Genomic DNA, 71,281 nt, shown 5'->3' with positions numbered 1-71,281 from the left:
TATTTTTTTCAATATATCAAAACAATCTCATAATGATTTATTGGTAACCGCAGAAAGATATTAGATAACCTAAAAACTATAAAAAGTTCATTCATTTATTGTCAATGTCAAGTTTGTCAAGTCATATTGTAGTGATGTACACGGCAGTACGCGGTTTGGTAAACAGAGTATAGTAACCAATATAAAGTAGACCGGTAGTCGCTTAATGTATCAGTGATAAAAAACAAATAAGATTAACGCGGCCTAGGATTAGAAATCACGGAGCGTTTTTCTTTCGCTTACGCGCTAGAGATGAGAGAGATGTTATTGGACGGTACAAAGTACTCGAATACTTCATGCTAACTGTAATGTACTCGACATTGAACACTCTGGACTCGAGTCCTGACTCGATTCTTTTATTCATGAGTAGGAGAGACTGGGGATGGATGTGACATCTTAATTTTAAAGTCTTATATTATTTTATTCGTTAGATATTATTACGCGATCGTATGTTTGTTTGATTAAGTAACTATTCAGTATTTAAATTTAAAATAGATGTTGTATATCAAACAATAGGGAATATGCATGTGATTTAGATTTGCTTGTTATTTTTTTCCTCGGTACATTACGGTCCTGAAATTACATCTAAACCATTATTTTTTCTTTATTTCGTGTTAAATTGTTTAAAACTTTAATCAAAAATCGTAAATTATGCGCGCGAAATTCAAATTTGCAAAACGCATTCCCATTGGTCGAATCGAAAAATGACGTCACATAGCGTGTTACGATGTTTATCGGCGTCGATATTCAAACTGTTTGAGAGAAAAATTGTTTTTGTCTATATTCCTACAGTGTTATTTATTACCTAGTGCGATTTTTCTAGATAGTATTATTAGGAATAATCAAGAACTATGATTGAAAGTAGTTTTGTCAAAGCACAATCGGACTATTTACCTAAAATATGCAAAATGAACAAACTGTTTTTTAGGTCAATTCCTTATGCTTAGTTGTTAGGTCAATTCGGAAATATTTAACTGATCATAACTTATTATGTTAATATTCTTTTTTTTTCTTTTTTTTATAATATAGCAGACGAGCATACAGTCCGCCCATGGACATCTGTAATCAACCCCAGATAGGATTAGATATTCCATTCCCACCTAAGGTCGGCCACAGATGCGCCGCTACCCCTGAGGACTAAGCTGGAACGCCTCGGAAAAGTCTGTCTCCTACCACACCCTTCAATCCGGAACACAGCATCACCTAACACTGCTGTTATTAGGTAGGAATAGGTGTGGCGGTGGTGCCTCCGGAGTCGAACCACAAAGGGTTCTACCACCTTCAACCTATCACCTATCTTCACCTATCTTTATAATATTATAATAGATTATAATGCATTTTGTGTGTTTCAAATGATAGTGTTTGTTGTAGAAGTCGTTAAGTACCTAACGAAGTAGATGATCAATGCAATATTTTAAAATCATTTACCTAAAATTATTGTTTGTTACAGTAAATACAAATGTTAATGCGATTTTGGAGATACTATATCTGTTTCCTATAATCTTGCACCACATTTTTCGTATTTTCGCAACTTTTGCAAAAGAAAAAACACTATATAATGTATTTATAGTACTGGTTTTGCACAATAACTCTAGGAAATATTTATAAAGTGGTTATTTAGCCTTTCCCATGATGTAAATAGCGATGAAACCCTGAAAACGTTTAATAATACCTTTATGTGCATACAGTTATCATCAATATTAATACAAATCACGCTGCGTGACGTCATTCAAAGAGCGCGTAAGATGGCGGCGTTCAAATGTGTCAAATTTAATTGATACTTTAAATAATTTTTAAAAAAATATTTCAAACAGTAATAAATTTGTTTATATTTTTTACTATGTTAAAACGATGTGATAAGTGGTTTAAAATAATAAAATAAAAATGTGCATATTCCCTATTACATTAAATATAATCGAACAAATGCTGAAAAATGAGCCCTGTCACTTTCAACCCCGCACCAGGGGTTGGTTGTTATACTACACGGGACAAAATGTTACAAACAAAAACAAATGTAAAGAAACCCTTTTTATTAAGAACAATCATCACACAGTTATGTTTCTTAAGTTAAATATCAAATTAGTCTTTTGTAACATTAAAATAAAACTTAAAAGTAAATAAACTCTCAACAAAATAAAACCCTTAACTGTTATAACTATGAAAACAAAATATAGGTTATTTCTTTCTCTATTTAATTAGAAAACAGCTTCCTGTTCATCACTAAAGATTTGTCGATTTTTGTTGTATTCAACTGTGAGAGGTTCTACGGGATTGCCATTCTATTTTGCTTCTTTGCTTTTCTTTATATATCTATTTAACGACATATGACACAACACTCATTATTATACGCGTGGAACTGAACCGTACTCGTAGAAGTATAAAAAAATAAAAATATGGGTAAATGAGATAGATGTATTTTATTTCCGCGGCGATTACGTATCCGCAGAAATCTGCGGTCTAATAAATTTTAAAACAAAATGTATTCTGCGTCCGATCGAGGAGGTAAAAGAAACGCTCCATAAGTTTTCACTTTGAGAAGTGAGAATGAGATTCTGTAAAAACATCACTTTTAAGAGTGTTATAGCACAAAATAATTCGTTTTTATTTTGTGGTTAAACGCAAATCGGACTACCGAACAACCATGAAAAAAAAAATCATTCGAGGAGACGCTTGGAACAACAAGCCATTCGCGCTTTCGGCTTTAGTTTAGAGGTGAGGCGTATATACTGGAACAGGTTCAGGGACTAGGTATGTATATTTTAATATGTACCTAGTCCAAGAATAAGTACCTAGTATTTTATGGGAGTAGGTGGAATAGGTTCAGGGACTGGGTAGTTTCCCGGACTAGGTAGTTTCTCGGACTAGGTAGTTTATCGGACTAGGTGGTATATCGGATTAGGTGGTATATCGGACTAGGTAGTCTATCGGACTAGGTAGTTTATCGGGCTAGTTCCCGACAGGGTTCCCGTTTCTTTTTTTGCTCGTCGCGCCATTTCATCACACATTTAAGGCATAAACGAACTAGCTTCCTAGTCCAAGAATAAGTACCTAGTCCACACCAAATGGTACTAGTTATTTATAATACGAGGCATTACGGAATGCCTTTTCAAAAATATTCCTTTCTTTCTTGCACTGATGCATAAGCGCATATGACAAGAGAACGAAAGGAAGAGCTTCAAGTTCAAAGGGAACCATAAAGGAACATTAAAATTCAGAAATAATCACGCGCTTATATATCTTCCAGAAGAACAAGTCGTTACTGTGTTTCAGGTTTTGGTAGTTTTGGTACAACGCCACCTATTGGTTTTGTTAGTAACTAAAAGCTGGTGTTGCCTCCCACAATATGCTCAGGGATCATGTGACGTTACTTGCTTTGTGTCGAAATCAACTATTGATATTAATAACACAAACTATTTTCTTGGTCCAATTTACAATTTTTATTATTCCCGCGTAAAATACAAGTCTCGCGCCAAGCGCGTTCTCTTTCTTTTTTTATGCTAATGCACACAATCGTATAACCCATACAGCCAATGACTATATAAATGGGCACTTATTATTATAAAAATAACACATCATGAATATAACACAAAATAATTAATTAATTAATAATACTATAATTAAATAATTTGAATATATTGCTAACAATATAAAATAATACCAACTCGGTATATCTAAAAGAGTTAATCGAAACGCCATTTTTTGAAAATAAATCACAAAATAAATAACTTTTTGTTATAATCAAACAAAATTTAATTATGCATTAAATGTAACAGAATTCCATAAAAAACGTTTAAGTACTAAGTAAATGTTTATTATTGCCATATAATTATATTATAAATGTCCATATAATTTGCTAGAATTATTTATCATTATTTTCAATTCCGGGCACTTCACTGTCTACAACTGCTGCTAGCTTCATTTCATAACCTTTTGCTACACTGGCGCCATTTTGGCGGGGTTTTGACCTCTTATTTACTGCTTAGTGCTATAGGTGGACTTTTATGACGGATTCCCCATAAGACTATTCAGGATGATTTACAAGGTCAACGCCATAATACTTACATTAAATTGTTAGCAGGACTTTGTTGCTGTATGTAAATGGTCAACATTTATACTAATCTATACAACCTATACATATATACTAATCTATGCCTATATAGGTTACTATACTCTTTGGTTGACACATTTAAAAACAGTACGGAGCCGTACCGCCAAAATCAAAACGCCGCCCGCTGCAACGTAGAACTTTGTGTTGTGCAAGTGCAACGCGCTGCATATTCCGGCTTTACTTTTCGGATCCCATGTTTCGGTAGCTGCACGTTCCTATACTCTTTGGCTGCATGCTCTGCAGCATCACGACTCACCGCATTTATATATATTGGACCTAACAAAGAATTGCCTACTGTCTAATTTAAAGGTGATAGAACCCTTTGTCGTTCAACTTCGGCGGCACCACCGCCACACTTATTTCTTCCTATTATTAGCAGCGTCAAATGCTGCTGTGTTCTGGTTTGAATGGTGTGGTAAGGTAGACGTACTTTTCAGAGGCGTTCCAGATCCTATCTGGGGTTGTATATACAGGTTCATGGGTGTCAGTAGCCAGTTACCATCAGGTGGCCTGCTCGCCAGTCAACTACTCCTATATTATAAAAAAATTGCTTGCTTGTATTAAAATGTGTGTATGTATAGTATGTATAGTAGTAAAACTGCTAGTCCGCTCTGAATATAGGAATGAATTGCGTCCCCATAGCAAATTGTTTGACTACGCCTCCTCGCAACAACTTCAGAGCGGACTAGCAGTTTGGCGCGGACTATACCTAGTTACCGTTAATATAATGCTCGATTATTATTAACACGCTTTTATTAGCTAGGGTTGTATGTGTGTTGTCCCTGTAGTACCGGGACCAGAATAGGGCTACGGTATCCCCTACCTGTCAAATAATAATCTGTAAGAGGCGACTAAAAGGGGCTTTCGGGGTTGCGGGCGGCAAGAGTGGGAGCTCAAACTCCAACGACTTCAACCTGTATTGGTTGAAGTCGTTGGAGATTGTTAATATGAATAATGAATAGTGTTCGTTTCATTTGTAATTAAAGTTGTGCTTTTCTATTTATATAAAACTAGTGAGATATTATTAACATAGTCTTCGGTGATGTACTTAAGCGGCGTCTCTTACTGTTTAATTTCCCTTATATCCCTACTTGCCTAGTTTCTGTCACTATTTGTTGAAATTTGACTTCGGTTTCTTCGTTCACATCGTTTTAACGACTGTCGACGAAAACGTTCGGGCCGATTTCCTACCGTCCATGTAGCCGGTGGTCAACAGCGCTTTTGGCAAGCCGATGTCTTGCCATTTACTTGATATAAATAACCGAGTAATCTGCCACGAAGTCGTAGCAGTTTGGCGCGGACTATAAAATCCAAGTCAAATCTATCTAATTTAATGCAGTGTGTGATAAAAAATTCTAAGTCTATGGTGTGTGCTTTGTTGACTATAATTTGGTCAGAGCATAGAGTAATAATTTGTTTTATTTGTTAAATGTCACAAACTCACGAACGTCAGAATGACATTGACGTTAATTTAAAAAGTGGTTAAAGTTAAATTGGAAAAGAAACAAGTATTTACAATACAATAAAGTCGTTTTTAATATTGTTTTACAATAATTATCAAAACCATTACATTAATAACTACTTTTTGTGATTTTTGGAAAGACAAATTTAAAAAATGATTGTATGTAAGTTTTTTCAGCAAGGAAATTGTCGATATGGACAGAGCTGTAGATTTGAACATATTTATGGCTCAAAATATTCTTATCATGGTAAGTACATCGCGTAGAATAATTTTGTATAGTTTTACAGTAACCTTAAAAAACCTAAACATATTTAGCAACAAATCAAAAATAATGTAGGTACTTCTAAAATGGTACAAGTTTTTAAATTTTGTTTGCCTAAAATAGGTTTCATTTTAATAGTAACTTCATGAGTATCGATGCAGTATTCAATTTCTTTTACTATTGAGTTTAATAAGAAGTATATATAAAAAGTATTAATCAGTTACAAAACTGATAAATTTTTACTACTGTTATGATTTCATCTTAGACATGTAATCGGGTAATAGTAACTGAAAATACTTAGATCATATTCTATAATATGTTTGGCCTTTTTAGAGGGTGGTTGTTCTAATTCTAATAAATATAAATTCACTTCTATGCTTCTAACAATATGAGGAAAGATTATTTTTGACTAATATATAGAAAGTTAATTGTAACAGGTGTTACTTTGCGGAAATCTATGCTATTAGGTTAAGATTAATGGTACTTCGCAACAATCCACTACAAATATGTATGATGGTATATATTTTAAACCATGCAGTATGTACCACCCTTCCTCCCACAAATGATGTGTGCAGATGCAAAAAATTAAAAATTTACACCACCATACATACCACTACCAAAGTGGTGAAATAATAATATTGTTGTAAATAAGTAAATATTATAATCTTCGTTTAAGTAAAAAATAGTAGTAATCTATGATGATCCAAAAAGTATTGTTATAGGTTACTAAACTCTTTGGTAATGTTTTATGATTTGTTCTTCTTGTCAAATATTTAAAGAAAGAAATAAAGATGTGTCTGAGCTAAGAAAATAAGATTTTATTATTTAAAGTATTTCACGATCCTATATTTTAACAAATATATGTATAGAAATTATTTTTTAGCCCCTACAAATGCACCTGTGCAACAATCCCCTGCTGTGACTGATGAGCAGCTGGTCAACCAAGTTCAATCTGATGTCCAGGCAGCCCTGAAAGGTGGGCAGTGGATCCTGTCCTGCTACGCTCCATTCAAGGAAAAGGCAATCCTTCCTGGCATATCTGACCTCTCACCTGAAGAAGCACGCCTCTTTATATATGAAGCTAAGGCTAATAATAATATTGATGCAGCGGTTAGTATTATTATGCTGTGATTTTTACCTGAAATCTTGTAACCACAGATCTAAAATATTAATAATTAAAAATAATGTACAATTATATTATTATTATTAGGTTTAGTTAACAATAAACCATATTATATCACGCAAACATGTATAATAAATTTAAATAGCAACTCAATTTTTAATTAGCAAGTAATTGAAGAAGAAGAAGTCTGGTTATAAGTGCCATATTCAATTTCCCACATTAGACTCTACAATGTTCTGTTGAATAATTTTGTTGTTTTGCCTTTCCAGATTGCATTTTTAAATAATCAGACACAAGAGACAAGGTCGAAATATGAACAACTTTTGCAGCCAACTGTGAATATGATGAAAGCATTAAGGAGTTTGTACAACGGAGAAACTATTCAATCACCATTTACCACCCATAATCAAGGATTTGGATCTGCCAGTAACACAGCCACTTCTATCTTCCGTGGTGCTGTGCAGAGCAGTGGATTCGGTCAAAGTACCGCTCCTAATAACTCTATATTTGGACAAACTTCTCCCAATGTCTTCAATACTCAACAGAATACTGGTATTTTTGGATCTCAACCTGATGCAGCGAAATCTATATTTGCTAGTGCCAATAAGAATGTGTTTGCTCCAACACAACCAACAAACATATTTCAAACTGCTCAAGACACAGCAAAGTCAATATTCTCTCAGGCTACACAGAATGTGTTTGGATCAACGCAGCCAACTAATCAAGCTCCTAGCAATGTGTTTGCAGTATCCGAACCAATGTTTGGTCAGACTGACGTATTCAAACAGAATCCTGTAGCAGATGTATTTGCAGTTCCAACACAAACAAGTGTTTTCCAAATATCAGACAAACCTACAACCAATGTGTTTGGTACTGTCAATCCACCCCAAAATTCTTATATGAATGAGGATGCAATATATAGCAAGATGGAAGATTTGTCTCAAAGTGACATTGAAGCATATGAAAGTCCGGCCTTCAAGCTTGGCTTTGTTCCTGAATTACCACCACCAGCTAGTTTATGTCGGTAGCAATATTATTATAGTATTAAAATATGTTTAAGTAGACCCTTTTTAAAAAATAAAACTAGTGTTTAAAAGCAAATTGATGGTAGAAACATTGTTGATACAATCGAGTTCATAAATCTAAAAATTTTAGAGCTTAAATACTAGAAATATAGCCTTGAAAACATTTATAAATTACTTGGATGCTACCATCAATTGTACTTGAACTTTAGTAGTAAAAAGATATTTGAGTTTTTAGAAATTTTGTACATATTAAATTATTCTTAGTATAAAACTGCTTTGTAAACAAATTATTCTAAAAACTTTAGCTATTAATAAAACACTAAATAAGTGAAATTTTATTATTCATTTTGTAACATTGAATTATATACAACTTATCCATTTGCACTTTAGTATTCAGAATACCCCTTATATAAATTAAAATGTTACTTACAAAACCAAAGATAGGGGCACAACAGTATACTATAGTCATCTATTGACTCTGATAAATAATTAGTTGTTCAAGAAAATCAATTAATAGTTTATTTCTATCAACAAGTAATCTGTGATCTAGAGTTTTTTATTCTCCTACTGAACTGACATTATCACTTAAAGGAATTGCTGTTAGCATATTTATTTTGAATATCCTTTTTTTTAGTTCAAGAATCAAGTAACATTTGAACAATTTATTTAGTGTCATTTTCACTCATCATAACCGATCACCACTCCACTCTGCCCAGTATATTAAGTTTGCACATATTAATCTGGGCTGGGCTTCACACGTTAGTGTGTGAGTCGCCGTCCGTGCGAGGGTGACGGTAACAGCGGGGGTCAGTGGTCAATCTCGCCGAGGTAGAGCAGCTTGTCGCTGGAGGCGGACAGCAGGATGGGTTCCCGTGGGTGGAAGTCCACGTCGTTGACGGCGCCGTGGTGGCCGGGCAGCCGGTAAAGCACCCGACGTGATGTCGTGTCCCACACGAACACGTGACGGTCCGCTGATCCTGCGGCCACCTGGACACGAAACGAAAAATTCACTTCGTTTTTGAATCCATTGTACCTAAATTCGATCTTTCACATTATACAGGGTTCTGAAGTTAAAATGCCAGGTCATCATCATCAACCCATTACTGTCCCACTGCTGGGCACCAGTCTTCTCTCATAATGTGGAGGATTAGGCCATAGTCCACCGCACTGGCCAAGTGCATATTGGTAGACTTCACATACCTTTAAGTTTTTATTTTCTTTTTATAAATCTCTCAGGTATGCAGGTTTCCTCACGATGTTTTCCTTCACCGTTTAGCAGTGATAATTAATTTGTAATATGCACATAATTTTGAAAAAGTCAGAGGAGCGTGCCTGAGATTTGAACCTCGCACCCCTCTCGATCGAGAGGCAGAGTTTCTTAACCACTAGGCTATCACTGCTGATTGATCAAAATGCCAGGTGCGTGATGATTTATCAAAGTTATGTTACGTTAGTTACTATTACAAACTAATTACCAATGGCTTGAAAATGTAAGCTGAAACTATGTAAGCTTGTGAGTTCTAAACTCTTTCTCAGGAGACTCTTGCCCGGTAAAGAGGCAGAATATCAAATAATAATATATCTTTTACAACAATTAGTTTAGAACTCCACCAGAATTGTTTTATTATTTTAAAATATTTTTCCATGATTACCTTGGAGCCATCATGTGACCAAGCACATCGCAAGAGGTTCTTCTCGAAGTTGTGTTGGTGTCCCGACATGAGCTTCACACAGCGCTCCGATGGCGCGAACGGTCGAACGTCCCAGATTCTCAGAGTGCCGTCCATAGAGTTCGATAATAGGTACGAGCCGTCGTATGAGAGGGACATACCTACAAAATTTATAAATATGTTATGAATATGAACGTCAAGTTAAACTTTTAGAAGAGTTATACACTCATAATAGAAGATGCATCTGTGAATACCCATAATCAAAATTCATTTTTCAAATTTATGTCTTGTATGACGTGAATCAAACTCTGAACCCAATATTGTGGCCACTCTGCCAAAAGGATTGTTCCACAATAAACTTAGTCTGAGGCATTGTATTCTCACCATTGCAAATGATATTTCAGGTACAATATAGGTCTGGATATTTCCCTTAAAAATTGTTGGTAAATAGTCTTATACTTGAATAATTTAGTTGCAGGTCAATAAGTGAGGTATAACGTTTAAGGTTATTTGTGTAAAAGACACATATTTAAAAATGTAAATTCATTAAAAAATACATACTGTTGATTATATTACCTCCTCTTTTTTCGAAATCTAATAATACATTACTTATTATTCGAACATTACCTGTAATAGTATCTGTGTGGCCTTTAATCTTATATGCAATTTGTGTGTTTCTCACATCCCACACTTTGATGACATTGTCCACTCCACCAGATATAATCTTCTCGGCTGTGTCATTGAAGAGCACAGAGGTGACGGGGTAGGAACTGTCAAACGATGCTATGGGGTTTCGTTTCCTTGCATCCCATAACTTGATGGTGTTGTCGTCTGATGCTGACACTAGTAACTCTGGGCCTCTTCTTGCTCCTGATAATGAATAAAAAATAGGATAACACAGGATGTAAGTTATAGCAGCAAAATTATTAGTTTTGTAAACAGTCACTTGTCAATATTTAAAATTACATTACAACTGCTAAATTATATTTATAATCTTTATTTGAAGCTTTTGTTTTCTCCTAAATTTATTTTAGTAATTATATCATAGGACAAAAAATACATGCTATACAGCGTCACACCATTGCGCTGATGCTGTGTAACATAGAGGTGTAGCGTAGTGGAAATCTAGGACATTTTGAAAAGCAGACATATTAAAGTATATTTCTAAATACTAAGCCCAGCCGTTTCTGTCCATAATTAACAATTTGTCACAATGCAACACCATGTCATGTGTATCTATTTTAGCCAATAGCGACATTTGTTCACATAATTTCAAACCACCTCAATCTAATATGGTTTTATAAATTATGTACTTTATGTGTAACATGTAACTTTAGTTTACCTGACACAGAGTTAACAAAATTAGCGTGTCCCTTCAGCTTCTTGATTCTTGTCCCAGTGGGAACGTCCCACACTGCTACTGTGTTATCCGTCGCACATGTGAACATGTGGGAGCCATCAGGGGAGAAGCACAGCTCCATGATGGCTCCGGTGTGCCCCTTCATCACCATTACGTTCTCACACTGGCCGTATACATTCCAGAGAACTGAAATTGTTTGAAATATCCAAAATTTTAATTTTTTTAACATGATATATATTCAAATTATTGGTAAAAGTATTGTAAAAGTGTAACGTTTATGGAATCAGATTTTGCCAAATTTCAATCACAGCAATATACAGGACATCATGTTTGTCTTCCAGCAATCCTCATTCTTTTAAGCAATTGATAAACCCAATAAATGCATATTCAACTTCATTAGGGGAAGCAAAAGATATCAGAGTCATACTGAAGATTGATTATAGATGATACACTAATATGAACAACTGGTATGGTACAGTACTAACACAAGAAACTTATAAGAGGACTACAATTTTTATAGCATGTGACAAAGATATTTAAATGTAAAGTAGGTATTATGGTCTTACATATCTGCCTATCAAAGCCTGCCGATGCCAAGTGCTTGCCCTCGGGGTGGAACTTTGATGTGAACACTTCTCCTTGGTGGCCTTCCAGCAACATTATAGGTGCATAGAGGTTTGATGTTCTGGGGACCTGTAATAAGGATACAAATATTATTTTCCACAATCGGTTTGATATTTAAAGTAGAGGTACGCATTATATATCACTGAAGTGAAAAGAGAGAGATATATCTTTTCAACTCAGTGATATATATCACTCTTTTAGCTCAGTAACTCACTTTAGCTCAGTAGCTCTGTAAAGATATAAGCGACATTTTATATCAGTATATCAGAGAATCAGATCAAAATGTTTTGACAACATTTTTGATTCCTATAATTAATACAAAACTGGCAAGAAATTATATATAAATTTCACAGCCAACACTATTTGTATATCCCTATTTTCATATTCTTAGCAAAGAAAAAAGATTTTAATTAGTGTTTAAGACGTAATGCGTTTAACTCGAATCAGACTCTCTCAGTCAGTCGCTCATTTTACTCATAACTCACTCGCGAGCGAGTATAAAACTGTTGAGTTGAAGAAGATCTTATATCCGGAATCGTATGGACCTATGAACTCAACCATGTGACGCGGATATAAAGATATAATTCAAATTCGTCGGAGTTGATGAGTGATTAGCTCTTTGGTGAAGATATATATCTTTTATATCACTCACTCGCGAGCTACTCAAGTCTAATTTAAAGTTTAAATCCATCTCAAACACACTAATAGCTTACTAGCAGTGTTTCTTTCAAATTTATTGTTAAAAAATAATGTATAATTAAGTTTAGAGTGCCTAAGTGTTTTGTTCACTAAATCCTTCAATCAGAATAGAATCATCACTGCTTTGTAACATAGAAGTAAAAGGGTCGGTAGTACAACTGGCGTTGAATCACGAAGAATTTTACTACTTAGTTGGTTGTGCTGAAACTCCTAAGTGCAACTTACCGTTGAGGTTACCACAGCTTTTTCTCTTGTGCCCACCACTGTTATTTCATGGCGAGTTTTCTTTGATGGTACCACCGCATATTCATCGCCCTTTCTTTTCATATCCATTTCAGGCATTTTAATAAGAAATATTTATTATATTATTATGTTACAAAATAGACGCCGTGTTCACCAATGTTTTGACAAACAACTTGACAAATTGAGAACTGACACTGACATAACAATAGCATGCAACATTTTTTAATAAATCGGACATGATTTATCATGATTATAATTTTCTATAATTCTTGAATATCTTTTCGTGTAAAGATCAATTCCTAATAGAAAAAATAATACCAAGAGTTTTAATAATAGGCGTTCTAAAAGAAGAAAAAAATATAATAATGGCTGTAAGGAATGAAAAGCTATTAAAATCAAAATAAAAAACCTAATCTCAATAAGTCAATGTCAAATTGCTAATACTAAATGTCATATAAGTCATTTTACCAAAATTCAAACTATTTTAGCATGTTTGCTTATTTCACATAAATTAAATGAAATAATGAATTAAGTCTGCAGAAGATACCGCATGGTACGATGGAGAAGTTGCAACTCACTTTAGCAATAATAAAACCGCACGCAGTCAAAAACCCAGTTGCACTCTCGTACATTAGAAATGTGATCAAAAACAGATTCGTCGTTGTTAAAACCAAAAGGGTATCATTAGATAAAGAAAGTGCTGGTAAATTTTACAAGGAACATATGCAGAAGTTCTTTTTTAACCGACTAGTTACATTTATGACGAGGTATCTATACTTTTTGGTTATTTCTGACGTAATATTAGTACGTAACATTCATCTGTACCTATACCAAAACAAACCCCATTATGGTAATAATTTATAAGTATACTTATTTATATGATTATTATTTTTCTGCTATGTAGATAATTTAGCACATTAGAGCTTAAACTGGGCTTATTTTTGTTTATCTGTAATTTGCAGTGGGTCGATAGACATCCACATCATAGGACATTCAAATGCAATAGAGCTGTGGCGACGGATGCTCGGGCCCACTAAGGTGTATAAGGCACAGTTCCAAGACCCATACTGTTTGAGGGGTATGTTTGGAATATCCGACACCAGGAATGTGGCTCATGGATCAGGTATTATTACAATCATTTGTAGAGAATAATTGATGAATAAAGCTCTCATGGTTTAGGAAGGAAGTAATAAAATCACTATAGGATATAGGTCATATTGACAATGTTGTGTATTAGTAGACTACATGTAGAGAATTCTGGGTTCAACCTGGCTAAATTATTTTTTTGATCTGGTTATCTATACGTTTGACTCTGAATTTCTAAAAAAAATTCATATTACAAGGTAGGTAATATAAAATAAAATTTATTAAAACTTACTATAAAGTATCCTTCATGTACAATGTCTATTATTTAAATTTAATTTTTTAATGTAATTTTTTTTCAATTCAAGATTCATTGACATCAGCTGAGAGAGAAATCAAATTCTTCTTCCCCGAGTTTTCATTTTATAATTGGCATACTGTTGAAGAAGTAAGATACAGGAAAGGACCAATCATATTCAACGATTATCTATTCCAGCATGTACGAAAATTGTAGTGATGATGTACCAAAGTACCTGTTAGTATTATAAGTTATTAGATTAATTATTTATACCTGATTTTTGAAATTGGGAATTTTATGTTGTTATGACATGGTCATTTAAAATTATAGCTTTTGAGTTTTGACTGTAGTCTTTTATTCAGTCTTGTGGCTGTATACATAATGTACTATTTATTTTTTCTGAACAACAATGACTTCAGTTAATTTATAGTCAAATAGTACATTACAATACGAGGACGAATGTTGTATAAAATTTTATATTACGGGGTCGGAAATGGGGGTTTTGCGCACGCGAAGCGTGCGTAAAACGTCAATTTACGCACGCCGTGATATAAAATAATATTTTTGGCAATTATTTTTAAATAAATCTTATTGGCTCTATATTTGCAAATAGTCAATTCACAAGTTTAGCAAGTGTAATTTGAAGGTAAAACAATTTTTTTTGAAAAATGTAATAAAACCAAGTATTTTTTGGCTAAAGAATTAAATCAATTAAAAAACAATATATATGCATGTATTCAAATTTCCAAAAGTTATAGAAACACTGTAAACCATACAAATATATCTCATTATATTAATTACAATACATAACATGAAATATATAAGAAATTAAACTAAATTATTACAGTAATTACTATAATTACCTTATCCATGTAGGTATCACATAAAATTTAAGAAACAAAGGACATTGTTTACAACAATTTTAGTTTAATACTGGACGGACACACACATTAACATATTAACATTAGAGATCAAGTGTATGAAATGTACGACATACACAAAGTCATAAAATTGTATTTAACAAGTTTTAAATTTTCGTAATACAATTAGTCTTGTCATTTAGATGTTGTATCAAAGTACTATTTTGTTTTTGACGATTAAAATAGGAAATGGTTTAATCAATATTAAAACCTTATAAACAGCATATAAACACACTGGTTTATAATAAATTTAGTTATTATACATCCATTAACAATTCCCACATAGTGAAATGTAATATGTAATGATGCAAAAGGAATTTACAGAATCTAATTTACAATCACTCGCCAATTTTGACAAAGACTTTAGGCCTCGAGAACACCTTGATACCTTCCTCTAGCTTTGAAAGTTGTTTCTCCAGCTCCATTTTTCTGTTTCTCATCCTTAAAGTGTCGGTCCTCACCGGCATCTTGTTCAGTTCACTTACTAGTTCAGCAAAACCTGTTAAATGAAAATTGTACTTTGTAATTGTTATATAATACAGAGATTATAATATAGAGGTACAGGTTGCTGGATATATATGGTTAAAATAAATATTACTTCTGTCACATTACTTCATAGTTTTAAGTTAGACCAAAGCACTTTGAGCATACAAGATGGCAGAGGCTCTAATGCATAAATGAGGTTTAGATCAGCGAGCACCTGGTCGCAAAGCCTTTGTAAAGAGAGTTGTAAAGCTTTAGTAAAATAGACATGAGTAGCACCCACATTTAAGTATAAGGAGTTTCTGAAGAGGTCAAAGTTGTTTACACAAAAACTAATTTTTCTTTGGGCCTTTTACTCTAATGTGATATAGTGAACAAGATTCATTATTTAGATGGTTCACATTTAGTTAGAATGAAATATAGAATCTTATGTGACATCACTACTTGGGTAATAAGAGCCAAAAAATAAATACACACTATTTCTAAGCATGCGCAGAGTTTCTTTCCTCTCCACATCAGGAAGAGTGACATGTCCAGGTGGGCACACTGTCTGGTCATCATCTGCCCTCACTCCGTCTGATTCCTTGGGCCCTGAGTCTTTTCTCTCCCGGAGGTATTTGGGAAGAACTCCTTTCTGGTACCCTGTAGAGAGTTATGGTAAATGGTATTAGTTGTTTATTTTTATTTATATTATATTGGAGTAGCAGACATGCAGTCCACCTGATGGTAAGTGGCTACTGCCACCCTTGGACCACTACCACAGAGGACTAAGCTGGAACGCCTCAGAAAACTATGTTTCCCCTATCACACATGATTTGACAAACGTGGAAATTAAATTTCTTTTATTATACTCTTAAAACCATAAAAAGCGATTAAATTTATTGTGGATTCTCTTGAAACTGACTACTTACAATAAGGGTAAATATTGAAAATAAATAAAGTATTAAGTGTGATATTTTTAAAGTAATAGTCATTTACAATACCTAACAAGAAACTAGAATCTATACAGGATGATTTTTTTAAGTGAGCATGAATGGCCAAATGTGAATCTAAAAGTATGACAGGTACTTTGAATTTAACTGAACTCTAAAAAGCATAATCATGAAAATAATCAGTATGTACCGAATTTAATAGTAATATAATTTAGTACTCTAGATAGAAATTGACCACAACACAATACTGTCCATTACATTGGAAGTAGAATTTTAAACTGTATGTTTACCTGAAGGAAGATAGGGATCCTTGTCTTTCCTTTCCAGAATAGCATTAATTCTGCTACGATTCCTTTCTTCCATCAGATCATCACCAGCTTTCTTAGGGGTGTGGGGCAGTGGAGGGGGGCTGCGGTGGCGACCAGTGTCCCCACTTGCTTTCATCTTCGAATCACTGTCACCCTCTTTTGTGGGGTATAACATTGTCAACTTTGTGCTCTCGGCCAACTTCTGTGCAAGATTGGTCTCGATTGTCTGACACCCAATATCTCGCAACCTGCCCGAGGACTCTGAAGACTTCACATCATCATCTTCCGGCTCTTCTGGTGACTTGGAGTGTCTCATCTCTTTCCGTTTCAAGAATTCCGCCATGTCGCCTTTTTTGATTCTTACATCTGTATATTTTTTTCGGGCGTTTGCCGATTTGCCGACATTCAGAGTGACTTTCCCGCTTTTATTTGACGGTGATGACTTCACTTGGCCCAGGGTGTTGGTGGCTCCGATAGAGTTGGTGAGCCGCGGTGGATGGACGGTTTTCAAAGTGTATTTCGGCTCTTTTGGCGACTTCCCTTGTATGAATTTAAGTTGCTTCATGTTTTCTTTGATGAAATTCTTTTTTTGTTCCTTTTCTGAAATTTTACAATTATAAGTTTTAAAATAAAGTCCTATTTTATGATTACTACCACATTATAGTATATTTATATATTTTAACTTTTATAACGATGTAATATATTAAGCTATTTTTAAAAACATATTTTCAGATTTTTGTGTATCGTTCTTATAATAATCTATGGTATCGATCTACATACAAGTTAAAAGCAGTGTAAACATTTATAAATTTAAAAGTTATGCAGGGTTGAATATAAATTTTGGATTAAATAATTCATTATTAGGCGATGGTCATGATTTTAGAATGAAATGATATCTCAAACTCAAATGTAACGTCTTCAATGACACTTACTTGGCTCAGGGAATATACCTTTTAACGTATACATTATTTTATACAATGAGCTATGCTAAGTAAAGAATACACTCATCATTTAGCATCCATTCTAAAAACACTTTCCTAAATAACAAATAGGTTCATTTTTCACTAAAAATATTTCACTAAAATAAATCTTGCTGTGAATCTTATTTTGCGCTCGGTTTTTGTCGCTTTTATTTTTTAAAACTCCTGTCAACCGTTGGGCTATAGACACGATTGTTTCTGGCCACTTCTAAAAACTTGAATCAAATCAATACTATACACAATTATTAAAATAACAATTCGCATTAATTAAAGAATAGTAACCTCGAAAAAAATATCTAATTTACGTTTTATAAATTGATAAAAGTAACGACGTTCTCATTACCTAGGTGAATAATCCTCGCGATAAAGGTCTTATAGACTAGCCATAGTTACAAGGAAAGTTACAAGTTACAACAAAGCCTTTAGCCATAGTGACAACATTATATTTATTTTATCCACAACTTTACATGGAAGTGGGAATATTTTAGTTTGTAAGATTTACCAATACTTCAGTAAAGCCCATAGGCATGATTAGATTAGGTGAATGGAATCTAAATTTGTAAATACATTTTATGTCGTATTTCAGGCTGCTATCTTCGATCACTATTAGGAACTTTAGTGATTGAAGGCTGCTATGGATAGATATAAAATGTGTACGTGATAGCAATCTTAATATGTGTAGAGTAAGACTACATTTAGCTCTAAGTATTTTTAAAAATCTGCATTACATCAAGCGTACAATATCCAAAAAGGTTTTATTGTATGGATAACCTTATAAAACATTACTCTATCCCTGTATTGTATCCATTTTATTTTTCTATTGTCTACATCAATCATATTGGGTTGTCAAATTACATTTTAACTATTTATTCTTTTCCTTCATTGTATAATTCTGCTTATTAGTATTTTTTCGATGTAATAATTAAATAATCATGGCGAATAGTGCAAAGCCGTCTCCCTTGATCAGCAAGTACAGGCTGTCGAGACGGGGCAGGAAATTGCAGACGGCTGACGACCAGAGGATCTTGATAGCGTTACCCAAAGACGTGCCGGAGAGGACCTGGTATTATAGGATGATTTTTATATTACGAGGGCTTACGTACCACTAGTTTCCTATCGTCTCATAGATGTATTTCCTGTCACGCAAGCTACACGCATGTGGGACATAGAGATAATAGTGCGACTAATTCAGGGCGCTTTCCTTGTCACGCGTGTTTACAGTTTACACACGCGTTCCACCAGCACAAATGAATTAACTTACAGCAGTCTCTCTGCGTTACATGTGCATGTAGCTAACAAAAAATAGGATGTAAGTGGCACGTATGAGATTGAGACATACGTATATAAGACACATTTTAGGGCTGAAATCCTGCAGAAGGAAGAAAATGATCTTTTGATATTCGATATCCGGGAAGAAATATTAGAAGGAGCTCTAGATATCTGCTACGAGAATTACATGGAGAAACAAAACGCATTGTTCACAGCTTACTGTGCAGAACAAGCTTGGCTGAAGCTTATTAACTGGTATTTCATAATCTCAAATTTGTTTTCAGTCTGTTTGCACTGAATTTTCCCACTGTACCTATTATTTAATTTTGAAGTTATTCTGTTGCAGGCGTTACTACAAAACGCCTTTCAGTTTTATACTAGCAATACTTGTGTTGCTGTATTTTTTGTAATCGTATGAGGCAGGCGTTGGATCGTCATCGGCCGTACCAAGGAATAACTTACCATGATCTTACATATTATTAGATATAGTGAACACATTCGCATTTGTTACTTCTATTACGTAGTAAACACTTTTAATTTTGAACCAAACATTGTAAAGAAGCATCGACTAACCTTATTGAATAATCGTAAGGTACTTCTTCCGCCACGACCCCGGCGAAGATCCCAGCGCATATCCGCCCTGTTTCATTCCCAAGAGAAACGAGTCCTGGGTCCCCGATGTCATGCCCGATCCTTCCCCCAAGGATACGCTATGCAAACAGGATCTGACCATCGTAGAAGAGATGCCTGAAGAAAAGCTGAAGAAATGGCCGAGTAGTTCCTCTATTGACTTTCCGGTGATTGAAGAGATCCCGCAGGAGTGCTGGTAAAACTATAATTACTAACTCAATAGATTGAAGGGAAAATTCATAGAGCAGTTTTCTTCGCTTCCGTATACTATAAGATGCCGTATGATATATACAGCCATGCCGCGTCCGCAAGGTGTAAGAAAAACATCCTGTGGATACGAAGAAGGACTATTACCTACTTGTTAAAGGATTATAAGAGTGATTTGTCTGTAGTCCGCAAATTGCTACTAGTTAAGCTTTGACAAAATTATATACCTAATCCTTAGTCCTTAGATTACTTTTCGATGAGTTTTTGAAAGATAATCCTTTACGTGAAGCAAATTGTGGATACATCGATATTTGTCATTCCAATTTGCCACCATTCTCTCTAATTTACAACAGTCCTAAGTATATTTCTTCTGTAGGTTTCCGGGCAAAATTTACTGGCCGCAAGATGAATTGGAGTCTGACAGGCTTACGAAGTCCATAAGCTACGTAAGTTTATTTATTATTTACGCATACAGAACACTGAAAAGTTGTTGTAGATACTGCAATACCTGCAGATGCATTTTTCAATGGATTTTGTGCAAAACGAGAGGGTTATTTGAAAATATCAGAAATCTTCGTGGTTCGACTAAAATGCTGATGTGAAAATATATAGAGTCGTATAGCGGCTGTTACCTTGTATTCTTTACTGAAGAATGTGATAATATCTCTACTTACATGAGGGATTAAACTTAGTCATACATTTACATTTTGTATGGTAGAACCTCCGATAGATAGGTAGATATGGTAGACTCCGGCGGCATCACCGCCACACCTATTTCTGCCTTATAACAGCAGTGTTAAGGGCTGATGTGTTCTGGTTTGAAGGGCGTGGTAAGGGAGACCGACTTTTCCGAGGCGTTCCAGCTTAGTCCTCAGGAGTAGCGGCGCATCTGTGGCCGACCTCAGGTAGGACTATTTAATCCTATCTGGGGTTGATTACAGATGTCCCTGGGCGGTAGTAGCGACTTACCATCAGGTGGACTGCATGCTCGTCTGCTACTCCTATATTATATATAAAAAAATAACATTATACTTCTATATATGATCTCAATCTATCTAAAGGAAAAAAAATGTGTATAGGTAACCAGCGAGACTCCAACGCCAGTGTCTGGAGCAAACTTAGGAACAGAGAGCGAGGTGCTACAGAAGGTTACTGATTATAGCACAGAGGGATTGTCAGCTAAGGTAATTACAAGTATCTTAAGTACGGTTTATTGCATCAATCTAAGGAAACTTGTAAACTAAGGAAACAAAGATACGTGAGAATACAATAGAAAGAGAAAAATTTAAAGCCGGCGATGCATTGGCGACTCCTCTGTGTTGCAAATGTCCATAGGCGACGGTGACTGCTTTCCATCAGGTAGCCCGTCTGCCTTATGGTTAGGTTAAATATAAAAAAGAAGATGTTTTTTCTAGCATTCATTCTGAGGGAATTTAGGTACAAACAAAAAGGATTCATCATTTGCTTAACTATTATTTCCAGGAGTCTGCATTAAGTGCTTTGAAAACCACAACCCCAGTTGAAGGGTCCTTGCACGGTGCTGGTGACTCTATTGTTGACAAACTTAAGCCTAGGAAGAGGATTATGGAGAAGAGCAAGGTTTTCAGTAGACCCAGGTACATTTTACGCTTTCGATCTAAGAGTAAAAGGTATATAGATGTAACTCTTGGCTTAACAGCTCATTGCTACACTAATTTTCCTGTAGATACCAAGATACCTTTATTGTGCGTGTTAGTGATGGAAGTAAGTTAACAACTTCGATGTAAGATGCTGTCAATTTCCTCTATTGATTGTCGCCTTTTATAACATCAGCAAACATGAGGTTTATCAACATCAGGTTTATCTGTTACTAACGGTGCTGAGATACCTCTTACTTAGCTTACAGAAAGTCGGTGGAGATCGTTTATCATTGGGTTTTAGTATTTCTAAGAGAAAGCCTTCTACTTTTAAACCCTGATACCACTGTCAAATTATCCAATTTCACTTATATTTTAGTGTAGAGAGGTGGTAATTTGATTATATAATTATTTTTAGCATGCTCGGAAGATCGAAGGCTACTTTGCCACCCTTGGACGGAGACTCCAGATCTCGTGTCAGTATAATTTCTGATTGCAGACTTAGGAACCTGAGGTAAATCTTTTTTAACGCATTCTTTAATTTTCGTTTTAACAAGATCATTAAATTGTTAATGATAAATGATAAATATGAAACAAGTATTCATAAAAATACAAAGTTAGAAATATTGCAATATTTGCCTACATACATTTCGAAAATCGGTGAGCCAAAATTGGCTAAGACCAGTGGCGAATTCAAAAAAATTTAAGGTCTAGGCTGGACAGTTTTTGCCGCCCCTGCTTCTACAATTATCATGTCTTACTAGAGGTGAGGCGTATATACTGGAACAAGTTCAGGGACTAGGTAGTTTCCCGGACTAGGTGGTATATTGGACTAGGTAGTTTATCGGATTAGGTAGCTTGCGCTCCTGTTTTTTTTTTGCTCGCCACGTTGGTTCAGAACATGTTTCCCGTTGTTTTTTGGTCGTCGCGCCGGCTTATGATACGGTTCCCGTTTTTTTTTGCTCGTCACGCTGGCTTGTGACACGTTTTAGGCATGAACGAACTAGCTTCCTAATTAGCAAAAAAAACCATTCGGTCCCCAAATTTGCCGCCCCAAAAATCTGCCGCCCTAGGCTGAAGCCTACTCAGCCTGCTGGTAAATCCGCCACTGGCTAAGACTGATTGTTACTTATAGTAAGTAAGGCAGAATTGCTACAAATACATTATTTTCTTGTTGTTGTAGACAAGGTTGAAACTAAAATTAGGCAAAATCCATGTTGCCTAATTTTACAACTTTGTCTTTAACAACAATGAATAACAATATTTTAACAATAGTAAACATACACCAATACGTCAACATCAATTGCTTTATTACAAACTAGATCTAGCATTACTGTCCGTGGGCAATCTCCTTTCATAGTATCAAACCCCTTACGGGTAGTTGACCGTGCATTTACCTTTTCATTGCGTAAATAGTTAAATACTCATGTATTTGAATGAACGATATGAATATTTTCATTCATTCACCACTATTAAACTTTTAAGTGTATAAAACCGGCAACACTGCTTTTGTAGTGATTAGATGTGGAAATAAAAGATTAGTGTGGGAATAAGGGTCGGACCGCACGTGCAAACTAACAAAGGGCGTACAAAAGTGAATAACTGTGCTATACTGATGTTAAAAAATAAACTTTTGACATAGTGTTGTGACGTCATTACGGGTTCCGCACTTAAAAAAGTGGAATATTTTATTAGGACAATACTTAGGTAATTAATCAGTTTATGCTATTAACTTTTTCAGTAATGTTGTACAATTTTAAAGAATAATATTATTAATAAATGAATAGTGAAATTTTGGCGTACAAAGCCAACCTATAGCAACACTTTTGGCTTGCGTGATTGTCTAGGGCCTAAAATGTTAATATTCAGGGTAGAGAACTAAGAAATAACAAATAAGTAATGACTGATGATTAATGTGCATTACGTGGATTGTATATTGTACTATATATTATGTCCATTTTTAAAGGTCGTACCTACGTACGGTACGTACCTATAACATTTCGTGATTTGGTTTTCGTTATTCTGGTTTTCCAATAGTGCCACTACCTATTTCTAACTTATAACAGCAACTAACCACAACCTTTCAACCTTCCTACTTTCCAAGCAACACTATACCTATCCTTTATACTTACTACAAAGTATGCATACAAGCGTTCGACCCCAGGTAGGATGTTTTTTCTATTTGGGGTCAATTAATCTAATAGGCTGCATATGACCCTTTGGTACTTTTAATAAAAACAAAAATACCTTAAACAGAACCCTAAACCTACTAATGAACCCAGGTGCGTTGACCTTTGTCTCGGCGGATTCTATTTGAATGTTATAAAAGTAGGCATTAATACGGAGGGGACAAAAAACTCGTATTTCATCAATACGTCGTATTATGCGCTGTGTGCAGTTAATGGTGGACACTTGAGGGATGCGCGTAGGGTTGCCACTAAGATATATTTTTATATAATACTAGCTGACCCGGCAAACTTTGTACCGCCTCAAAATCTATTTATCAAATATATTTCATATAAAATATAGCCTATGTTACTCGTGGATAATGTAGCTTTCGAATGGAGAAAGAATTTTTAAAATCGGTCCAGTAGTTTTTGAGCCTATTTATTACAATCAAACAAACAAACAAAGTTTTCCTCTTTATAATATTAGATTTAGTATAGATGAAAGTTTCAAGTTTTTTCAAAGTAGTTTAGGAAACGTGTCGAGGTTAATACTTTTTTTTTTAAATAAATTATACAATTATACGTTACTTTGAATTGTTTATGTTCTTTTATAAAATAAAATAGATCGCAGTTTACATGTATGTACCATTTAAACTACATATTTGTACACTTATCGTAAAAAATGGCAACAAGAATAAGGTGTTTTTTTTTTTAATTAAGAGGTAACGTAAGGTCTGCCTATGAATAATCAATATTATAGTATAAACAAATTAAAAAAGACACATGGCCTTCTATTTACTTTCACTTGTTTAAAATTTAATATAAATAGGTACTTTTTATTAACATTTAGAACCTAAGTTTAAAACAATAAAATAAAGCACCCCTTATAAACACATTTTTAACAGTTTAAATAATACTATACTAATCTACCATGATTTATAATATTTGGCAACCCTGCGTTATAGGAGTCTCCCAGGTGTACGGGGTCAATGACTGCTTCAGGTCCTCCTCAAGTTTTTTGAAATGGAAGTGGCAAGAAAAGAGAGAGCACTGCGACTTTTTGATTGAATACCTCCTGATGACTATCTTCGTTATTAATAAAATCAGTCTTGCCTACTAAATATCAACATTAGACAATTTTTGTGTATCTACTAGAAATTTCCAAATTTGGATCTTTGGTAGACAAAAATTGAGTGGATTGAATATGAATATCGGGCGTAAGTTCGAACGCTATATGCAAGTTGTCTATCTTAAATACGACAGCAACGAAGCAGCAGGGTCATAAATTTGGTATGGAAGTTTCTAATATTAAGAGGTGGTAGAACCATAACATGCCTCTTAAGTTAGCCTATCCGTCACACCTACACTCTTAAAACCAGAATACAGCATCACTGCTGTTATTACGCAGAAATAGGTGTGCCGTTGGTGCCGCCGGAGTCGAACTACAAAGGGTTCAACTTTCAGGTATATCTATTTTTTTGTAATATATAATAGGAGTAGCAGACGAACATGCATTCTATCTGATGATAAGTGGCTACTGCCGCCCATAGACACCTGTAATAAACTCCAGATAGGATTAGATATTCCTACCTGAGGTAGGCCACAGATGAGTCGCTACTCTTGGGTACTAAGCTGGAACGTCTCGAAAAAGTATGTCTCCCTTACCACACCCTTCAAACCAGAACACAGCAGCGCTTAACACTGCTGTTATCAGGCAGAAATAGGTGTGGCGGTGGTGCCGCCGGAGTCGAACCACAAAGGGTTCTACCACTTATTATTATTGCTTATACATATAATAATGATACTAATATCATTATGACGTCGGATTTACCAAAGGATTGAGTTTAGTCGCGCTAAAAGCCCGCGTCGTGTTATGATGGATGGCGGCAGAATTAAAGCCTTCTTATTTGGTAAGTGCGTTGTATGGTTCGTCGAGATTTGCTGTAGACATATCCTTGAGGATATAGGGTATCATTCTAACACTGTATCCTATCTTATTTTTTATATATTTTGTTCCGGAAAACGATTAAGGTATCAATTGAACGCTTTATACACTCACACCCCTACACTAGGATTTCCTGTATCGTGGGTGCCATGGACACACACAAAGACAAGTACATAAATACCCAGACCTAGAAACAGAAACCTAAATTCATCATTTAGATTTCTGTCTGGCCGGAGATCGAATCCGGGACCCTCTGCGCGTGAGACTGGTATGGTGGCCGCTCCGCCACGCGGGTCGTCAATTGAAGATATTAACAGTAGAAGAATAAAAAATAAAGATTACACTCTCAGGTCCGCACTAGGCTTCCGTGTGCCGTGTGCCATGAATACACAAAGACTTTATATACTTCATCACTCAGATATCTGTCTAGCCGGGGATCGAACCCGGAACACTTTGTTCTTCTCACTTTTCTACCTTTTCATCAATTGCTTAAATTGAAACATGAAAAATAAATCTTTATTCAGCGTAATATAATCTTATTATATGCTCGAGTGTTTATTCACTCTTTTTTAAGTACAACAAAAATATTTTTCTTGAAAGGGCCTTATTCCTGTCTCTTGCCTAGGGCGCTAGGAAACGTCTGGCCGGCGCTGTTAAGGGACGATAATGTTTTCCTGTGAGGACGTTATTATTTACTACAGTACTTGATAATGCATAACAGACTGCCATTAAAAACGTTAAAACTAAAAGTTTCACATAACGAAATGAGTGCTACAGTGGTGCATCGTTCTTCATTTTACCAAGGAATAAATAAAAATAACAACAAAGTTATTTTCGCGCCAAAAATAAGTAGAATTGTGGAAGTACATTTATTTTAGAAATTGAAAATTTTGTGAATGTCAGCGTTTAAAACTGCTGTTATTAGCAGAAATATGAGTGGGTCCCTTCAGATACGAACTCCGGACTCTACGTACCATCTTAATAAAGTGTTAACAGTTGAAGGTTCTCCTGAATTCCAGAACCTCTCCGAAGCCAGGTTATTGTCCTTTTACCACCCAGTCGGTTCTTTCGATGACCTGTATAATTTCACCCCGATTATACAACTCATATGCTGTGAGAAAAAAAATTAAAATCATTCATATTCAGTGGCGCACGCGTCTGGGTGACGGCTGCAACGTTTTGGGTTCGTTCTCGATAAAATTGTGACGCGGACTTTTTTTACTTTTTATAATTTGTTGTGGTCATAGATCATTAAAGATAACTCACTCCTAACAAGAAAATGTAACCAGTTTTGACAATTGAAATTGTCACCGTCATCTATTTTCGTGTTTGAGAAATATTTAAAAAATGTAGTTTTTATGTAGATAATTTACGCGAAAAGATATTTCTTCGCACTTTTTCTTCATTTTCGCGTTTTTGCACGTCGTAACTGCATGACTGCCATTAAACGTATTTATCTGTACCTGTAAACCATTTACTGGCTTCCTTCAATTACAAGGCGGTGAGATATGTATGATATGTAAAATATGAGTTTGAATATGTTTGAAAAAAATATCGCGAGAAATATGTCTAGGAATTCTCTGTGTTGTCACAGGTTACCAGTCTTACAAGTGAGGCAACCATCTTAGTCCTCAGGATCGGCAAAGCATGTGTGGTGGTCTGAAAGTCCCTGTTCTATATGGGGTCGATTACATATCTCTATGGGCGGCAGTTGCTTGTCATTGCATGACCCTGATGGAGCCTCTCAGGTCTACCACAATTATGGAAAGAACATTCTATTGCTGGGTCATAAGAAATTATTGTTGTGCCTCTGTTTTTTTTGGTTGTTGTTCCTTTTTCTGGAAAAGCATTTTCGAGAACATTCCATCCCGGTGAACCAGGTGAATGACCTCACCACCCGGTCAATTCCTCCAATGACCTGTATAATTTCATACCCATTATACAGCTGTAAGGCACCATGGGAAAAAAATTAAGGCGATCCAATTTAATACGCATGGGGTGGGGTACCTGAATTTCAAAACGGAATATTTTTTATTTAATTAGCATAATAAAAGGTGGACGTGGGTACGGAGTCTACGGATGCTGTATTCATGTATAATATCATTAGGTACTAAGGTTATTGACCATTGTAAGGGTTTGATGTGGTTGTATTGCTTACATTTCAAAAGTGCAATGAACTGCGTATATAAATGAACGTAGAAGTATTATTGGTTAAAAAAACTTTCTCTTGATTTCTCAATGGGTATTAAGGACGGCAATAGTGCTAATAGTTGGTACACAAAATATCTATAAATGCTTCAATAATAGCTTGACAATTTTTACGTACAAAAACCTCACAAATCTCCATTGTTACCACCCTTGAGAATAAAAGTAGCTTCAAATGTAATTCGGTTTGCAACCACACCCTTTTGGGGTATTGCAAAACTGTATCACTCTAAAAATGTGTGTGGCAGTAGTACCCTCTGGGTCGAATCATACTAGCTCTCCGTTCGATCGTTCTTTGTTCTTTTCGTCAAAAATGTGTGAACACAATCGTTTCAAATCAAATCATTTATTTTCCGAGAACATCGTTTTTACAAGGATTTTAAATTTATAGAGTACATAATGTTATGAGTATCATATTGGGCGAGCAAAATATATCTTAAACTATGGTGTATACATTGTTAATTAAATACTCTATACATTGTTTTCTAAACTTCTGCTTCTACTGTACTTATACATAATAATTAATATGTATATAAAATTACATCTCGTTCAAACATAATTCCTACGCAATTGTGTTCACGATCGACGTAACGATATTGCCAGCTGAAACAACGCAGTGGCGAATAAACTGTCACCGAGCAATTACGTGTAACGTGTACCAACGTATCACATTCCCTTCCGAAACCGCCATAAAACCGAAACCTAGGCCTTAAACCCTTGGTATAAGGGTCAAGAGGGTGTATTCACGTGTTTGTCGGTGGAAATGGCGTTGTCAACAAAGGGGAGAATTAAGATGAATGACCGCTGTTTTTTTAGGAGCTGTTTTTAAGGAGGGCCCGCTCTAAATGTGCGTTTTATTGGATTAACTAGCCATTAGCCCGGTTTATCTGTGTTTTGTCTAATGTACGCACAGAGTAATGAACTCGTAGACTTATTCGTTTTTGTCTTATTTAGTAGTTTTCTATTTTCTGACGTTGTTCTAAATGTTGTGTAATGGAATTGTCATTGTGCTAGGTTTGCTGTTGGAGCACTACTGTTATATTTATTATTAGTTTAAATCAGCGAAAATTGTGTTGATGTTTTTTGATGTTCACAAACAAACTCGCCAGGCCCAGGCCCAGGGTGTTTTTTAGATTGCTGTTTTCATTTTGAAAATATTATAATAAACTAGTGGTGCCCGCGGCTTCGCCCGCATTTTAAAGAAATAATATGACATACATAAAACGGAAAATTTGTACCTGCATTGGAATGACAGTGGTGCCATCTGTCGAAAATTGGTCTTACCAAACCCTCGTGGGCTCTTGGACAACAACTTTGCTAAAGATCATCACTTGATCAAATGCATAGTTTCCGATTCTATAACTACTTACGACTTAAAAATTAATTTAATTAACTTTTCCCACGGACTAAATTGTGAATCTAAACCATTCTCAAGTCCCCTTGAACACGCACAACAAATTTCATCAAAATCAGTCCAGTCGTTTAGGAGGAGTTCAGTGACATACACACGCACATAAGAAATATATATATAAAGATAAGAAAGAGCTTATCTTTCTAGACTGGCAGAATGCTTGAACAATATTTCATCATGCTGCTTTAAGGTGAATTATATATGTTTCATTTTGTAAGTGAGTAATTTTGAAAATGGCAAAATTTATTCGGACACTCGTTTATTCGGGACATTTTACCTTCTTCTTCTAATGTTATAGTCCGCACCAAAGTGCTAGTCCGCTCTGAAGTTATTGCGAGCAGGTTTAGTCATACAATTTACTATGGCGTCGCGATTCATGTCTATATTCAGAGCGGACTAGCAGTTTTACCCGGACTATACTTTACACGAAGTACTATAGGTATTAGACTTAAGGCTCTATATAAGGATTACTCTATGCCGTACTAAATTCCGTCGTGTCGATGCGAACATTAAATAAAACCCTCCACGATTCCGACGAGCTATCTATTTGTAAGACAAACTTACTCCACTTGTAATGGATACTAGATGTTTGAATGCGATTGTTGATTTGCAGCTTTTACTTATTTACTTACTTTTTATATAACATAGTAGTAGAGCATGCAGTCCATCTGTATCTCTGGTCTACTCCTATGCTATGTCCACCTTATCTTATCTGGGGTCCGTTACATACGCCTTTGGGCAACAGTAGCCACATATCATCAAGTGGCTTTCATGCTCGTCTGATACTTCAATATACTCGTAATAAAATAATTATACTTTAAAAACTAAAAACCACGCTACAATCACACATGAACTCATTTGTCCTGACGATCCTGATGAGGACAATGGGGCACAATTATTAAAATCGTGTACTGTCATCGGTTCTTGATAAGTGTTAAAATTTTAAATTACTCAGACCGCACAATGTGGGTAAAAATTGAGTTCAAAGATTACATACATACATACATACAGGTCAAGCTAATAAAAGCGTGGTACATAAAGTAACTAAGCTACGTGTGTCAAATACATACCCAAATTCGATTTATTGATTTTCTTTGAGCGAGTTTTGTTTAATAACAGGAATGTTAAGTGCTGCTGTGTTTATTGTGTCTGTGGTAGATCGTTATGGCGGATTGTTCATCATCATCATCATCAACCCATTACTGTCCCACTGCTGGGCACGGGTCTCCTCTCAGAATGAGAAGGATTAGGCCATAGTCCACCGCGCTGGCCAAGTGCGTATTGGTAGAATTCACCTACCTTTGAGATTTTTTTCTGTATAAATTTCTCAGGTATGCTGGTTTCCTCACGATGTTTTCCTTCACCATTTTAAGCAAATGATAATTTATTTCATAACTTTGTAAAATCAGAGGTGCATGCCTAGGATTTGAACCTCGGGCGCCTCATTCGAGTGGTCGAGTTTCTAAACCATCGGGATATCACTGCTTTTTATTTATTAGTCGTATTAAATATAAAATATTTTTATTTTCAAAATACCTATGTTTTATAATAGTATTCGCCTCGTTACAAGCGATACGATTATTTTTCAATGCGCTGCCGTATTTTAAAAAGAACGTCCATTATGTATGCGGATTCTTTGCTCAGCCACATCTACAAGTCACCTTCGGATTTGCCGGTCAAACACCACTGCATCGGGGTGCCTACACATTGACTGGGGAACGATGATACGTAAACAAAGCTCCTATAGACTCTGAGCTAGAATAGAGCTATAATAAGAGATTACTAAAAGGGGGGCTTCGGGAGTTGTTGCCGACAATCGCCCGGCCTGCGACCCTGAAAAGGTGGTCTGTCTATGGCCGCATATAGTTTGAAACACCTGAAGGTGTTGTGAGCATGTTTATCAAGGTGGGGTACCGTGCTCAGAGGACTTCGGTCGAGTTCCTTTGAAAATCTTGGAGTCCTCCATGAAGCGCTGAGGATGGCCGACGATGGTTTTGTAAGAAAGTAAATATCCCACGCCAACATGTCCTATGATAACCTGTTGTCATTCTCACGGCACGGTACCTTTAAAATGTCAACATAATTAAAATTCTAAGTATTTTTTAAGTTTTTCCGAAAAAAACTATCTCACTCACATGATTTTATGCGTAACAAATACGTTTTCGGGCAATTGATTTCGCCACTTTCAATTTCCCATCAACTAATAAGTCGGTCGAAGTTTTACAGAATTTTACAATTCTTGTTGCTCTTCCAGAAAATTCAGACAGGTCCAGTGAATGTGAACGGTCCCTAAGCCCATAAAAAATAGTAGAGCACCTACCATCTATTGGAGATGTTGATAGTCGGCTCCATATTAAAATGTTTGCTTTGCAAGTCAATGTCCAAGGTTTCACCCGGTGTCAACGATCGGTGGGAGACTCTAGGTACCTAGAGGGGTTCATGGGAATTTTTGTGGATCATCAATATCATTGAACTCGACGGCACCATCGCCTTACCTTTTACGACTCCGTAACAGTGGTGGGAAGCTTCTGTTTTTTTATTTGAAGGGAGACCAACTTAGTCTTTAGGGCTGATGTCTTATTTCGGTTCGGCTTTTATCCTTAGAGACAGCAAGGCATGTCGGTCCGACATCAGGAAGGATTAGTGGCTAATTGAGACTTTGAGACTAATTGAGACTTTTGAAGTTTGATATTATTGATATTAATCGCATCGGAAAAGAAAATGAACAGTCCACTTGATGGCAAGTAGCCAAAGTTGCTCCCGGCAATTATACAGGTGTGACTAACACAGGGTGGGCTGAGTTTTCTTTTTTAGCTTTATGAACCTATGTTTCCTTTTTTTATATAAAAATGAATGAGTAAGCAATCCATTTAGCAAGTGTTCACTGCCCCCCATTTAGATCAGTAACCATCTCCATATACAACAGAGATTATCTGAACCCGATCACAGATATGTTGCCACTCCTAAGAATTACGATTACTGCTTAATATGCAAGTCAGTCGGCAATAACACCCATCCACTAAACGCAAGAACTGTTTCACAGTAAGGGTGGGTTGCATCCAAAGTCCGGTTAAAGTTTGCGTTAAAGTTAAATATAACATTAACTTTGACGGTAGCGATGGAATGTAAAAATTCTGTGTTCCATCAATTGATTTGTCATTAACGTCATTTGTGTCGCTGTCACCGCAATTTTTGGTCGACATTGACAGATAGGGAAGTATTAGTTATGACGTAATTTCAACCTCAACTAAAATGGTGCAACTAATTATTTTTGAACCATGGATTTGAAGGTTGGTTAGGCTTCTGTAAATGTTAAAATTACATGATGCAACCCACCCTTAATATGAACGTAGGGGTAGAATCCTCCGGTCGAACCATACCTACTGGTACTTTTGAAATAAATGTCTTGTATGATCCTGCCATACTTTATATTCCAGTTTTTAAGCAAGCATTGCACCATTTCAGAGATTTGAGTAAAGAATTAAATTTCCATATTCATTGTATTTTAATTCGAGCATATACGATATTCATAGTTAGAGGCAGTATTAAAATGATCACTTTGCAAGTCAATGTTCACATTTCTCTGTCGGAGTCAACGTTCGGCTGACGAAATTGTAACGATTAACATTGTATTCATGGGTTTTGATAATGTTGGTTTTGAGTGGTGATGATCGATCATACAGATACACGGATTTGTATAGGGCTTTCCAACTTAGTCCTCAAGGGTAGAGACACAATGTGACGGACAACTTACTAAGGGATCTTACTGGAGAATTCTCAGGCATGTTGGTTTTTGTTATGACCTTTCGTTACCGTTATAGTACGTAAGTTAAAAATCAGAGGTGCGTGCTTGTGGTTCGAATTTCGAACCTCAGAGAGGTAAAATTTTTAATGCCTAGGCCTGTCACCGCTTTGAGTTGTGCCCGTAAGGAAAAGGCCGAAAAGACTCATAGGTAACCTGATGGTTGCCCCTGTGGGTCCGAGATCAGAATAGGGCTACGGTATCCCAGCGGCCCCGGGAAGGACGACGGTATGTGTGATCGCATACCCTCGTACGCACTAGATGGTGTGGCGAGCATCAAGCTCACCTGGGCGGAGCCCAACTGGGCAACGCGCTAAGAGGATTCCGGTTGCGTTCCTTTGGAGATCCCGGAGCCCTCTACGTAGCGCAGAGGACGGCCACCGGGGGGGTTTTAGTGCGGTAAAAATCCTACATAACCCGTCGTCGCTCCCACGTTGTCGGGTACCTTTTGAAGGTTTCCCCCTCGATAACAAAAAAAAAGTGGTGACTGCCACCCATAGACATCGATAACCAACTTTACCTTTACGTCATATGTAAGCACCCACATTTCAACCGAAATTCTAAACTGCTTCACTCTAATTATATCACTAGGTTTGGCGGTGGTACCTCTCCGGTACATCTATACTGGCATACCCTTTTATAGACATTTTTTTTTCAGACTGGAAACAAACTACGAAGTAACTTCAGAGAAACTGGACACCCCTCCCGGGGAAGTTGTGAAGCGAAAATAAAATTCAATATTGAAGTGAAAGGTATCAGGGAGGTATTCATTTTCGTATTAATTTTGTTTATTGTAATTGAATGTTGACTAGAAATTATGCTGTTAAATCATGTGTTTTCTTATTATTTTAATAAAAATAGATAACTATGACTCTATATTATTATTCGTATTATTTTGATGAATTATGTAAAAACAAGCTTTTTTGTAGAATTTTAAATCATAAAATAATTTCGTGTTAACTCCAAATAGGATAACATCCTACATGGGGTTGATTTTAGATGTGTTGCTATCCCAGAGAACTATCGCCCTTTATCAATAAATAAACCATTCTATAAAAAAAATCCTTCGAAATATTGAAATTTCTCAATTTCTGCGCACTACAATTGTCGAATTTTGAGCTTTGTTGAGCAAAACATTTATTAGCTAATCCTCGGGAACGGTATTCGTGTCCTTTTCTTAATTCCTGACAATGTGTGTATAAAATTTAGGTAACTGATTGTCATTTATCTAAACATAGTTAAAGGGTGAAACTGTAGCAAAGAACGTAGTTACGATTAATAATAGGCGTAAGTCGAAACACCTCGTGGTCCTCAGCTCTAACACACGTGTCAAACCAGAAGACAATGAAATATATTTATTTTGTATAGGCCAACGACGGCACTTACAAATACCATTTAACATTACTGCCAAAAGACAATAACACATGTGGCGCTTATTTCTTGGCGGTGGATCTTTAGATCTTTGTTCTTGACTTGTCAACCTTTTGACCATTCAACCATGACAAAAAATTCAGGTTCACTGCCCTAGAGATAACACCAGTGACCGTCCCGCCCTCTAGGTATTTCCAACGCATTAAAATTCTAATATCATAATTTTCCAGCAGATTATACAGCCGCGGTAACATAAGTTCCCTTACTTGTTCCAGTGATATAAACCAAAGATAAGTTACTAGCGGGAAAAACTTAAACATACAAAATACACCGATTGGTGTACGTCGACTCCAGTCACTCTCGCGCGGCATAGTAATTGACACACATACGTGTCACTGTACATCTTAACCGTCATTATTGTAGTCTTCTTAGCCCAAACTGCTTTCTTCTGCAATGCGTAAATATACAATTTATGCCCAAAAAATAAACAACCTTCATGGAATCGCATATCACAAGTACTTAAATGAGAAGAAATTATTATATTTTGATTATTTTTCGTGTTTGGTCCGCCATGATTACGTAACTGACAAGAAAGAGAGAACTGACAAGAAATGAGAAGAAATTATTATATTTTGATTATTTTTCGTGTTTCATCCGCTATGATTACGCAACTGACAAGAAAGAGACAACGTATTCCTTCCACAAGTAAAGTGACAGGGACGCAAAATTTACGTCGATATTTACGTATGAATGAAACTTGAAACGCAATGACAAACTCTAGTTGTCTTTTTACCATATTGTTCCAATAGCCCTTATATAATATTTGTCTATGAAGTAATATGTAAGTAAAATGAAAAATGTGCATGTGTGTGTCAATGCGCTTGCGGTTCGCTCACATTTTTGCGTTGTTTAGTGGGCAGGTAACATGTCTATAGTTTAAAATATCGTTGACTTACCCCATATGCGCATAATCATGCAAATGATCGCCTGTAACGGTTTTCGTTTTTACGACATATGGAGTATTTACGGCCTTTTCTCAATTTCTTTTTGAAGTGTATTGCCATGGACATCTTTTTTGTCGTGAGGAAAAGCTGGTGGAAATATTCATACTTGGAGAGCACCGGCTTATCTCAAATTCAGTCTAAATTTAAAAATAACTAGATTTTTAAGGTGATGAAAATGTAGAGCACGTGGTCTAAGTAAAAATATATAGAGATATACAAATGCCCTATTTGAAATTTTAATACCATATTTGTTAATAGTACTTTAGAGAATAAGTATACCGTACAAATGTATTCTACAATATTTATATATTTGGTAGAATCCCTAACTAAAAGGGCTGTGACAGACAGAGAGATGGAACGTAAGGGATTCCCGTTGAATTTAGCTACGGAACCCTACGAATGTTTTTATGTAATATAGAAGTCACAGAAATAAAAAAGGTTGCTACTACAGTAACTACAAAAGAAACTATTTCGGTATCTACTTTGTCCGTAAAGAAATATTGTATTTCACTTGAAAACAAATATGAGAAATAACAAGCAACCCTACTTATTTTCAACCCTGAAGTATAAGAATTGAGACAAACTTAAGATGAAGGATAATCTAAAAAGAAAGGGGTAAGTTTCTGCCGTCAGTTCGCTTACATCTGCACACGTCATATCTAAGGGAAATATTTAAGGGTGTGTACACACGTTCCTAAAATAATAAATAAAGAATGAACGTATGATAAAAACATCTATCTCATTATATTTTATCTCATAAAATTTTCTTTTCCAATATTTACTTAGTATATTTTGTGCATATTTAGGTATTGCTTTAAAATATGTATTTCCTCGTAGAGTTTCTTGTTAGTCATTTATTTAATTGATATTTACTTGTATTTTTTTATGTAATGATGTGTCATGGAAGAAGCGGATTTGCGTGCGTTCTTTTGCGTGAAAATCCCATCATAATCCGTTTCAAAGTTTAGCAAATATGGTAAGTTTGGAGCGATAAAATAAATAAAAAAGTTTTTTTATTCGATGTACTTAATACCATAGACATTTTTATTATATTTCTTTGTTAGGACAAAATTAAACATAAACACCTATAGGAATATGTGTCCAGTACACTTATACATGTCGGTTTTCGCCATGGTGGTGAGTGTATTCTGGGCGGGCGGTTCCGAAGACGCGTGGGATGCGCATTGTGTCGTGTAAGCCAGGATAAGCCTCTCCAACATCCGTAAACATGTTTGTTATATTTTTTTATCGTAAATAAGTGTTTTGGTCAGTTGGTTGAGGGAGTGTGGACAGTTTTGTTTTTATTTCATTTATTTAGTATGATTGTTATTGTATTTGTGGAGAATATGTGAGACTTGTGATCACATAAGTGTATGTGTGTGTGTCTCAAGTCTCACATAATCGTTCACACCGTCACATAGTCTCTCATAAGTGTTGAAGGTGGTAGAACCCATTGTGGTTCGACTCCGGCCGCACCACCGCCACACCTATTTCTACCTAATAACAGCAGTGTTAGGCGCTGCTGTGTTCCGGTTTGAAGGGTGTGGTAAGGGAGACATACTTTTCCGAGGCGTTCCAGCTTAGTCCTCAGGGGTAGCGGCGCATCTGTGGCCGACCTCAGGTAGGAATACCTAATCCTATCTGGGATTGATTACAGATGTCCATGGGCGGCAGTAGCCACTTACCATCAGGTGGACTGCATGCTCGTCTGCTACTCCTATATTATAAAAAAAAAATCTCCACTAATAATTTTATTAATATGCTTTTTTCTTTGAAGTGCGTAGAGTCCCGCTTCTTGAATCCTTTGTGGTTCGACTCCGGCGGCACCACCGCCACACCTATTTCTGCCTAATAACAGCAGTGTTAGGCGCTGCTTTCCGTTTTGAAGGGTGTGGTAAGGGAGACATACTTTTCCAAGGCGTTCCAGCTTAATCCTCACCGTCCTCCTCCTGTGGCCAACCTCAGGTAGGAATATCTAATCCTATCTGGGGTTGATTACAGATGTCCATGGGCGGCAGTATGCTACTCCTATATTATAAAAAAAATCTATTGGATCGTTATCGAAGGCCTTATGGATAATACGAAATATTTGACACGATACACTGAGGATAGTTTTTAGGAACTTGTACTCTTTTCTAAAAATCCATTATCGCTGCGTGGTGGAATATGCACTCGTAAATATACCCTTGGTTAGTGGTAGATAAAAGTTTAAAAGGGTTTGAGCATGTCTTTGTACGAAAATATGATCAGTTTCTGGAAAGAAGAGTCCTAACTAATTTCTAAAAGGAAAGGCGTCCTATTCAAATTAAAATTTACCTGCGTAGACATTTTTGAAGAAAGTCAAGGATTATGGGACATATCCTTATTTAGTATCTTACATAGTGGTCACCCTACAAACTGACGTCACGCGTGTGCCCATCTAGCTCGTACGTGATGGCTTTGCAGCTTTAGAGGTAAATGGCCCAATTTATAACTTCCAACAGCCATACATGTATACATATTTTGTTATATTAACCAACGCAGAAATACAGACCTATTTCTGCAGGTAAATGAGGTGTTGAATTACTTTGTAGTTATTTTTATAAGCACTATCATCGTAGTTTTATAAATTACGGTTCTCTATAATGATGGGTTGGAGTTCGAATCGGGTGAAGGTAAATTATGCTTTTAGACAAGTGTTTAAGTATACTGCATAATGATCTCAAAAGTACATGAAATAAAAGAACGAATTACTCGGTATTTAGCCAGCGTGGTGGAATATGGCCTAATTAATTTTGTGAGGACCGTCTTGCAGTGGAACAGTAATGGGATGGTGAATTTGTTTTGGAAAACAGTTCAAGTTATTAACGTACTTCCGCATCACGATTAATTCTGATTTGTAACAGCAATGTTAAACGCCGTAGTGTTCTGGTTTAAAGGGTGTAGTAAGGTTAACATTGGAGGCATCAACTTCAACTAGGACTCCCTTATGATCACGGGCTGCACCTTTAAATGATCCAAACTTCAGCCTATTACATCAATTTCATAAGAACTTTTTTATATCTTAATTGCCGTATTTGTACTGTGTGTGTTTGAGGGGTGTGGTAACGTAGTTACCCACACAGCAGATAAAAGAAGACGAACCGGTCAAGTAATCTTCAACCAATTCATACTTTCAAACAGCAATGAATAAAAACGAGATCCGCTCGCGAGGGGCTTCTTTATATCTTTTGTTATATAAAATATCTTTTATTACATTGTTCTATACAAAGGTGAGCATTGTGGCGTCCGTCGTCAAAGGAGCCCTCGAATCCCACAAGCGTCCAAAGAATGCAATTATATTACTAGTTTCCTTTGTGAGTTTTTTGTATTTATAGTTTAATCGAAATGTATAAATAAGAATGGCTTTTCTTACTTTATTTGCCCTATATTATAGATTGAAGGGTTTTAAAGGGTCATGTACCTATTTGTCTATGTTTTTATTATTTTTATTGTTATATAGTTTTATAACATTGAAGTTGCAAAAGAGCATGTCTCATCATCATCATCAAGCCATTACTGTCTCACTGCTGGGCACGGGTCTCTTCTCAGAATGAGAAGGATTAGGCCGCAGTCCACCGCGCTGGCCAAGTGCGTATTGGTAGACTTCACATACCTTTGAGATTTTTTTTTAAATCTCTTAGATGTGCTGGTTTCCCCACGATGTTTTCCTTCACCGTTTAAGCAAGTGATAATTAATTTCTAATACGCACATAGCTTTGAAAAGTCAGAGGTGCGTGCGATTTAAACCTCGGACGCCTCGATCGAGGTGTTTCTTAACTACTAGTGTATCACTGCTTTTTGAGCATGTCACTGAAGCACTTTTACAATTTATAGATGCTTTACTACTTCTCAGGACCGAGATGGTCGTCTTACAGATTTAAGTCAACTAGTTGTATGTTCGTTTGTTGTTCAATTAAAAAAAACTCAAAAATTACAAGTACGCTGCCCCGAAATTTAAATCATAGTTTAATTTTTCTCTTGGGCTGAATCCTAGGACTCATAAGCCCGATGATCTAGCGACCTAGAACTGGAATAACCTTAAACTACAAAAAATAATTATAAATGAAAAATGTAGCTCCATCTGCTCCAAGTTTAAAAGCGAAGTTAAGTATTATCTAGTATCTTGTAAATGTAACATTATCAAAAAGGAGTTGTATCCCAACGGAATAGTACGCGGGAATGGGCAAGTGTTTCTCGTTAAGAGAAAAGGAAAAAACGCTTTAAGATTGATAAAGGGCCCTAAAAAGGTCCGGGTAAGGGCCTTCAGAAATAACCCCTGACAACCCTCGGGATAAAAATCTATTTTATACAAAGAATCTTTCCGATATACACCCTGTCCTTACAATGGTTGCTCGTTTGAACTTAGCGAATGGTTTTTGTTAAGGTTTTTTTTTTTTTATAATACTAGGATACCCTATGTATTTCACTATATACACAAAGATTAATACTTAAATTTTCATCATTTAGATGTCTGATCGGGGATCGATCCCGGAAACCCCTACGTGTCAGACGGGTAGTGTAGTGTCCTTCGCCACCTAGGTCGTCTATTTGAGTCTGTAATATCTTGAAGCCGTCGGCAGTTTTTTAAACTCTGACAACTACCATCAGGTGGTCATGCAGTCCAAATGAATCTTTTGCTACATCCATTTTATAAAGAAAAACTTCAAATAGGCGTGACAGTGGAGCCGCAGGACACACAGCTCCACTACGATTTAAATTTTCCCTAGATGCACCAGTAAGAAGATATTACCTTCATTAGATACAATTTATATCCTAGCTATGTACCCGGAAGGTATTTACGAAATATAATTAGAGTGTGGTCATTTAGGGGTCGCATTAGGGGCCATGAACGCGCATACGAGAGCCGGATGGCCCTCAGGGGTCCCACGTTATCCGCCTAATTGCGATTTGACCCCTTCGTAAATTAGTCATTTAGCGAGATTGCCATGGAATTTGGTCGGAAGAGTATTGTGTGGGATCTATTTGTGTTATTTATAATTATTGTCTTCGTGTAGCTATGGTTACTGTAAGTGTTTGCTAAGCTAATGGTTCAGGGTTTGATCCTCGGTCGAGTTGTGGCAAGAGAGGCGTTCTAAGGTAGTCTCAGGGAGCAATGCTTCTGCAGACGATCCCACGCAGAACTACAGTCTTATTTTTGGTGGAACAGGTCCTTTAATAAACTTGTTTTCAACTAAAGAATTATTATAAATACAAAAAACTTGCTCCCACATTTTAGAAGAATCCAACGATATCTAATTACTAATACTCTACTATAATTAATTCGAATTAACCACAATGGGCCTCCATCAGACCAGAACCCTAATAGATACTATCGCGAAAACAAAGAGTTTGCTATGCCGTGTTTAAATGGCTTTTTATTTGTTTTTCGACCTTGTAACGACCACAGGCTCGTTAAATGTTGTGCGAGTTTATGGTTAGCGCCTCACGCTTATTATGCCTCATATACGCATAATGTAATATATTATTTAAGTTTAGGTATATTCATCATCATCCCATTACTGTCACACTGCTTGGCACGGGTCTCCTCTCAAAATGAGAAGGATAAGGCCATAGTCCTCTGCGCTGTTACCAAGTACGCATTGTAGACTTCACATACCTTTGAAAAAAAATATTTTTTTAATTCTCAGGTTTGCAGGTTATTAATTAGTTAAGCTTATTTTGTGGACTATGGTATAAATCTTCTTATTGTATGAAGTACATATGAACAAAAGTATTAGTTTGAAGGTGGTAGAACCCTTTGTGGTTTGACTCCAGCGGCACCACCGTGACACCTATTTCTACCTAATAACAGCAGTGTTAGGCGCTGCTGTGTTCCGGGTTGAAGGGTGTGGTAAGGGAGACAGACTTTTCCGAGGCGTTCCAGCTTAGTCCTCAGGGGTAGCGGCGCATCTGTGACCGACCTCAGGTGGGAATATCTAATCCTATCTGGGGTTGATTACAGATGTCCATGGGCGGCAGTAGCCACTTACCATCAGGTGGACTGTATGCTCGTCTGCTACTCCTATATAATAAGAAAAGCCCTTAATAACGTTAAAAAATAAGAGATTATCGTTGCCCGCAACCATTTTTGTCCCATTTGGAACTCCCTATTTTTTAAACTCCAGGCGTGTAGATTTCTTCACGATGTTTTCCTTCGCCATTGTAGCAACTGATAATCAATTTCACATAACTTGCAAAAATTAGAGGAACCTGGGATTTGGATGTGGGATCCGCAGACTGAAAGGCCGAGTGTCAACTACTAGGCTATCATTGCATTGATTTGTGCAGTTCAGGAGTGCAGCGCTTCGCTTTCCCGCAGAAAATAAAACAGTTTTGAAAATGTCGTATAAGTCGCGAAAATCACTTATGGAAACAAGGTACGAAATATGAAATGGGACGTTAAGCATACGTATTGTTCGTGAACAAGCCCGGCAAGTGTCGCCGTAGTAAAACTGAGGGATCTATAAAGGGGCCATATTTTCCACCGCACAGATACCGCGCGGTTCTGTTCTGACGCATATTTATGGTGTGTTTCCATTTCACTACGATTTTTTTTCCTAAAAAGGATAAAAGATATGTGTTTTTCTTTTTTTAATAAGTAACCTTTCCTAAAATATTTTTGTAGTAAATGCTGATATGTTCAATTAAGTAAGCTGAAAATAGTCACCCCCGTCCTTAGATATCCGCATATAGGACTGAAGTACAAACTTAGTAGAAGGGCTACGCGTCTCTACATCTTAGAACTGAGTAGGAATAATAATAATATCTTTTCTTAGTCGCTCTTTAAACCAGGACAAATAAGTAACTGTCTCTAATATTATAAAATAGGATTATTTGAAATAATTAGTTTAATTAAGTATTAATTTGCAGTGCCATAATGTATGTGTCAGCCATCGACGTAAAATACTAATAAAGAAGACGTTAATTACTAATAATTGAAGGTAGTAGAACCCTTTGTGGTTCGACACCGGCGGCACCACCGCCACACCTATTTCTACCTCATAACAGCAGTGTTAGGCGCTGCTGTGTTCCGGTTTGAAGGGTGTGGTAAGGGAGACATACTTTCCCGAGGCGTTCCAGCTTTGTCCTCAGGGGTAGCGGCGCGTCTGTGGCCGATCTCAGGTAGGAATATCTAATCCTATCTGGGGTTAGTGGCAGTAGTGGCAGTAGCCACTTACCATCAGGTGGACTGCATGCTCGTCTGCTACTCCTATATTATAAAAAATATATATTATTTGGTATATTAATAGTGTGTAAACAAAAATCCCGTACCGTATGTAGCAATGGAAACGAATATGTAACCTTACCAAGCAATATTCTCGGCCGTAAAAAACCTAATATTATTACTATTTTTACGGCGCGTCGGTGGGGCGAGAATGATTGCATATTCTATCAGATGCTCCGCTTTTTTGAATTAGGGGTTGCTGGATCGACCCTGAAAATATTTTATAAGGTGTTCGATCTTGTAATTAAATATACATTAGAAAAGCGAATACATTATGTTGTTTTTTATTTACGTTTGGTCCTTCGAGCCGTTATGCCGGGATCAAAGGTAAAATTTGGTTTGTTAAGTTTGCTAATCAGGTAAGCTGATGTAATGGGCTATGGCTCAATTTCTTTCTAAATTATCTTCTTTCTCCTTTTTATGAAGTTATGTAAGAAATGAGCGTTACGCCTCAATCTATATAAAATTGGACTCCTACAGGAGATGAACCGCAATCGATATAACCTTTGAGAGCAAAGCTGAACTATCCTATGTATGTTAGCACACATTTCAAACCAGAATACAGCACGTTTGAAACCTCGGTTATAAAGGGGTGGCGGTGGTGCCTCCGAATATGACCCCCGAAGGATTTCTTTAAAATGACCTTTGAATACAAATGATATCTGTGGTTTTTGTATGCTTTTAACTTAGGGAGGTAACATACGGGCGTCAGAAAGTTAATACATGGACGACAGTTCGCAATGACGATTGTCACCACCGCCGATGGTTGCCGACTTTCGCTAGCAGTCGCTAACGACAGGTGGCGACAGTCAACAGCACATTTGGAAGTTGCTGACGACGGCTTGCGACTATCGGCGAGCGACAGTTGATCGTGTATTAAAACCCTTATTAATCGACTTCCCAAAGAAGACAGGTTATCTATTCGTCGCGTATATTTTTTGTCTACAATCGTTACTCACTATTACAACCAAATAAATAAAATAATAAAAAACACGTTTCTATGACCGTGTCAAGCTATTATCATCAAACACATTGTACAAAATTTCGTGAATATGGAACTACCCTATCATTATACATGTTGAAACAACTGAGCAATGAAACTGTTTTTTCGCACGCGACCCATTGTAATAATCATTAAACACTCAAATTTAAAATGTTTTATTCCCCTAACCACGTAAATTAGGGTACATTTACATGGCAGACATACATCGTAACGGACGGGTGCTACGTATTGGGTACTATGCTACTCCTGAGGACTAAGTTGAAATTGTATGTCTTTACCATATCTTTCAAACCTAAGCGAAGGTGGTAGAACCTTTTGTGGTTCGACTTCGGCGGCACCACCACCACACCTATTTCCGCCTTATAACAGCAGCGCTGTGTTCTAGTTTGAAGGGTGTGGTAAGGTAGACATACTTTTCCGAGGCGTTCTAGCTTAGTCCTCAGGGGTAGCGGCGCATCTGTGGCCGACCTCAGGTCTATCCAAACCTATCAGGGGTTGATGACAGATGTCCATGCGCGGCAGTAGCCACTTACCATCAGGTGGACTGCATGCTCGTCTGCTACTCCTATATTATAAAAAAAATCTTTCAAAACAAAACTTCGTAGTGCTTGAATTATAAGGCAGATATAGGCATAGAGCCTTCGGAGTCACACGACGAATGATTCCACTGCCATGAATAATATTAATAAAAAAGAAATAAGTTTCATCGATAAATATTCGAAGTCTATACTAAATTCTTTTAAACATATACCATGTAAGGTAATTAACATTCAGTGTGACACGTGTTCTTAATTCTACAAAAGGGCCTGAATAATCTGTACACGGTTTGCGAGGAACATAACCAATAACCGTAGTTCTAACTAACAACTTCCGTAAACTACTTTAAACGAGAAATGTACATAAACGTTTAAAAATTCATCATTTTACATACAACATCATAAATTACACTTAACACGGAAATTTCCTAACGTACCTAACCTAACCTAACCTAACCCTTATTTCATACACGTAAGGGGGAATATTGTGTGTTCCAAATGACGTGTTGCGACAAATTCGTGGTTGCCAAATACCCTGGAAGGCTTTTAACTGAAAACTCTATAATTAATTCAACCATAAACCTAGAACTAAAGCCGCACACACACAATTTAAACTTAAAGCGCACCTGATACGGTGTATGATTATAATTAAAAAGTTGCCAGTGGAGTAAGAGACTTGCTGGATCGTTGTGGGTGGAGCGATGGCGAAAGGGTTAAAAAAACTGGCAAAGCGCAAGACTGATTTGTTTATTGAATGAGTACCGTATTAAGACTATTTTGTTATAGGTTTAAATCTTTGCTGTTTTTAATTTGAGAACCTTAACGATCTCCTTATATTATCATGTTCATTATGTTTAATATTTAGGTTTATTCAGTAAGTATGTACATGTAGGTAGGTATAGTCCGCATAAAACTGCTAGTCCGCTATGAATATAGAAATAAATCGCGTCGCTATACCAAATTGTATGACTACATCTGCTCGCAACAACTTCAGAGCGGAATAGCAGTTTGGCGTGAACTATACATACGTTTTATGATAGGGCAAAAAACCCACACACTCCAAATTTACAAAATCCAATCCTAGCGTTTACACAAAAATCTTTTGGTCGCTTGCAGTGTGACCAGAGCAATGGGTAATGGTCCGTAAACAGCGCGCGGTGTTGCCTGCTGAACTAACGACTTTCGCCAGAGTTTAAACTCAGCTCGCATATATTGCCAGTTCGCTAAGTTTTGCCGTTTTGTAAGCACTTATCGCAATAACGCTAACGTGTCTGGGATTTAATTCGCACGGATCTCATTGGGAAATCTAATGCTTGTACGTTTGGTAATTCTATAATTAATGTGAATATTGAAGAACGTATGCTGCGTAATATCCAAGTCACGAACTTTTGAACTTTAACCGATCGAGTATTGTTGAAACTCTCCGTGGTTCGAATGCAAAAGTATTGCTACTATGATTATGTGTCAAGCAAAAATACTTCCAATATTGCATTTAACCGTGCGAATAAAGCATTTTAAATAAGTCCTTAGAACTTTATTTTATTTGGAGTTGAGTTAGTGAGAAAGAATAGTAGTAGCAGTTTCTGGCGTAATCCTTTTCATTCTAAGAGGAGACCCGTGTCCAGCAGTAAGACGGTAATGGGCTGATGAAGCAGACTTTAGTGGTACAAATAGTTAAGTTTTGATATAGTATATTAAATCTACACTCAAATTATGTGTACACGGAACTTTCTTCAGAATGTATTAGGCCTTTTTTTTTTTTTTTTTTTTTTTGGTTACGAGGGGGAAACCTTCAAAAGGTACCCTGTGCCGTGGGAGCGGCACGGGGTTATGTGGGATTCTTACCGCACTAAAACCCCCCCGGTGGCCGTCCTCTGCGCTGCGTAGAGGACTCCGGGATCTCCAGAGGAACGCAACCGGAGTCCTCTTAGCGCGTTGCCCCATCGGGCTCCTCCCAGGTGAGCGTGACGCTCGCCACACCGTCTGGTGTGCACAACGGTATGCGACCACACATACCGCCGTCCTTCCCGGGGTCGCTGTCCGGGCGGTTCGAGCTCCCACTCTTACGACCCGCAACCCCGGAAGCTCCTTTTAGTCGCCTCTTACGACAGGCAGGAGATACCGTAGCCCTATTCTGGTCCCGGAACTACAGGGACCCCGCGCCGGTGGGCGTTATGTACGCCCGCGGCGACTTCTCCTCCGAGCGGGTTCAGCGCGCTCCCTAGCTCGCTCGGCGTCTTCCTTCGCGGACATGACTATGTCGCAAAAGGTGATCATGCCCTCCCAGGCTTCGCTGCGCTGAACCATCGCTCCAACAATGGCCGCTGGAGACAGGTCGGGTCCCACTTTTGACACGAGGATCCGCCGCTGAGACTCCCACGCTGGGCAGTACTGCAGCGTGTGCTGTGCGGAATCCTCGTGGTGCCCGCAATGATGGCACTGGGCCGTCTCTTCTCTCTGTATCCTATTCAGATACTCACCGAAACAGCCATGTCCGGTGAGTATCTGGGTCAACCGAAAGGTGACACGACCTTTGGCAATGAGCCAAGCCCGAAAGTTCGGTACGATAGCATCGACCACTCGTTGGCGTATGTTACGTGGTTCCAATAGCCGATCTCGCCAGCACCTCAGAGCGCGCCACCTGGCTCTCCTCCGAAGCACTTCGACCGTTTCTTCAGTGAAGGGTTCAGTCCTCTGACGGAGGACGCGGATCTTATTAAAGACCCGTGCATCCATATCCGCCAGAATGTCCAGGGGCGGAAACCGCCCCAGGACTGTCGCCGCCTCGTACGATATGGTACGATACCCCCGGGCGACTCTGATCGCGATCGTACGTTGCGCGGAGTTAAGTTTCCGCGCAAGGCGCCGGCAGCCAGACAACCTGTCCGACCATACCGGCGCACCGTAGAGCGCGATCGAGCGTATCACACCCGCGTAGAGGCGGCGGACTTCTTCCCTTGGTCCCCCGAGATTTGGCAGCAGTCTGTGCATTGCACCCGCTACCTTATGAATCCGGGGGACGAGACGATCAAAGTGCTCGTTGAAGCGCCAGCGGCCGTCCAGTGTTAGGCCAAGGTACTTCATGTACCCGCCTATCCGGACGTCCGTATCACCGACACGCACTGAGGTCTCAGCTGGTACGACACTCGGCCTGCGGCCGTGTAACCACATCGCCTCGGTTTTATGGGACGCTATCTGGAGGCCCAACCTGTGAATATTCTCTATGACGCGTGCCACCCCGAGCTCTGCTAGCCGAACCGTCCTACTGAAACACTCCCCTTCAGTGAGGACGAGGGTGTCATCGGCATAGCATACGATGCTCACTCCATCCGGGAGCACCGTTCTCAGCACCGCGTCATAAGCGATATTCCACAGCAATGGACCCAGTACCGAACCCTGCGGTACCCCACGCACGACGCTCCTCTCGCGAACGCTCCCATAACGGCCTGGGAATCTGATGCGTCTGTCCGACAGATACGCCTTCAAGACATTCCGCAAGTAGGAAGGCACCTGATGGACAGACAGCCCGTCCATAATCGCTCTCCAGGGTAGAGAGTTAAAAGCGTTGACTATGTCAAGGCTAACCGCCAGGACTACTCTACCCTGGGAGATGGCCTGCTCTGAGAGCGTGCGGACACGGAGGATCGCGTCGACAGTCGAGCGCTGCTGCCGGAAGCCGAATTGGTTTTCAGACAGGTCCGGGCCGTGGCATGCAAGATGCTGGCTTATCCGAGCGGAGATAATCCGCTCGAATAGCTTGCCCGCCTCGTCCAACAGGCAGATGGGTCTGTACGCTGATGGAGAGTCTCGAGGCTTGCCCCGCTTGTGCAATAATACGAGCCTCGCCCGCCTCCACTCAGAAGGGAAACTTCCGTACCGGAAGCAAGCGGTGAACAGCCTTCGAAGCCTCCCCCCCAGCACTGTCAGCGCTAAGACCCAAGCCTGCCCTGGAATTCCGTCCGGTCCCGGCGCAGTATTCCGCTTCGACATGCGCTTAACGGCACCGTCGAGCTCGCTCTCCGTCACTGTCAGCTCCTCCGACCAGACAGGGATATCCGGCAGCGCCGCGGAAAAACCCGACTCGTCAGCGGTTCCTGGGAACAAGCAGTCAACCACTGTGTCGACGAAAATCGGGTCGAGGGTTTCCGTCAGTGGAGGCACCCATGGACGTAGCTTACCGAGTACCATCTTGTAAGGACGCCCCCATGGGTCTCGGTCCAGCCCCTCCACGAGTGCGCTCCAGTTCCGGGCCTTGCTATCGGCAATAGCGCCCTGAAGCAATGTTGTTGCGGCCCGGTACTCCACGTACTTCTCCTGCCGTTCCGCGGCGCCAGCCGATCGGCGTCGTCGAGCCCGAGTGTACTGGCGTCGAGCTCGCAGGCAAGCTGCGCGCAGACATGCGATGCGCTCTGACCACCAGTACACAGGGCGTCTCCAGCCAGGTCTGACACGCGGCATCGCGGATTCGCAGATTGCCGTCATGTCATCCCTGAGCCGAATCGCTTCCTCTTCCGGATCGACCTGGGCATCCCCTTCAGCGGCGTTGGACCAGTCCACGACATGGGCAGCAGCGACGAGCAAGTCCTGGTTGAGACGCTTTCGTGCCCACCGACGCGGATGGTCGTTAGCCTGGCGGCGTGTGTCGGCAGCCGGGAGCTGCAAAACTACGTCTAGCAGTATGTGGCGATGGTCAGACAACGTGACGAGGTCTTCGGCCACCCTCCAATCCGTGACCAAGCGCTCGGCAGAGAGAGTCGCCCACGAAAGATCAACAATCGACTCTCCCTGCCAACGCACGCACGTGCTGACCGATCCACGATTAAGCAGACGCAGGTCCAGCCCGGCCGCCCACTCGAGTGTTGCTCGACCCCTGACGGTGTCGCGCCTGTTTCCCCAGGCCCTCGAATGCGCGTTAAAATCGCCAAGTACGATCACTGGGCGGGGAAGACAGGAGCGTACACAGCTTGCCAAACGGTCGAGGAATTCCTCGTATGTCGCCAGACTACAATTGGGGGAAACATAACACCCCAAAACCGCGAGGGGACCCCACTCCACCGCGACTATGCCCCGCTCGGAGTGAAGTTTGGAGCACGGAGGATCTCCTTCGCCACCTGTCCAGTACACGGCAACGGACTGCACGTCGTCTCCGATCCATCGCGGATGCTCCGGAACTGAATAGGGCTCCGCCACCACTGCCAAGGCAACCGAGCAGTCCACGAGGCATTGCTGGAGCAAGTCCTGCGCCCCGCGGCAGTGGTTCAGGTTCCCCTGGAGGATCTTAAGTGACGGAGACCTATCCATCAAGAGTCCATCGCTTCCGCTGTTGGACAATGGGACGAAGCGCTTTGACGCGCAGGCCCATCTGTCCGTGTTGAGCCGGCAGCCATGACCGCTGTTTCGCTCACTCCAATGCCCCGGCGCCTTCGCTTAGGAGGCGAACACCTCCTCCCACCGAGTCGATGGTCAGCTGGGCGACCAAGGTCAGCACACAGGGCGCATTTTGGCGATTGTGCCCCGCATTGGCTCGCCTTATGTCCGGGCTCGCCACATACGTAACACAATGCACTCCTGTCTTTGGTGCTGGTGCATTGGTGCCGTGCATGACCCATCTCAAGGCACCGGAAACATTGGAGCGACCTAGCAGGCAGTACCTCTACTCTCGCGGACACCCAGCCGACGAGGAGTCGCTTTGCCGCAGCCAGCTTGTAGATAGCCGTAAGGGGACAGCGCACCCAGGCCGTCCCCAAAGCCGAAGGTCTTCTCCGGATCTCTCCGACCCTGACGTCGCTGGCAATGCATCCGCAGGCCCCGGCGATTGCGTTGGCGACGTCTTGCTGGGTGACGGAATCGTCCAAATCCATCACCCTGGCCTCCCCTTGCTTCGTGGGCCTGGCCACCCTGACGCCCATCTCCGCGACAGTCTCCTGTAACTTTCGTGCCAGGGCGTCGGCTTTCCCAGCGCAATCCTCGCCGGAAACCTCCAGGAGAAGACCGCCGTTTATGGCCTTCTTCTGCCGCAAAGCAGGAATGCCTAGATCGGCAAGTTGGATTTGGGCCTTCGCGGTCTTCATTACCTCCGCATAGGTAATCTCCGACCCCTCAGGCACCGTGACTGCCACGGCCGCCGACTTCGGTACTCGCGGAAGCCTCTTAGTTGCCTTCTTTTTGCCGGCCCGCGCTGGCTCGGTTGCTCGAGCTGCCGGTGCCTGTGCTGGTCCGGTCGCAGGACGCCGTCGGGTGACATTCTTCCCACGTCCCAGGCTCGGGAATTGCCTCCGATCTGGCTCCGAATGGACCGGGGGCCGCTCCTTTGCTCGGGCTTTGCGCCCCACGACTGTGGCCCAGGTACCCTCCTGCGCGGCCGAAGTCGAAACAACGGGAGGCCGTATCGGCATTGTGGCCACTGGGAGGTGCGAAGGCCCAACGGGTGCGGCTTTCTGCGTTAACGGAGGCCGGACCGCTCTCCCCGGGAACAACTCGTCCCTAAAAGAGGCCAGCTTCAGGTCCACTATGTGCCCGATCTTTTCTATCAGAGCATCCTCTCTGTTTACGGCTCTCCTCGGTTCCGAGGGGCGAGGCGGCTCTGGTTTATTCAGGGCGTTCTTACGGCGCAGCTCGTTCAACTCCGCCGTAAGGGCGTCGAACTTCCCGTGCAGACCAGCAAGCTGGGAACGCAGCATCGCATTTTCCTGTTCCAGGTGTGCAGTGGTTGCCCGCTGCACTACCTCTGTCGCTGCTGCCTGCACGTGGCGTACGGCCAAGCGGATGGTTTGCACCAAGTCCCCTTTTAGATTGCGGGAACTACTTGCCGCCTTTTCTATTACCTCTAGGTTCTCGATTATTCGAGAACCTAGGTCTCCAGTAGGCTGCTGGGTTATATCTTTGCCTAGTTCCTCCGCACTAGGCAGGACAGCCTTTGTTTTGGTCTTGGCCATTGGGATCATAAAATCACCATCTTCCTGGGGTTTCACCGGCTTCTTTTTTGGCCGTTCGCTCCCGCTATTCGTCGCCGTAAGCGTCCTCTTACGGGCACGCACTGACGTGGCTGCGGACTGTTCTGACACTCCTGACATAAGAGAACAGTCCGACAACTCATCCGCGTCTGACGAGACGGCTGGTGTAGGTGGAGCTACTGCCCGACCTTTAACTTGCCGCGTTTTCCTCTTCGCCTCTTGTGCAGCGGGCAATTTGCCTTTCTCGCAAGCTAGTTCGGAGTCCATTATGGGTATGCATGGGTCGTGTTGACGGAGGTCGGCGGATTGCCGACCTACGAGGCAGTTGCTGCCCCCCCCAGAGTACGAGGGGCTGCCCTCCGCCGTAGCAGAGGGGTGGGATTCTCCCTTTCGGGTACCCACCTGGGGACTACTTTGACAACTAGCCTTATCCATTTTTTTTTTGCATCTTTTTTAAGGGGTGAGCTCCCCTGGGCCGCTCTTAGTCTGGTCCTTCACCCTTCGCCTTCCGGTATGAGTATCTCTGCCGTATAGCCTCGGGGATCATTAGGACACACAAGCCCCCCCACCACGACAAGGTGGCAGCCCGTTCGGGGGGGAGAATGTATTAGGCCTGGTGACGTGACAGACCTCTCATTTGATACCACACGTAAGCAATACGCTACGTGACTCCTCCACTCCAACCAGCTTAAGAGGACACATGAAGCTCATTGTTTTGGACGAAAACAAGCCATATATGTACCGAATACGGCGTTATTATGATTTCGGAGAGGTCAAGTGGTGTTTTGTCGTGACAAACGGTCCTTATGTGGACGGAATTGAAAGGAATTCGGTACGCAAATGTATGCGTTGGTCGGTCGCGTGACAACCGGCCCCTCGGGGAGATGTTGGCGTTTATGTGTTAATAAACATTTAAAAATACTGCACACAAATCACATTAATTTTCGCTGGACGTGAGTTGTACCTACATGTATGGTATGATATAAGTAATGTCGTTTTACTTTTTTGTTATATGTCAAGGTTTTAGGTCACAAACTTAAGCAGTGTCAAGTGCACTTGGAATTTGATGGGTCACCGTTAGGGGCTTAAATCATGCGTACTCGTGCTTTGGCTGGCATGTATATATGGAAGCTGGTCCCAGTGGTGATTATTGGATAGTACCTTAGATCCCTTTAAAACAAAATCGGAAGTATTGTGGTGTGAAACATCTGACGTTTGTGGGTTGACCATTGTCTTTTATCTTGTTTTATCAATCGGAGCACAATTGGTTAGGGAACCTGGACCCTCCATAATACTAATGCCACTAAGTGGGTCATACAAATGTGTCCAGTAAGAAAGAGGTATTGTAGTGATGGCAGCGTTGCAGCCGTGTCAGAAACATTTATAAAGAAAGAAGTCTTTTAAAAGTGGCATAGTAATCAGGGACACTTCTGATACACATCTTAATCGAACCTTAGAGCGGGCTATCTTAATCGTATTTTAAGTGGCTTATCTTAAAAAAGTAACCATTTAAATAACTTGAAATTTAGATTACAAGCCACGATTTCACCACTAATGTTTATTTTCCCATATTTTGCAAACACCCCGATAAAACGACTCTACCCTATCTATTTCGTGTTCCCTTGTAATTGTTGACGACGGATGAAAAGATAAAATACAGGAAAACGTCAAGATGATTTAACGGAATCCAAACTCTCTCTGATATATTTTTTAAATTACTTATTTATCTATAAATATTTCATGGCTCGGGCCGAGGAAAACAAAATTTCATTAATAATTCATTTGGATGAAAATCTTCTCGTATTTTGTTGGTGGATAAATATAGATGATACTTAATGTAGGTATATCTATTTTTGATTGGAAGCAGCAAACAGCGCAGCTAGTATTAAATGCTTACTGCTGCCGATATCCAATTAAGGTGTGGTAGGGGAAACACACTTTTCCAACGCGTTCCAGCTTAGTCCTCAGAGGTAGCGGCGCATGTGTGGCCGACCTCAGGTAGGATCAGGTACGATATCTAATCTTATCTGGGGTTGATTACAGATGTCCATGGGCGGCACTAGCCACTTGCCCTCAGGTGGACTGCATGCTTGTGTGCTAATACAAATACAAAAATATTTATTTGTAGAATAAGGTGTATACATTGGTGTTATAATCAAGAATTTTCGCTCATTCTGCCATAAATGGCGTACAAATATAATTTTAAGTCGCATTTTATAAGTTCAATTTATTAAATTGTAGATACTAAAATCACTGCTACTTCTATATTATAAAAAAAATATCCACTTGATCTGTCCTATCTGAAGTCTTACTCATGATCATAGATGGCTTTATTAAAGGGGTTTCCTTGTTTAAATTTGTAGCTATTTATAGGAATAAGTAGGCGATTTTTTTTATCTATTCTATTTTCCGTATACCCTTAACTCCTTACGTCTATGCACACCTGTTGCTACTCCTGAGGACTAAGTTACAATGCCCGAGCCTCCCTTTAAACCTAACTTGGGCTACTGCCCACGAATACTGCTGTATTCGTTTGATATTTAAATCCCTTAAATACGATTTAAGTGCAAGCATATTACAAAGAATTTTCTTTATTCATATTAATTTTATTAAGTCATTGTAGAGCAATGACGTCACAGACGGAAAAAGAATACAACCTCAAAACGTTACCAGCTTTACGTGGGGGTTGAAACAACAAAATTGCGGAAACGTAAAGTTTTCAACAAACAGCCCTGAAGGCAACATGGTCTAAACTTTTATTATTATTTTAATGAAAATAGAAAGATGGGCGCAACTGGCAACCCTTTTATATCCTACAGCTGGCCTCGGGTCTCTTTCTGAACTGGGGGAAGCCTAGAGCACATATCATCACACCACTCCTAATTAACTTATAAGTAGTGTTTGTCATTAATTTATTACTGTCCCATTTTTAGGCACGGGTGATAATCATATAGTGATAAAGGCAGTCTACTACGCTAAAAAAATTGTGCTTTCTTCAAAAAACCTTCAGATGTATATTTTTCAGATGATGTAGGTTTTCTCACGACATATATGACCAGCTTATATAGAATACCTGAAGCCGATCAAGATACTCGTTCTATTACCTTTCGACTACCTCCGACTACCCTAACAAACGCCTGATGTCTTTACGTCTTATAAATAATAAATTTTATAGCCTAGATGGCAGTGACCTTGTCCCTGTAGTTGCGGGACCAGAATAGGGCTACGGTATGGGGATACCTTTACCTTACCTAGGCAGGGGTGCCTGTCGTAAGAGGCGACTAAAAGGGGGCTTCCGGGGTTGTGGGCGGCAAGAGTGGGGCTCGAACCGCCCGGCCAGCGCCCCCGAGAAGGACGGTTTGCGGACGGACTCCGGTTGCGTTCCTTTGGAGATCCCGGACCCCGCTACGCAGCACCGAGGACGGCCACCGGGGGGGTTTTAGTACGGTAAGAAATACACATTACTCTGTGTCGCTCCCACGGCACCGGGTACCTTTTGAAGGTTTCCCCCTCGATAACAAAAAAAAAAGGATGGCAGTGACCTGCGGAGGGAAGAATTTCCCGTTCTGGTCCCTTTATCCGTAAAAACACGACGGCACCCAACACGTACTTCACTAACAGTAAGACAATTAAACCCTTACTTTCTTTTGAAAGAGAGAAACATTCAGTCATTTTAAAGCGCAATCGCTCCAGCGGCCCGGAACGAGCTTCAGCGGAGCTTTTGTGCTTTTATTTCGATATTATTCCTTAGAGACAAGTTCGAGTTAATACATTTTTCTACAACAAAGCTTTGGCACCGGAACGGTTATTCGATTCTTTTGTCCTGTTTGTTAATTAAACGGGCTTTTCTTATATTTTTCTTTTATCTCTTGAAAATTGTCGAGTGAGGTATTTATATTTTTCTATTTGAAGATGGATTATGGAACAACTATTTTGGTAAATGTTTTTCTTTGTAAAAGATTCCAACATTAACTTTTGTTACTTATTACTAAGTTCAGATACCTTACTTAGGTATCTGAACTTTAAAGAAAAATATAGAAACCTGATTTTCCTATGAACTTTGATGGAATATCTACTTGTGATTTTCTTATACCATGTGAGGAATTCCGGATTCGATATTGGCTCGACCGAGTAGTTAATGTAATGGCGAATTCTGATCTGTCATACCTACATTCATTGGGAAGGGGAATTAATATGATACCCATGGAAATTTATTATCAACTCCATATACATAGTATAGGGGTTCTACCTGAAGTGACGAGTGCGCTGTCACTTATAATGACTAAAATAGTCGCCTCATAAGTCAGTCGGAAACCATATCCTTCTTCCGAAACGCAACTGCTTCACGAAAGAAATAGGTGTGACGGCGATGCTTTTATGATCAAATCATACTGCTTCTAACTTTTTTTATAATACTGGGGTAGCAGACGAGCATGCGGTCCGCTTGATGATGATTGGCTACTACCGCCCGTGGACATCTGTAATCAACCCCAAATAGATAAGGTTGGTCACAAATGTCCCGCTACCCCTGAGGAGTAAGCTGGAATGCCTCGGAAAAGTATGTCTCCAAAACACAGCAGCACTTAACACTGCTGTTATTACGCTGAAATAGGTGTGGCGGTGGTGCCGCCGGAGTCGAACCTCAAAGGGTGCTATCACTTTCAAAACTTATAGACAAGATATTTTATTACCACCATATTAAAAACACACTTTGTACTATACCTAACAAGTTGCGAATTAATACTAGTTTAAGTGGAAAATTGGAAAATGATCGCGAGCTGAGACACTGGGCCTGTCCGACCAGACCGCTCTCGCTTCCGATACGACTAGAAACTGGCTGGAAGCGAATTTGCTGTGATTTTCTGCTACTTTATAGAGAAAAAGTGGTCATGCCATTATTGGCAAGATTGTGGTTTGAAGGAAATTGAGAATAACTCACGTTGAATATAGATATAGGTAATTAGAATTTGTGACAAAATTAGGAGTTTTATTTAATTGGTTGCTGCAGTTTTTATATCCCACTGTTGAGTTGTTTTGTACTCTCAAGGTGAGTCAGTTGAAAAAGTTTTTTTTTTTATAATATTGAAGTATCAAACGAGCATGCAATCCAAATGAAGGTAGAAAGTTACTGCTGCCAATGGACATCTGTAATCAACCCTAGATAGGATTAGGTATTCCTACGTGAGGTCGGCCACAGATGCACCGCTACGCCTGAGGATTAAGCTGGAACGCCTCGGAAAAGTATGTCTCCCTTACCACACCCTTCAAACCAGAACACAGCAGCGGTTAACACTGCTAACACTGTTATGAGGCAGAAATAGGTGTGGCGGTGGTGCCGCCGGAGTCGAACCACAAAGGGTCCTACCACTTTTAAAATACCGAATATTCGATTCCTACCTGAAGTTGCCAACAGATGCGTTACATGCCTGAGGACTAAGTTGGAACGCCTCGAATACCTAAGTATATATGGGGTAGGTGGTACCACCGACATGATTTTTCAATTGGTATCAAATGCTAGGACCCGAATCACATTTTAAATTTGCTTATAATATAATCAATATCATAATTGCAATAATTTAACTTTCATTAAATGCATGCAAGTTGTTAAATATTCATATTGCTATTTAAATATACTAGGCGCTCAGAGATCTTCGCAGATCACACTGGGTATTGTTTACGTAGTAACCCTTTATTAATCTGTGGTATTGTTATTATAGCATCATAAAATGCCTAAAGTATATACCTTATATACCGTTTGTACCGTATGTATTTTTGAGTTTTACCAAATTGACAAATAGGCTTAAATATGACTTAATAATTTTTGCCTACAAAGTCTTTAAATCTTTATTATTATGGACAAAGTACATAGTTTATTTGGGAATTCTTCGTAACTGTTCTACGTATAAAATCCTTGTACCGGTTTTAGAGATAAAATGATAACTTTTTATTCTCAGTCACTTAATTAAATATCCCGCTGTATCACAGCTAGTTAGTGTTTGTTCGGCGCTCACCGTGCAAACATATCACTCAAGTGTACACTGTAGGCCACGCGCCGGGAAGTGCGTACACTTTCCCTAACCCAAGGATGATGTTACACCGAAGTGTATATATTTTTTTTCTGTATTTTTATGTTATAATTGTTTTCTTAGATAAGAATTTATTTAGTTATTAACAAGTTGAGATATTTTAATTAAAATTAAATAGACACAATAAATGTTAAGACTATTAATTATACTATTAGACATTATTAACATTAAAGTTAAAAATTTGGCAAAGATTGTCGAATTTCAAACTGTGCTAGGCAAAATTATACTAAAACTGAATTAATAATGAGCGTAATTGGGTATGTAAGAAAGCGATTGAGCTAAATAGTAGAACACATCCTGATTTATCTGCCAGCCCTCTTTGTTCTGGATTTAAGGGCAAGGTGTAGACGATTACATAAAACGTTCTAAGTTCGTCTTCAGAAGTCGCTACAAATCTGTAGCCTTCAAGAAGTCTCCAAGTCAAATTCGCCAATCCAATGTTTATAAACAACAGTAACATTTAAACGTTCGATTAGTTCAACATCGTAAAAAGACAATAATGTTACAAATCTGTGTAACAGAGGTCCTACCTATACAAACTAAATAGGATGATTCTAGTATTCACGGGCCCTTAAGTTCCAAGTATATCGTGCCCATGTCTTATTTGCCCATGTTTCTCCATAATCATCCCATTCTGTTTATTTACTCTGTACAATTTGTTTTGGGAACGATACGCCATGTTTGTTATGTAAATTAAGTTCTGAATAACATTTGGTTAGATTTGAAAGGGATGTCTTATTAAAGAAGGGTTTTCTAAGTATCCTTTTATAGTAATAGTTTGAGTATTATGATAATACTCAAACTATTTTATTATATATACTCCAATGATCTTTGTCAAATATTACGAATAAGTACTCTGAAGATGAAAAAGAAATAAAAATTACAATAATTTTCAAAGATTTTTTTAAAGGCCGATGAAGTGACTAATTCATAATTGTTTTATGTAATGATTGATGGCTGAAACACTTTTTGACAAAGATATATATTTCAAATCAACCTAATCTAATTAAGACATACATTTCCGAGGCGTTCCAGCTGAGTTCTCAGCCCGCAGCGGCGCATCTGTGGCCGACCTCAGGTAAAAATATTTAATCCTATCTTGGGATGATTACAGATGTCCATGACTGTAGCCATTTACCATCACGTGGACTGCTACTACTGTTATATTAAAAAAAACTTTATTTGCAAAAAACTAGTACAATAGGCGTTTGGTTTGTCCTCTTATTTTAAGCATAAAAACATTTTAAAAGTGTTTAGAAGTTCAAATAGGTAATAAACATACCTCCGTATAAACTAGCAATTTCTTTTATTAAGTAGGTCTTTTAACTTTCGGCTTTTTGTCAGGTGGCGATACATCGACCTTTATGTTCATTTGCAGATGTGAATACTCATCATTGCTTATCTAGTTTCTGATATTAAAAAGTTAAAGGTGAAATTGGCGATGGCAGGTGGCAGGGCTTAGGGAGTAGGGTGAAAGGTGTTTGAAACATTACATTTTAAATTTTACGTATGTCTGTAGGTAATTCGTTAAGTTAGCGGTAATAGGACGCTTTCTATACTCATAAGTCCTACCAGGAATCTTTGTATCGTAGATGCCATTGACACAGAAAAAATAATACACAAACACCTACACCTAGAACAAAAATCTTAATTTATCTAGATGGCTGACCGGGGATTGAACCTTTTGCGTGTCAAAAAGTATGGTGTCTGTTTCGCCATACGAATTCCCAAGAATATTAAATACTGACAGCGCTATATTAAAGTTTTAAAATTCTGTCAGTATAGTTTTGAAATACCTATAGATAATGTAACCATTATTTTTATATGTTAGAGTAGAGCCCATTGTGGTTCAACCCTGGAGGCAACATCGCCTATCCTATCGTGTTAACTACTGTTGTGTTTAAGGGTGTGGTAAAGAAGATACATTTATAAGAGACGTTCTAACTTAGCCTTCAAGGATAATCAATGCATGTCTATGACCGACGTCAGGTCGACTCTAACCCTGAAGTTGAATTTAGATGTCCATGGGTAACAGGGGCCACTAAACCGGATTTTTTAAAAATAAAATATTGATGCTTTAAATGAGCATGCACTCTACAATTTATGGATGCCAGTTAACATACACATGAGGCGACCATTTTTGTCCTCAGTAACGCATTTGATCAGCTTCTAGCTTCTACAACACATCTTGAGTGTACAAAACATAAAAAAAAATGTTGGTTTCGATACCCAGTGTTCAGTCATTATAATTTGTCTCTAACTCCAAAAATCAGAACCAGTAGCACCGCGACCCGGTTCGATTTCGGTGGTTCCGTCGTGGACACGGCGCCGCGGGGCAAGCCAGTCTACAAAACAGGTTTTCTAATGATTCGACGGCGCCAGCGAGAAAGTGCCGGTAACAGAACATAACTTGCTTGCTTCGAATATTAAGACGGCATTTTAATCAAGAATGAAACATGTTTTGATGTTAAAATTTCGGTTTTATCTTTTTTTATAATATAGGAAATGAGGATGCAGTTCATCTTATCAGATGGGTACTGCCTAAGACAAGAGTCCTAGCTTGAGCTCGGTTACATGCGTTGTTACCCCTGAGGACTAATTTAGAATTCCTCGGATAAGTAGGTCCTTCTTACTACCAGTACAGTCTTGAAACCAGATCACAGCAACACTTTATAGCTGTTATTAGGCAGCGTCACATATGGATAAGCATAGGTCTATGCAGGCAAACTACAAAGGCTTCTACCACCTTTAAAATTTGTTTTTTTTTTTTAAATACGACTATGTCCCACGGTGCCAAATAAAGGAAGGAGTTTTTAAAATCTACACAAATATTATAAACAGGAAAACTTTGTTTGTTTGGTTGAAATGAATAGGCTCAAAAACTACTGTACTGCTTTTAAAAATTCTTTCACCATTCGCAGGCTACATTATGCACGAGTAACATAGGCTATAAATATATGAAATATATTTGATAAATAGATTTTGAGGTGGTACAAAGTTTGCCGGGTCAGCTAGTATATAATATTTTAAGTCCTTATAAAAACTCTTATTTGTCTACCAAACCTCTCTGTATTCAGTTGTCCTATCCCACCCACCCACGCGCATTTAAATAAAATTTTGACGTTTAAACTAAAATTTAAATAAGAAATTAAAATATTAGCATCGCAACGTTACGTTCCTACGTGACCTTTCTAGGCGCCAGTTCTTACGCTACAGTTAAGGCCGACTTCTAAACAAACCTACGAACCCAATATGTACCTTATACTATAGTAAAAGAGTTGGCTTTTGAGGAAACACGTTTAATGTTATAACGTCTCTGGTTTTCTTGCGCATACGCACCCTGCGGCCCTATTGGGGTGACCACGTGACTTGGCTAGATGGATGTTTTATATACATATTTGAGTGCCTGAAATATAAAACCTAGAGATAAAATATCACGTATATTAACAAATAGTATCGGAAAAGTCATTATTGTAACCAAAGAGTTAATAAATAAAAAGGAATTGTTATAAATAATATAGAATAAAACTGTTAAGTCTATTTGATTTTTAAAAAAGTTCAAACGAACTTTGTTATTGTTTAAGAAAAAACGCAATATTCACTTCAATAAGTCAGTCTTACTTTTACTGTATTTCTTCAATAAATAATAAAACTATTTTCACTTGCATTCTGTCTAACGACACCCTAACATGCTCCAATGATGTCTTTAACTTGAAAAAGTTTACAAAAACTTTTAGCAAAAAGACATGATTTGTGACAATGTCACGATATACTTTCTAATACTTTGTTACGATGTTACACCTTTTACTTTATTTTACTATAAGTTACTTTGTACAATTATTTTAAAGAATAATTTTAAATTTATCTCGCCTTTAACAAAATCATGGTAACCCTACCCTGCCCTTTCTGATAGCAATTTGTGATAGGCCTGATTAGAACATTCTCCAGCGTATGGCCCTCTATACAAACGAACGTATACAATATTCGTTTTATTGTCTATTGTCGTGTTCAAAGTATATAACCTTTGTATGAAAGTTAAGTTTAGGTTATAGCTTTTTAACGATTGCTAAAGTAGTACAAATCATAGATGTTTGATTAAATAGTTTAGTGTTTTTGTATTTGTGTGTTATAAGGGTGAAGATATTTATTTTATAGAACATGGTGTATTTTTGAGGCGTTCACCTCAGTCTTCGGAGTAGAACCTGTAATTCATTTCTAGTAAGACTTATGTATGTCTAGATATCTACAGATAACAAAACACACAGGGCAAGATAGTGGCGGTTAGATCAGGTAGTCCTCAAGAGTAGTAGAGCTTTTTCCCGACCTCGAATAGAACTCTAATCTTCTTTAATAAATATAGATGTCCAGTGGGGGCAGTTGCCTCCTATTATTTTGTGTTGTTTTCATGAAGGGTTATTTTATAATAATAAGTTATCATTTACATAGTCACTGGCTGGTAAACTGATTGTAAGAGTTATTAGCATAAAGAAGAAAACGCTCTTGATGTCAGAGTTGTATTATGCGCGGGAATACTAATAGTCCGGTCAAGTTAGAGATTGAAATAGCAAAAATTCCGGGAGAGCTGAATTTTCGTAGAGACCTTGGGTTTACCATTACAAATAAAGTGTCAAAAGTCCCCATCGATCTGACGTGTGCGTCGGCAATTATTCGGGGTTAAACGTCAAAATTTTAGGTTTTTTGATTTTTTCTCGAAAACGGTAAGTTTTATCGAAAAATACCTCAGGCCAAAGTTGTAGCTTATATTTTTTTTCTCTAAAACCAATAATTATTCAGATATTATACTAAAATAAAAATGCTACCGCCCTTATACCTTGCTAAATAATCTTATAAGCTTTATAAGTGCTTATAATTATAATGAATTTATCACTTAAACATTACCCATTAATAATATTTTGTACGGACACAGCGATCCTCCTACCATTGACGTAAAATAATATACAATTATTAATGCAATTAATTACATAGCCTTGGAGTTATCGCCTTAACTGGCACACTTCGGCCCACAGGTTATCGAGTCTCGGTTCATATTTAGGTATTGTTCCTACAATTATGTGGTTTGTTGCTACAATTAAATATATAGTAATAATGTGTGGTATATTACTACGACAAACAACGTATACCGCGTTTTGAAACATTTTTTTTATATAATATAGGAGTAGCAGACGAGCATGCAGTCCACCTGATGGTAAGTGGCTACTGCCGCCCATGGACATCTGTAATCAACCACAGATAGGATTAGATATTCCAATGGTCGGCCTCAGATGCACCGCTACCCCTGAGGACTAAGCTGGAACGCCTCGGAAAAGTCTGTCTTCCTTACCACACCCTTCAAACACACCAGCGCGCGGAACACATCAGCGCCTAACACTGTTGTTATTAGGCAGAAATAGGTTTGGCGGTGGTGCCGCCACAATTATGCATATATTTGCATATATAAATATGATGTAAACATACCTAATATATAAAGTTTACATACACAATTACTCACATATTAATATGTGTAAGTGCAGTGCGTAGGATTTTTATGAAAGTGACTATAACTCAAAATATTTTTAAGAAAACTGTCCTTGTCGACAGTTTCTCATAGTTCCACAAAGGAAGCGCTTCTACTCACTTTTACATTATGAATATCCACGTGTCACGCTATCTACCTAATATAAGATTACTAGCTGAACCGGCAAACGTTGTGTTGCCATATAAATAAAAACATGTTAAGGGTGAACAACCCTTATCGCTTAGGGGTATGAAAAATAGATAGTAGCCGATTCTCAGACCTACTGAATATGCATATAAAATATGGTGAAAGTCGGTAAAGCTGTTACGGAGGAGTACGGTAACTAACATTGTAACACGAGAATTTTATTTCTAAGATTTATAACCAGTTGGATTTAAAATAAATATTAAAGCCACAAGGAGGAAGTTTCGTGAGTTTCGTGGCAGATATAAAAAGATTTCTATTTATATCTTGTTCAGATATACTATAACAAGGTTGACCGCAATATTTTTAACCTGTATCAAATATAAAGATATTGTTTATATCCAAACTGTTAGCTAGGTGCAGGAAATAGCAATAAAAATAATACAAATCGATATTGATTATTACATTATTAATATTTATAATCTGTTGTACAAATTGAAACAAAAAGACGACTAAATTTAATCAGTGTTAATTGTCCCGCCATTAACTAGAAATAATCATTCGCAAATATTTATCGATTGATCGATTCAAACTCGAAGTGATTTGTTTTGCATTCTAGAAATTCGCAGTTTTTTATATAATTGGTCAAGTGCGAGTCGGGAACTCAGAGGGTTCCGTACCACCAAATTTTCATTTATTTTTTTATTTATAGTATTTGTCACCGTTATATTTGCTTTGTTAAAATTTCAAGTGTCCATTTCGGTTCAAGTGATAAAGCCCTGTGACAGAAGGACCAATTTTTTTATCATTTATAAATCACTTTATCACAAACTTTACCAATTTGAAACAAGGTTCTGTCTTTACCCTTTGGTACGGAACTCTAAAAATAAGACAAAATTTTCAGCACAAAATATTATGTTTAATCCAAACAAGGCCCCGGTGATGCGAACCTGTATTGACCATAAACAATTTTCATAGACCTTATCCATTTTTCGACCCCTTAAATGATATTTCGTAACGGCCGTGGGTAGGGTTGGGCGTTTAAGCGCCATATAAATTACTTAGCCGAAAAAGCTCTGTTTTTCCGAGACACGAAAAAACTTCTACAATCATCCCTTTTCCCCTAGCTCCCTCTTGGAAGCTCGTTTACACTAAACCGAGTACTTGCGCGAGTATCTAATAGGTAACTCACTGTTTCTATGATAGGTAATTTTGTTGTTAAAATTAAGTAGCATACCTTCATTCAATCAGTTGAAGTTGAAGTAGTCATTATTGCTCTGTAATCAACTTAATCTAAATGTGCTACATATGATTGACTGCAGATACTTTGTTACCTCTGAGGACTAAGTGAGAATGCTTAGTTTAAGTGTTAGTATACATTACCGTACCTTTTACACCAGAACGCAGCAGCGCCCTCCCATTATTAGTGCAAGGTTTTGGTACTGGTGTCGTAATCGAAGCACACGTGGTTTTACTTGTATTTGTGGTCGACTGCACTCAAATATTTTTCGGGTTTATTAAAAATGTCTTTGGATGGCAGTCACTTACCATCAGATGAACCGCATACACTATTCCAACTTTAATCTTCAGCAGTTGGCTATGAAAATTCTATAACTCGATCGACAACTCTCTCACATTGTAAACGGCCCTCGAGATCGAAACAAAAATAGAGTGCAAAAATTTCACCCGTTAGAACTTTTCCTTGGGCCACTTCTACCTGCCGTAAATATATCCAAAGTAAACAACAGATGGGCCGTGCCCGTAAACACGAGATCAAAGTAACCGGCGCCACATCCATCTCGTCTGTGAATATTGATTGAGTTAAAAAAACATTGCGACCTGAATAGAATCGGTGTGCAGGTTATTTCGACCTCTATTGGATTACTGCTCCATAGTTACACATATTTTTCCTTGAAGGAAGTCTTGTCAGGATTCGAAGTATTATTTTGCAGTGTTGATTACATGTTTGGCAACCTTATAGGTATTAGTTAGTATTAGTCATTACTTATATATTAGTTGTGTAAGTGTAAATTTTACACGGCAAGAGCGGTTTTAAACTTATTATTAAACTTATTGAGAATTATGAAATTTATGAATTTATAAGCTTTCATCGTCACATTTGGCTTCTAGGAGACGAATTTTCAACAATAATGCTTATTATTTAGCTTTTAATATCGTTACGACTTATCCAAGGTCTAGCTTTATGTTGTGTGCGAAATCCTTAGTAAATTATCGTGTACTAAAAAAACTGTATATTTGCGAAATTACTCTTTTGTTTTGGACACATCTCTTCTTAAAGGAAGATTTTGTTACTGATATTCAATTAACCAGGATTCCTGTGGACACAAACTGTACCAGGGCTTCAGAAGAACACGATATCTGGTTTGCTTCAGTCCTTTTGTTCCAAAGAATTTCTTTTTTTCTTTTCTGTTTTGAGTAAGTTCATATTATGTTTTGCAACCATGTGTAATCACTTAAATAATAGTAGTTTACTCCTAATAGTTACATAAACGGCCTTAAGCTAAGCAAGCTAGAAACAGTTCTAAATCAAATAGTACATTACAATACGAGGACGAAAAATTTTTTTCTGACAAGTGTGAGTTTGCAGGCCGAGCCGCAGGCGAGGACTGCAATCACACGAGTCAGAAAAACATTTTTCGTCCGCGTGTTGTATAAAATTTTATATTACGGGGTCGGAAATGGGGGTTTTGCGCACGCGAAGCGTGCGTAAAACGTCCATTTACGCACGCCGTGATATAAATACTTTTATTGATATCGCAATCGTAATTTCAGAAAAAATATGAACAAATGTGACAGGCGTACGCCGGAGCTAAAATTACTACTTGAACATAAACATCAGGAACATTTTCTACCACATACGATGTCAAGTTAAGCTAATAATAAAAGTCCTAAATATTTATCTTTGTTACAAGATCGTACTCCAATGAAGCATCTTGCAGTTCATCTGTTGATAAATGAAACTGTCGGCCTCGGACGCTATTCACGGACGTTCGGACCTTACTTAGAATAGATTCTACCAATCACAGATGTGTTCCTACTGTAATACTAAGGTGGTCGCCACATATATAAATCAGCCGTAATCTTCACTTTTCTAGATATGGGTATCCCGTGTCGAATCAAGTATGATTCGAAAGGTGGTAGAGCTATAACTCTGAATTTTTCGAGATCGCTCTTCTATCTGGGGGCACGGCAGAGCCCTGTCAAGTTGAGCAAAAAAAAGCGGCACGGCCGAACCATTCGTTTTCGAAGCAATTCAGGCAATGGTTTACTTCATACCAAAATATTTTTCTTATGTTAGTAGCCCCTATTAATTAGTAGTTTATCAATAAATTGCATAAAAACAACCAGTGAGTGAGTCAGTGAAAACAGGGGACTAATCCATTGTGGCGCCAGTACTTAACGCGATAAATTGTTGTTTTATGATTCCGTTATTATCTGTAATTTTACCATTGCACGACATCATAACTACAATAACATGATACATAATTACTCTTTGCAGGATTTCAATTACCATCATTCAGAGACATTCTTTTCTATAAAATAACACCGCCCTTGCCGTAGATAAACCTGTACAGTTTACATGCACACCTGTACGATTTTATTACCATTGATTTGGGTATCATATTTGTACCAAGAAGGTACAAATATAATTTTCCTTCACTCACATGTGTAACTACTATTATTGGACATAATATAATACCTATCTAGTTGTGTCAAAAATGAAATTAATCTTAATCGCTTATCGTTTCTCCGTTAGTAGTGGAGCGAGTCAATATAATATTCATAAGTTTCGTAACTCAATACACCGGTTGTCTACCAAATAGCCTACGACAGTTTATTTACTTTCTGGCACCATAAAAAGATTTTCATAGATGCATCGTCCGACTCCAAGTACTGTTAGGAACAAAAGTGGTTATTTATTTTAGTTTTACACTTAAACAATTACATTTTATTATTTTTTAGTTTTTTATGAAATTGAAGTGACATTTTGTTTTATGATGAAAGTAGTAAGGCATGCAGTCTATATGATGGTAAATGGACACTGCCGCTCATGGCCATTAATTACCAATTCCATATAGAATAGGGTTTCTTCTTGAAAGTGATCAGAGATGTGCTGTCACTGCTAACGACTAAGATGCTTGCTTCATATGTAAGTTAGCCGGCTACTTTTTTTAGTAAGTAGACATTATTTTTCATGCACTTCTGTAGTCAACCATCTATGTATAGTTTGAATTGATTTAATTTCATTGAAGCACTAGCTGAGGTCAGTCACAAAAGAGTTATAGCGCCTGAGACTTAATTTGGAATTGCTATATTCTTCAAACCAGAACACAACAGTGCTAAACATAGACGGTAACATAGATAATGCTCATAAATAAGATATGAATTTAGTTATTTATGTTTACTTCAAAGGTAATTAAAGTTTAATTGGAAACTTCCTGTGGTTTGTTATTCAAAACATACTCTTACCTTAGAGGAATAAATAAGTAAATTACTATTATGATTGGATGTTGAATACACCTTCAATTGTAGATAACGATGTTGTCAACAGATATCCCGCAGGATAATGACACAAACGATGAATGGGAGCTAAATTGAAACGTTGTGGTGACGCTTCTATTTATAGGAAAATGGCTGTTGGCGCCTGTCGTGTGTCGCCATTGAGTATGGCTGCTTTAACTGTAATAAGTTTTTTTTAATAATATAGGGTTAGCAGACGAGCATGCAGTCCACTTGATGGTAAGTGGCTACAGCGGACATCTGTAATCATCACCAAATAGGATTAGATATTCCTCCCTGAGGTCGGCCACAGATGTGCCGCTACCCCTGAAGACTAAGCTGGAACGCCATGGCAAAGTATATCTATCTCCCTTACCACATCTTTCAAACCAGAACACAGCAGCTTAACGCTGCCATGAGCCAGACAAATGTATGGCGGTGGTACCGCCGGAGTTGAACCATAAAGGATTCTACCACCTTCAAGTTGAACTGGAAGTATTTTTACCCTGTGCTGGATGTATGCAAAATGCAAAATTTTGTTGAAATCCGTTCAGTACAGCTGGATATTCAAAAGCTGATCAAAAAGACTCATTCAGATGTGAAAGTGGGTTGACTCTAGAGGCACCACCTATTTCTGTTTAGTACCATCAGTGTTCATTGTTGCTGTGTTCCGCTTTGAAAAGTGTTTTAGTGGATACATACTTATTCGAGGAGTTTTAACTTAGTTCGCAGGGGGAGCAACGCATTAGTGTCTGATTCCAGATAGAAATCTTTATCTATCAGTAGAAATCATATTTTTAATTAATTACAGATATCCATGGGCGGCAGTAACCACTTATCAAATGGAATGCTTGCTCTCGCAACCTTCATATTATATAAAAAAAGTTTAAGAAACCACTTTCCCACCCGAATGTCTCCGGTGTCGCGCCACGTGTCACGGCCATAACTTTAGGCGACGCCGCCCACGGTTGGACGTGTTTGTACGTAATTATACACGGACGGACGGTTGCTTATTTATATGTGTATATTAATATGTCAAAATACGTATGCAGTAGCGACTGGTTATAATAACATGCTGATGTCCAGTAATGCGTGATTAAATGGTAGATATGTATATGCAGTAAATAATCAGTTTTACTGCTTGGCATATGTTTTCTTTTGGTCAGAAGTGTTAAGTATAGCGTGCTTATTTTCTATTTCATTTTCATATTAAGGAGGTAGAGCCAGTATGATTTTGGTAGGACGGTGTGGATGACAACTGATTCACATATCAGACGACCATCTCAGTCCTCAGCAGTTGTGTGGCTTCATGTAAAACCATTATTCTTTATGGACATGGAATTGGTTACAAACTTCCATGGGCGGCGTTGGCCACTCACCATCATGTGGGCTGTGTGCTCATTTGCTCCTTCATTATGGGCATTTAAGTAAAGGATTACTTTCTCGTTTATCACTGCTTCGCAGAATTGGACTCCTATAATCCGATGATGTGATAATACAGGGTTGAAATTACGTCAATTAAAAGTAAATAAAAAATGAAAAGCACGAATAGTTAATTTTCTGGGTATGATTTTTTTTTCAGTTTGGCAAAACGCAGGTTTAGTTTTAATCTATAACAACCTCGTAACTCCTTTCAGCATTTTTCGTTCTTGCTTATAATTTTGTATTTGGCCCAAGCAAGTTAAAAAAAACACTATGGCCGAAACACTTGAAAAAATCATCCTGTCCTGTACACACGAGTACAATACTCTTAGTATGCGTTTTTACGTTATTTGTGTGCGATACCCTTAGTACAGCACACAAATATAAAAAATTGCACGTTTATAAGATAACACATGAAATCGGACACAGCCCGTGTTTCCACGTGGAAGTGCTCGTATGCATGATAATTCCCATTGGTACAAACTATTCACTACGTAGTACTACGACTTATCTGTGACACACTCCGACACGTGCCCGATATCGTTTATTGTTTAAATATGCAATTAGTATAGAAATTCTGCATACAATGTGTGATGTGCGCAATTTGTAACTTATTTGTAATGTATGCAACTACTGTGTTTGTTACTCCTTTGCGAGTTTTAAAGTAGGCATTGACATGTGCGATAAAATAGTTTATCTGCCAGTGAAAGTGTATTCAAAATCGGCTAAGCCCAAAATTCGCATGTAGATAAGGTTAATAGTAACAGAGAGATGGACAATATTCAGACAAAGAAAGAGTTAAAAGCCAGAAACAAAAAAATGAGTTCTTTCTTGTATTTGCCTATTTCTGCTTTAAAACAGCAAAATGTGTGGTAAGGAAGCCATACTTTTCCGACGCGTTCCAGCTTAGTCCTCAGGGGTAGCGGCGCATCTGAGGCCGACCTCAGGTAGGAATATCTAATCCTATCTGGGGTTGATTACAGATGTCCATGGGTGGCAGGAGCCACTTACCATCAGATGGAATGCAAGCACGTCTGTTACTCCTATATTAAAAAAAAATATATAGAGTCAAATACAAACACCAATGGGTAACCATTACTGCATATTTTTAGATGACATGCTTGCTTAAAGGTGTTAGAACCCTTTGTGGTTTGACTTCAGTAAACACCACCGCCACACCTATTTCTGCCTAATTATAGTAGTGCTATGCAGTGCATAACACACTATGAGTATTTGGAGTCGATCACAGATGTCCGAGGCAGATCGACTACATACGGTCAGTTAAACTGACTGGTCGTTTCGTCTATTCCCAAACTATATCGAATAAATATACAATATCATCACTAAAATCGCCAAATTAGTGCATATATGATAGAAGATACGCAAATTGACAAGTCAACACATTCTGCCAGATACGACAATATTGCAATATTGTGCGATTCCATCTTGCAATGTGATAACAAGATAAAATATAGCTTACGACAATCAAAAAGTCACGAATAAATAATTATTGAGTTACATCATAATACTTCCGTGATTTTAAATAGATACTTTTTGGGATCCGCGTCTTAAATTACCTTATTATAAATACAAGTTATTGTTTAAACCAGTCTTGGTTCTTATATGAATTCCGTAATGTGGTGCCCGTAATAAGCTTGCCAAACATCGACTAACTATTGCAATGCTAAATGTGTGGATAGAGTATTTGGCTCAGTTTGTATAGGTTTGGAAGTCTTGTAGCTGAGCTTTTGATTCCTTAATCCTTAAACCAAACGTTGGGAGAGGTTTGGTGTTTACAGCAAGCGCTGTTTGTTAAACGCTGCTGTGTTCTGGTTTGATGGGTGTAGTAATGGAGACATACTTTTCCGAGGCACCCCAGCTTAGATCTCAGAGGCAGCCATTTAATTATAATTAACCTAATGTAATCACTGCGGGGCACCTCCTTCTGTTGTATAAGGCAAAAGTGAGACCCCACATGGAGTACTGCTCCCATCTCTGGGCAGGGGCGCCCCAATACCAACTCAACCCACTTGACTCCGTGCAGAAAAGCGCGATCCGAATCGTCAACGACCCCAGGACTTCCGATCGGTTAGAACTTTTAAGTTTGCGAAGGGACTTAGGTTCCCTCTGCGTGTTCTACCGACTTTACAATGGTGAGTGTTCCGAAGAACTATTTGACCGGGTGCCAACGTCACCGAACCACCACTCGCCACTACACCACTCGCCGAATTTACCACTGAAATTGCCAAACGCAATTTTGTGAGCATATCATTACCAACCTTAAAATTATTAGTTAGCAATCAATGCTACACTTACGCTTACATTCATATGTAAAGTAAATGAGATTTCAAATTAGGAATGATAATAATAATACAATTTATAAATAACGGAATGACGCGATCCACGCGCCGGCGTAATCTAATAGGTATTAGTATCTATAGCTCGGTATATCTAGATATGTATTATGTACCTACTGAGAGAAGCCCACGAGGATATAACATTATTTATTGATACCCAAGGCCACACGTGTAGTGACGTCACAGAGCATACAGTGGAGTAGTTCAAATTCATATTTATTGGGACAAAACAATTTGATTTTTGTGTTTTT

At 38.4% G+C, this 71,281-nt stretch overlaps 7 protein-coding genes across 9 annotated transcripts in view; 3 read left to right on the top strand and 4 right to left on the bottom strand.

Annotated features, from left to right (window-relative positions):
- LOC140753837 (stimulator of interferon genes protein) overlaps positions 1-80 on the bottom strand; it is an 8,221-nt gene extending 8,141 nt beyond the window's left edge. Inside the window, exon 1 of one of the 2 annotated variants that reach the window (XM_073088636.1) lies at positions 1-80. This exon is cut by the window's left edge and continues 127 nt beyond it. The gene's annotated coding sequence lies outside the window, so the exon portion shown is untranslated. The other variant, XM_073088637.1, reaches the window with a different exon arrangement.
- A 5,491-nt stretch (positions 81-5,571) lies between these two features.
- Positions 5,572-8,352, top strand: LOC140753749 (uncharacterized). The gene is made up of 3 exons (XM_073088519.1): positions 5,572-5,856; positions 6,755-6,981; positions 7,264-8,352. Exons 1-3 carry the CDS (start codon positions 5,763-5,765, stop codon positions 8,020-8,022), a joined length of 1,080 nt encoding a protein of 359 aa, XP_072944620.1. The 5' UTR covers positions 5,572-5,762; the 3' UTR covers positions 8,023-8,352.
- On the bottom strand, positions 8,344-12,809 carry LOC140753750 (U5 small nuclear ribonucleoprotein 40 kDa protein). The gene is made up of 6 exons (XM_073088520.1): positions 12,598-12,809; positions 11,616-11,742; positions 11,032-11,235; positions 10,317-10,559; positions 9,672-9,850; positions 8,344-9,006 (listed from the first exon to the last, which is right to left on the bottom strand). The coding sequence occupies exons 1-6, from the start codon at positions 12,712-12,714 to the stop codon at positions 8,827-8,829; spliced, it is 1,050 nt and encodes a 349-aa protein (XP_072944621.1). The 5' UTR covers positions 12,715-12,809; the 3' UTR covers positions 8,344-8,826.
- A 228-nt stretch (positions 12,810-13,037) lies between these two features.
- Positions 13,038-14,340, top strand: LOC140754042 (nucleoside diphosphate kinase 6). Its single transcript, XM_073088952.1, has 3 exons — positions 13,038-13,382; positions 13,578-13,738; positions 14,067-14,340. Exons 1-3 carry the CDS (start codon positions 13,174-13,176, stop codon positions 14,210-14,212), a joined length of 516 nt encoding a protein of 171 aa, XP_072945053.1. The 5' UTR covers positions 13,038-13,173; the 3' UTR covers positions 14,213-14,340.
- Positions 14,341-14,705: 365 nt separating this feature from the next.
- On the bottom strand, positions 14,706-17,787 carry LOC140753921 (uncharacterized). Of its 2 annotated transcripts, none has more exons than XM_073088762.1 (4): positions 17,572-17,787; positions 16,622-17,239; positions 15,877-16,041; positions 14,706-15,415 (listed from the first exon to the last, which is right to left on the bottom strand). In XM_073088762.1, the coding sequence occupies exons 1-4, from the start codon at positions 17,603-17,605 to the stop codon at positions 15,255-15,257; spliced, it is 978 nt and encodes a 325-aa protein (XP_072944863.1). In that variant the 5' UTR covers positions 17,606-17,787; the 3' UTR covers positions 14,706-15,254. The 2 variants fall into 2 exon arrangements, with proteins under 2 accessions (XP_072944863.1, XP_072944864.1); XM_073088763.1 differs by lacking the exon at positions 17,572-17,787 and adding an exon at positions 17,420-17,440.
- Positions 17,788-18,548: 761 nt separating this feature from the next.
- On the top strand, positions 18,549-33,748 carry LOC140753920 (uncharacterized). Its single transcript, XM_073088761.1, has 8 exons — positions 18,549-18,682; positions 18,979-19,143; positions 19,481-19,714; positions 20,102-20,171; positions 20,805-20,909; positions 21,208-21,341; positions 21,760-21,855; positions 33,531-33,748. The coding sequence occupies exons 1-8, from the start codon at positions 18,552-18,554 to the stop codon at positions 33,601-33,603; spliced, it is 1,008 nt and encodes a 335-aa protein (XP_072944862.1). The 5' UTR covers positions 18,549-18,551; the 3' UTR covers positions 33,604-33,748.
- A 12,911-nt stretch (positions 33,749-46,659) lies between these two features.
- LOC140754068 (uncharacterized) lies at positions 46,660-51,420 on the bottom strand. The gene is made up of 3 exons (XM_073088980.1): positions 49,684-51,420; positions 47,241-49,309; positions 46,660-46,726 (listed from the first exon to the last, which is right to left on the bottom strand). Exons 1-3 carry the CDS (start codon positions 51,418-51,420, stop codon positions 46,660-46,662), a joined length of 3,873 nt encoding a protein of 1,290 aa, XP_072945081.1.
- Positions 51,421-71,281: the final 19,861 nt, after the last annotated feature.

Source organism: Epargyreus clarus, unplaced genomic scaffold (genome assembly GCF_041222505.1).
Source record: "Epargyreus clarus isolate Ecla_fem2 unplaced genomic scaffold, WU_Ecla_fem_2.2 ptg000027l, whole genome shotgun sequence".
NCBI classification, from domain to species: domain Eukaryota; kingdom Metazoa; phylum Arthropoda; class Insecta; order Lepidoptera; family Hesperiidae; genus Epargyreus; species Epargyreus clarus.
The sequence above is the reverse complement of the archived record's forward strand: the minus strand, read 5'-3'. Positions and strand labels throughout refer to the sequence as shown.

What these genes read in the sequence shown, in the direction of transcription:
- LOC140754068 (XM_073088980.1), bottom strand. Translation starts at nt 51,420, where the DNA reads ATGGATAAGGCTAGTTGTCAAAGTAGTCCCCAGGTGGGTACCCGAAAG. An exon ending in GGGTGTCCGCGAGAGTAGAG is followed by an intron (nt 49,310 to 49,683) that starts GTACTGCCTGCT and finishes CCGTCACTTAAG; the next exon opens with ATCCTCCAGGGGAACCTGAA. An exon ending in GTCATAGAGAATATTCACAG is followed by an intron (nt 46,727 to 47,240) that starts GTTGGGCCTCCA and finishes GTCCTCCGTCAG; the next exon opens with AGGACTGAACCCTTCACTGA.
- LOC140753920 (XM_073088761.1), top strand. Translation starts at nt 18,552, where the DNA reads ATGGCGAATAGTGCAAAGCCGTCTCCCTTGATCAGCAAGTACAGGCTG. An exon ending in GAGATCCCGCAGGAGTGCTG is followed by an intron (nt 19,715 to 20,101) that starts GTAAAACTATAA and finishes TTTCTTCTGTAG; the next exon opens with GTTTCCGGGCAAAATTTACT. An exon ending in TGCAGACTTAGGAACCTGAG is followed by an intron (nt 21,856 to 33,530) that starts GTAAATCTTTTT and finishes TTTTTTTTTCAG; the next exon opens with ACTGGAAACAAACTACGAAG.
- LOC140753750 (XM_073088520.1), bottom strand. Translation starts at nt 12,714, where the DNA reads ATGCCTGAAATGGATATGAAAAGAAAGGGCGATGAATATGCGGTGGTA. An exon ending in TTTTGTTAACTCTGTGTCAG is followed by an intron (nt 10,560 to 11,031) that starts GTAAACTAAAGT and finishes ATTCATTATCAG; the next exon opens with GAGCAAGAAGAGGCCCAGAG. An exon ending in GGTCACATGATGGCTCCAAG is followed by an intron (nt 9,007 to 9,671) that starts GTAATCATGGAA and finishes TTTCGTGTCCAG; the next exon opens with GTGGCCGCAGGATCAGCGGA.
- LOC140753749 (XM_073088519.1), top strand. Translation starts at nt 5,763, where the DNA reads ATGATTGTATGTAAGTTTTTTCAGCAAGGAAATTGTCGATATGGACAG. An exon ending in CTCAAAATATTCTTATCATG is followed by an intron (nt 5,857 to 6,754) that starts GTAAGTACATCG and finishes ATTATTTTTTAG; the next exon opens with CCCCTACAAATGCACCTGTG. An exon ending in ATAATAATATTGATGCAGCG is followed by an intron (nt 6,982 to 7,263) that starts GTTAGTATTATT and finishes TTGCCTTTCCAG; the next exon opens with ATTGCATTTTTAAATAATCA.
- LOC140754042 (XM_073088952.1), top strand. Translation starts at nt 13,174, where the DNA reads ATGGAGAAGTTGCAACTCACTTTAGCAATAATAAAACCGCACGCAGTC. An exon ending in CTAGTTACATTTATGACGAG is followed by an intron (nt 13,383 to 13,577) that starts GTATCTATACTT and finishes TGTAATTTGCAG; the next exon opens with TGGGTCGATAGACATCCACA. An exon ending in GAATGTGGCTCATGGATCAG is followed by an intron (nt 13,739 to 14,066) that starts GTATTATTACAA and finishes TTTCAATTCAAG; the next exon opens with ATTCATTGACATCAGCTGAG.
- LOC140753921 (XM_073088762.1), bottom strand. Translation starts at nt 17,605, where the DNA reads ATGTATACGTTAAAAGGTATATTCCCTGAGCCAA. An exon ending in AGGTATATTCCCTGAGCCAA is followed by an intron (nt 17,240 to 17,571) that starts GTAAGTGTCATT and finishes GTAAAATTTCAG; the next exon opens with AAAAGGAACAAAAAAAGAAT. An exon ending in GGATCCCTATCTTCCTTCAG is followed by an intron (nt 16,042 to 16,621) that starts GTAAACATACAG and finishes AACTCTCTACAG; the next exon opens with GGTACCAGAAAGGAGTTCTT.